This window comes from Chenopodium quinoa, unplaced genomic scaffold (genome assembly GCF_001683475.1).
Source record: "Chenopodium quinoa cultivar QQ74 unplaced genomic scaffold, ASM168347v1, whole genome shotgun sequence".
Lineage (NCBI taxonomy): Eukaryota > Viridiplantae > Streptophyta > Magnoliopsida > Caryophyllales > Amaranthaceae > Chenopodium > Chenopodium quinoa.
In genome coordinates, this window is record NW_018742204.1 from 11,853,501 (window position 1) to 11,925,589 (window position 72,089).

The window sequence follows — 72,089 nt, forward strand, 5'->3', positions numbered from 1 at the left end:
GAAACTTGTAATCGCTAGACAACTTGCTTAGGCTCTCTTGCATGAGGTCCATCTGCTGTTGCTTCACGGGGTCATCGACCTTGAGTGCGAGAAGCTACAATGTCTCAGTCATGGTAGCCAATTGGTTCTTAAGATCATTGACTTCTTCTTGAGTTGCCATTATCTTCTAAGCCTTCCTCTTTTGACGAATCTGTTTATCAAAAAGCGAGACTTGAATAAAGAGGTTGTCCTTGATTAATCGCCCTTCTCTCCTCGACCAAGTACTATGGAAAAGGAATTTGGGGATACTTATTGTTAATTATTTGACTCAAATTTTATTCAACATGCAATGGATGGAGGAAGTGAAGAAAGATTGGAAGAATGTGAAGAAGATTTAGGTAGAGGGATATGAAGAATTAGGAATAGAATGTACCCCCCAACTCAAATGACGGAAAAGACCGACTCATGCATGAACCTAAGACATGGTCATGGTGACATATACTCAAAGTGTGTGCTAAGACTAGTGAGTGTAGATGGTGCGTTAAGACTCGTGTCATGACCATGTGGCTAGACTATGTGACTGAGACTCGATTAATGACTCGACAAGGTGTTATTGACAGCGAAATTTAACCGAATTAATTAGCAAACTGGTTAATTAGACCCTAGGTGATGACTCGACAAATAATCCGAACTGTCGGCCAAGCGACAGGACTGGCGTCACACTGTGAAGCTTGGCGCCAGACAACATAGCTGTCGTCAGGCGCTACACACCATAGTGGGGCGCTACAGCTCAGACCTTGGCATCAATAGTGGAGCTTCGGTCTGGGACTGTTTTCGGTTTTATTAGTCTAGTGGGGTATGCCTAAAGTCGTACTAGGTCAATTCCGACTAAAATATTAGACTTTATTGACTCAAATTAATTAATTAATTAAATAATTAGGCAAAGTTCTTTAAGTTATTAATTTATTTAGTCTCAACACAAGTCAACAAACGGTTAAGAGAAACATAGAATATATATGCACAACAAATAATGCACAATTAGTCAAGTAGGCACAATATGATGCAATGAGTTCGCAACCTAACCATGGCTCTAGTTCTCTAAAGTTCGGGATATGGTTTAGTCAAAGAGGGTCCATGGTTAATTGTCCGGATGCTCCGCGCGGAAGCCTAACCGTGAAAGGTTGGCGCGAGTGGATGGGACACCGCGAGCTTTAGAACAAACTCGCTTCCATGGTTTGGTGAATTCAACATCTCGGATGTACCCCTTGTTGCACGGAGCGTTCAATCGGGTAGATGGAGCATGAATTCCCAGAGGGTTATGTCCATATGTAGAACACATATGGGTTTCAGAAAAGTGAGAAAAATTCAATCAGGAAGTAGGATCGAGCAAACAATACGAAAAACTGGTCGAAATTAGAACGCATATTTCTGGCTCGATATTGGGGGAAATTGGTGCCAGAAATCAGAGACTGACGCCAGTTTTTAACTGTAGCGCCTGGCGCCAATGCTGGCGTCTGGCGCCAATGCTGGCGTCTGGCGCTACGGCTAAAAGTCTGGCGCCAAGCTCTTGCCCCTGACGCTACTTCCCACATGCCTTAGCAGCTTTCTGTGCTCGATAAAATTTTCCAGTTTCGCGCGGTGGTATTTCAGTCCTAGTTGTGAAAGAAGTTTCTCAAATTTCCTACGTGTAAAATCCTATGTTTTTAACTCAATACGGATGGTCTTTCCAATGAGATATTTTTTATGCATATGACAATAATGTTAATCAAAATTACGCACATGAAATACTTAGAACTTTTCGAGTCTCACCCACTCATTCTAAATCATTGCCGAAACAAATTCAAGAATTAAAATAGAAATCCTCCCCAGTTGAGTCGCCAAAAACTATAGGGAATATTTTCAATCCTTTAAAATCCCACTAGTTTGAACCCCACTGTGATCAAACACTAAAGTACGGTGGCGTCCAAAAGGGAAGAAGATAGAGCAAAAGAGTCGCCAACAAGTTTTTTAGGAACTTGTAAACCGTTCACGAGGTGAAGGTTACACCCCTTAACGATCCAAGAGATCGTCAACTCCATAAGTTCTAGAACCAAATAAGGGTTCGGGGATGAAGGTACAAATCCAACCTAAAAGATATTGAACCTGCCCTAATAATAGGCCTCTACTTTATTCTGATCGTATTCATGTACGCTTTTCAATTAACATGCAATCAATAGGATTAACCCTAAACCTGTTTATCTATGTTGGTTGAATATAATGCACAAATAAACTATAACTGGCGATCACTTGAAATATAATCATATTAACCCTAACAAGATTATTAAATATCTTATTAAGCGTGATTACAAGTACCAATTCCCTTTAACATACATAAAAGGCGTGATCAAGCAATAACAATAAATATAATATGTATCAAGCAACATAATAATAATCATAATAAATATCATGAATAAAATTACAATCATAAATAAAATAATCATCATCAAAATAATAATAATAATAATAATATTCATAATCATCATAAATTATAACAATTATAATCATAATCATGTTCATGTTAATATTAAAGCATAATAATAATAGCAAGATCCTAGGCATGATACTAACAAGATTAACAACAAACCCTAGCATGTCACTAAGCAATCCGATAAGTTTGTCATACTGGAGGATAAAATAATATAATTTCCTCGAAAATGCTATTTGATTTTGATTAAAACTCTGAAAAGTCAACGAAAGTCAATTTATCAATGCTAATTGAATTAGGAATGAAAAGAACCTTCTAGAAGAATCTAGAAGACTAAAACCATTCCTAATTGCATTAGGAATGATAAATCATATTCGGCCCTCCTCTAGATCATTGGGCCGTACATAAAGCTCAAATCGGGCCCAGTTTAGTAAATTGGCCATAACTTCCTCAATATTCATCGGAATTGGGCTTATAATATATCGTTGGAAAGGTCTTTGCAATCCCCATCCAACTACACTACTATTGGACCCATATAATGGACCAACCAAACTGGATTGGCTGTTTTTTTAAAATAAGTTTTCAAAAACAGAGAGAAGAGAAAAGAAATAAAACTTTCCGCAACACTAGACCTTTCCACGCTTTCGTTTCATTCGATTATGATTCGACGTGAAAGGTACTCATCACTGGGTTTGGTTTTGGGGAGACATAAATGGGTGTCTACAGTAGGTGAATTTGGAGAACCTCTTCCTTTCCATGAAACTAGTTTTTTGGATTGGAGTCACTGCATAATAGGTCGTTTCTGTGATGACCATGAATTTTCTTTATCCTTGGTACAGCACCTAGTTTCCAGGTATTGGCACCTCCGTGCTCCAGTGGTAGTTCGCCCTTATGGTAATGATTTTATTTTCTTTTGTGGCACGGAGGAGGATGCGATGCAACTTGATATGAGGGGTTGGGTGCACTTTAAGGGAAGTCTCATGGTGCTTCAACGTCTTCATGGTTACTCGGTTCCTGGTAATCTTAATCTTCATTTAGTTGATATGTGGGTTACAGTGGAAGGTCTTCCGATTCAACATTCCACTCCAATGGTGGCTGAATCTGTTCTTGCTCGTGTAGGTGATGTAACCGACAGAGAGGAACTTCAAGGTCAGTTTCCTATACCCCGACCAAGAGTTAAAATTCTTGTTGATCTTTCTGTTCCTATAATTCCTGGTTGTTATTTTCCTACCTATGGCGATCGAGCTACGTGGGTTCGATTTAAATATGAAGGAATATTCAGATTTTGTAAAAAGTGTGGTTTTGTCGGACACGGTCGTACTATGTGTAACAAAGATCAACATGAAGTCAATTTCTATCTGGAGCGTCGCTATCGTTACCTCCACGAAAGCGGTGCACGTGTGTTATTTGGTCCTACAGATGTTCCTTTATATACTAATTCAGTTCGTGGGATTCGTCCGACTCCGGATGTTTGGACTACTCAATTATGGTATGGGGGGCTTAATGATGATGATGATAATGATGATGATAATTCAGGGGACTCACATCCTTCGGACAAAAACTTTAATTTTGATGATTTAGGTGATTCTCCTCCACTGCATCATTGTCCTTCTCGGAGTATCCCGGGTTTATTTCCAAACCCAACCCCTGGTGGTTTTAGGGGGGTGGAAGATGAGGTGTGGCGGCGTAAGCAGGGTGTTCTCCAGGCTGAACAACCTCCTCTTGAGGTTCCCCTGCCACGTCGTCAAGAATCACGTGCACATCATAGATTTCGTTTTGCTCATGCAGATGGATTTCAAGGCACGTGGAAAAATAATGTTCATGGTAATCACATGAATCACATGGGTCATGCTCATCCCTTAGCTCATGAAGCGGTGCAATTACCTCATCAAATTTATCATGGTAATACCTCTATAGAAACTGAGGTAATGACACCTCGTGATTCTGCACTTGACACGTTTGGAGGTAATTTTGAATCTTTATCTTCTGCAAATAAGTCTTCTATTAGATATCCTCAGCACGTGCAGTGTAATAGCCCACCATATGTGAACCAATTTCCCACTCTTTCTCAATCTGGGCTGCCAAATTTAGCCAACCCAATTTCTCATATGGATCCGAATTTGGGTGGTTTAGACCTTGTTACTGGGCCTAATTTATTGGGCTCAAGGGAACCAAATGTACAAGGGCCACAACATATTACTGAAAGTCAATCGGAGGAGATTGACCAACTTCTTCTTAAGCAATATGGCCAGGTGGGTAATCCGACCCATGTCTCTGTTCAGGTATCTTCTCAGGCGGACCCTTATGCTCAATTCCACCGCAACTTATCTCAGACGAACTTCCCGGCGGGTTTGCGTTTCTCTCCGCCGCCGATTGGACCTTCTGGACCGATCTTTCCTGACCCTTATGGTGCGGGCTGTAGTACTTGGATGCAAGGCTCTTCTCACAGCGCTCAGGCTTCTCCTCTTCCAATCCATTTGCCGATTCAAGAAGTTTCAGGAGAAGTTCTGAAAAACCGAGGGCAGGATTCTGGTTATATGGCGGATTCCTCTTCAGGTACGGTTTAATTCTCCAATGAGCAACTTGCAGTTACTCAGGAATCTTCCGAGCACACTTTGACGGTGGATTCTGACTCGCCGGTGCCGATGGACTGTTCTCCACCAATGTCTTCTCGGCCTTCAGCTCCTCCTTCACCAATTTCTACTAAGTCAGTTAAATTGGGAAGAAACAAGGGTAAGAATCTATGCCTCAAATTGGCAAAACAGGGTGATAAAATGTGGACTTGGGTTAAAGAGGGTTGTTCTCGTAAACGTGCTGCCACTTCTCATGAGCCTGCTACTCCTCCTCTGACTGTTGAAGATGCAAATTCAGCAATTTTAGCTTGTCTCAAGCCTTTCAAGAAACGTAGGGGTGATCCTAAGGGTGGTGGCTCTGCATCTAGTTCTTCTGCTTTTGAGGGTGAGGTGGCTCCCCGGTCTGGGCCACCACAGCCACCATGAATGTTGGCAGCTTGGAACTGTAGGGGTCTAGGTTCAGCGGACTCCCCTAAAGTTCCATATGTGTCCTCTCTAGTCCGCTCTTTTGGGATCGATGTCATGTTTTTAATAGAAACTTTAGTTCTTATAAATGTTGCTGTAGATAAATTATCTAGCTTAGCTTTTGATGGGTTTTGCGGCTCAGATGCTTTAGGTCTAAGTGGGGGTTTGGTAGTCTTTTGGTTTGCCCCGGTTTCTGTAGTTCCTATTTCAATTTCACCTCATGTTATCTTTTGTAAGGTTGTAGTTCCCGGTCAAGCAATAAGATATGTAGTGTTTGTGTATGGGTCGCCTCATGTTTCTTTGCGTTCTTCGGTTTGGGATGAACTTTTACAAATTTTAAACCTTTACCCTGATGTTGTGTTATTAGGTGATTTCAACCATGTAGAGTATTTAGAGGACAAATTAGGGGGAGCTCCTTCTATTCCTGGTCGATATGATTTTTTAGAATGGAAAATAGCTTCTGTTCTAGTTGACATTCCGTTCACAGGTTCTCCTTTTACTTGGACTAATGGTCAATTAGGAAACCCTACTTTTGAACGTCTTGATAAAGGATATGCTTCCTGTTCCTGGTTGGAATCTTATCCAGATGCTATGATAGTTCATCAACCCATCCTCTTTTCGGATCATGCGGCTATTGTTTTAAAGGAAACAATTCCTCTCTTTCCCAGGAAAACTCCTTACCGTATTGAGAACTGGTGTTTAGAGATTCGGGAGATTTCCTTATTGATAAAATCAACTTAGGATATTAATCTTTTAGGTTCACAAATGTTTGTTCTATCCCAAAAATTGTTGCATCTTAGGCAGAAGATGTTGAGATGGTGTGTGGAGCATAAAAAAAGTTGGGGTATTGACTGGAAAGATTTACAGGATTCTGTGGGTTCGCAAGCACTGTCTGCAAATTCTCTGACTTCAGGCTCTCAGTTTCTTCGGTCTCGAGATGAGAAAATTTCTCAATCTCATACGTTATTCCTTTATTGGAAACAAAGATCTAAAGTTAGATGGGATGCTTTTGGAGAAACTAATTCACACCTACTCTTTTCATCAGTTCAGGATCGGCGTCGTCGAAATAAAATTTTTAGTCTGAAGGATAATCAGGGAAATTGGATTTCTGATCCTATGGGAATTGAGAATCTACTGTTTCAGCATTTCTCGGACTTATATAATTGTCAGAATAATCCTTCCACTAATATTCCAGAGATTTGGGAAGATCTGGATATTCCTTCGTTGTCTTCTCTTCATCAGCAGCAGTTAATGGCTCCATTTACTGCAGATGAGATAAAGAATGCAATCTTTCATATTGGAAATGATAAATCTCTTGGTCCGGATGGTTTTACGGCTGCTTTCTTTAAGTCTCATTGGTCGATTGTTGGTAAACAAGTTACCTCTGCGATCCAGTATTTCTTTGCTCGTGGTTATATGCTTAAAGATTGGAACCGGACTTTTCTGGTTCTGTTACCAAAGGTAGACCACCCTGATAACCCTTCTCAGTTTCGCCCGATTAGCCTTTGTAATGTTTTGTATATATAAGTGCATTGTGAAGTGCATGACGGCCCAATTACGGAAGATTTCACCTCTCCTGATCTCAGAGTCCCAATCTGCCTTTGTTCCGGGAAGGTTAATGTCGGACAACAGTCTTATAGCTCATGAAATGTTATCTTATATGAATTCTTCTACTTCCAAGATATGTTCTGTTGCTTTGAAATTGGATATGAACAAAGCCTATGATAGGGTTAATTGGGATTTTCTCTGGAATGTGCTTAAGGCTTTTGGTTTTCCGCCTTATTGGATTCAGCTAATTAAGCAGTGTGTTTCTACGGTGTCCTACCAGATCCTTATTAGTGGCAAGCCTTCCTCTGTTCTTCGTCCGGCTTGCGGTTTACGCCAGGGTGATCCTTTATCTCCTTATTTATTTGTTCTTTGTATGGAAGTTTTTTCTTTAATGTTGAAGCAGGCCGAGGGTAATGGTCTATTTCAAGGTTTGCGTATTTCCAGGCGAGCTCCTTCGATTTCCCATTTATTTTTTGCAGATGATGCGTTGCTTTTCTTCCGGGTAAATCCTTCTGCTTGTTCTCACCTTTTGGACGTTATTGATCGATTTTGTACTGCTTCTGGTCAGATGGTTAACGTTCAAAAATCCTTTGTTAAGTTTAGCTCGAATACTCCGGAGGACTATCGTGAATTTCTAAGCTTTGCTTTACATATGCATGCTAAGAATTCACTAGGCTCTTATTTGGGTCTTCTTGTGGATTTAGGACATGCTAAATGTCATCAATTTCAACCCTTAGTGGATAAGGTGGCGCAAAAGCTGTCTGCTTTTAGCTCTCGTCGGCTATCGGCAGCAGCCAAATTAGTGCTTTTCAATACGGTGGTCATTGATTCTTTAAATCATGTGCTTTCGGTGTTTAAATTGCCAGTGACTATTTCTGATCAGATTGGCCGTCTGCTGTCGCGCTTTTGGTGGAAGAACAACAGTTCTTCTAGGGGTCTAGCTTTAACTCCTTCTGCTGCTCTTTTTCTTCCTCGTGGCTTAGGAGGTCTTGGCATTCGTCATGTGCCTTCTTTTAATTCGGCTTTACTGGCTAAGTAAATGTGGCGTTTAATTCATAATCCACAGCTTTTAGTTTCAAGGATTTACCATGCTCGGTATCCTCATCTTGTAAACTACAAAGCTTCTAGATTTCCTCCTCGTCCTTCTTGGGGATGTAGGAGCTTGATGGAAGGGGCTCGTGTTCTTTCTCATGGTGTGAGATGGAAGGTGGGTTCTGGTTCTCAGGTAAATATTACTGCTGATGATTGGGTTCCGGGGGTCTCTGTTCGTTTCAAGGACTCCGTTCCCTCGGATGATCTTCCTTCTATGGTGGAGCAGATAATTGATCCTGCTTCTCATTCTTGGGATAGTACTCGCATTCGACAGGTTTTTCCCCCTCCTATTGCGGATTCCATCTTGGGAATGGAGAGACTGCATGAAAAAATGGATGATTTTGTGTATTGGAAGTTTACTCGGGATGGTTCGTTTACTACTAAATCTGCATATGCTCATATTCTAACTCAAGATGGGTTAGTTAGATCTTTAAATTCCACTATCATTCCTGGTTGGTGGAAGAAATTTTGGGGTCTTCTGATTTTACCAAAATGGAAGATCTTTGTTTGGAAAATATTACATAATGGTCTTCCCACGGCGGTTGTCTTAGTCTTGAAAGGTGTTCCTGTTAATGCTACCTGTGGGTTTTGCCATCAACATCCTGAAACGATCTCTCACATTTTCCAACATTGTGAGTTTACGGGCTTAGTCCGCTCTTCTCACCATCTTGAGGTAATTCGGACTTTGGCCTTGGATCGAGACTTTAGTACATGGTTTGCTGATTTGATTAGTAGTTTTGTTGCTACTAAGAATTGGCATGGTTTAGATGAGATCCTTGCTTTCTTCTGGGCTATGTGGTTAACTAGGAATAATCTTTGATTCCGTTCGGAGGTTTATTCTCCTGCTGGGATTTATGCTATGACTGCCTCTTGGATGTCTAGGAGTAAAGAGGCTAAAGAGTTGTCTGATCGTTTGCATCCCTCTTGTCCTCCGGGGTTCGGTGTTTCTTGCTTGCATGATCTAAATTTGGGTGATCCGTCTAATCAGTATGACATTTGTCTTACCTCTGATGGCTCCTGGAATGCCAAGGATCAACGTGCTGGCATGGGTTGGTTTTTATCCTCTGATTTATATTCCCCGGTTGTTGGCGGAGGAGCCCAAGCGGGCTTTGCTTCCTCGGCGCTTCATTCTGAATTGTTTGCATGTCTTCTTGGTTTGCGACATGTGAGAGATAGGAGCTACTCTAGTGTGAGAATTTGTACGGATTGCAGTTCACTCAAGACTTTGATTGGGGGTCAGTCTTCGGCTTCGATCTCGGTCATTTGGATCTTGCGGGAAGTTAGGCAGATTATTGCGGGTCTTCAGCAATTTCACATTCAAAAAGTCTCCAGATTGGAAATTGGTTATGCTCATAACCTGGCTAATTTAGCTCGTAGTCGTCATTTTATTTGTTTTCGTTTTTAGTTTCTTTGTTCTCTTTGTCAAAAAAAAAAAAAAAAAAAAAAAAAAAACTATATACATGGAAAACTTCTGATCAATGGGATTAGAAGCATTCTCTAATCTTAAACAATTGTCCAATAAATATCTTTCAGAAAGAAGCAACTTCTATGGAAAAGTAGATCCAAATAATTATGATAAACATGCAAAATAAAAAATAAAATGAAACAGAGTTTTGCGTCTAAAATCATGTTGATGGAGTCAAATTTTGGTTTATCTACAGTTTCTAGTTTTCTACACCTAATGTCCCTTGTCACTTGTAAACAAATGTGTAAAATGATGAAATATAGTGACTTGACAATAATCCTTAATTTTCCACACTACAAAACACAGAGTTAACGTTGTATTTATTTTTTTTTATTTTTTATTTTTTTTTGGGAAAGACTAGTTAACTTCATTTAAGAAAGGCAAAATTGATAATGACTTTAAATTCATTTTATATATGATATTTCCGCATCAATGCACTCATGTGACCTTCACACAAGTAAAGACAATGCCTTGACTCAAGTGACCTGAAGGTGCAGGCATAGACTGGATGAGTAGTAGGACGTCTCCCTCAATCTTTAAACGTAGTAGTAGGCTTTTAATATGTCAAATTTGCCAAAGAATATTCAATCCGAGTATTAGCTGAAATCAAAATTCCTAGTGTTTTCCATCTTCATTCTCTACTTAAAAAACAAATCATAAAATGGAAATTGACAAACTATGCCTTGGACTCAAGGACACATATAAACTAATACTGGAATAGTGGTATAAAGTCGGGTAATTATGACTAAATGAGATACAATTGCAGAGCCATGAAATGTTTTGCAGATAATGACGACCTTAAAGAATGGACAAACAAGAGAGGAATTATAGAATGTATGGTAGGATCCTACAATATTGTTTGGGGTATGAATTTCAGAGTAAAGATCAATACAGTCCCTGAACTCTTGTATTTGTGCCATTTTAGTCCCTCTAAACTTTTTTGTGCTCTTTTAGTCCCTCCTCCACCATGCATGGTGTTTGTCAATCCAAAGTTGAGGGACCTATCCTAGTCAGCAATAGTTGAGGGACCATGACTCATTACTATTTTTTTTTTGTTTTTTGTCAGAATTTATTAAAAAAAGGTACCTTTATTATTTTTCAATTTTCTTTTTCATTAGCATTAATTAAAAATCTAAAGTATTTTTTTAAAAATAAACAAGCAATTAAAACAATAGTTTTCTTCAAAAATAAACCCAATAAAAAACACCAGTTCTTTTAATTGAAAAAAAAAAATTATAGTAACCCCCTTCCCATTTCCTCTCTCCTCGCTCCCTTCTCCCATAGTCTGTCATCAGTTCATCACTCCTATGGCATGATGGCATACAACATTCAAGTTCCGAAACCACCACCACCACTCAAAAATTTGACCAAGATCAAATCAAATCAAGATTAATTTTGACTAAGAAAACTCATCCCACTATCAAACTAAGCAAATGAAAAGAGTATATCTTTTTCTTCCAATTTTCCTTCTTCGTTAAAGAATTCTTGTGTTCTTGCCATCAATTGAATTCTCAAAGTGCATGTGCGTCATTTTTCTCCTCTCCTTTTTCGATTGGATTGCAGCAAGTAATTTAAGATTTTACGGGTGGGTCGGCGGTGGTTTCAATGGGTAATAGGTAGGGTCGGGGTTTGTGAATGTGGTTTTGGTGATTGTGGATGGGTTGCACTGCTGTTCGTTGGTGGGGGAGTGGGGTTGGGTTGCGGTGGTTGCTGGGTTTAGGGGTGTTTTTTTTTTTTTTGAAAGTTAATTTATAAAATCATACAGTGTATAGCTAAAATTATTATCTTTTTTTTGTTTTTTTTTATTAAATAAGAAATCAGTATTGTTTCTTAATTACTTTTGTTTTTTAAATTAATGTTGATGAGAAAATCAATGTGTCAGAAGAAAAGTAAAATGACAAATAATATATTAAGGTCCCTAAACCATTGCTTAGTCAGCATAGTCCCTTAACTTTTGGCTGGAAAACACCATTCAAGGTGGAGGAGGGACTAAAAGAGCACAAAAGAGTTTAGAGGGACTAAAATGGCACAGATACAAAAGTTCCGGGACTGTATTTAGTCTTTACTCTATGAATTTCATGAAGTATGTAAATACAACTTCTGAACTTCTAGATACCAGAAAACATACCTGGTCACTTTGTTGAATGTTTAGCTCCCATATAAGTCTTCAATGCATGTTGATGCTATACTCCATCCTTAGTCTCCTTGCTGGATTACAATTAAAAGCAGGAGAGCATCAGAAATTCCGAATTATAGAAGCAGAAATATTAGTATGGAGTAAATTGAAAGGAGAAATCTGAATATAGGACCAAACATAAAACGAGAGCAAAATTTTATATGAATTCTTGCACAAATTTTGCAATATATCCTTTTAAATAAATCTTCATCACATAATGACAAGGTTTAACTAAAACTGCTTCTAGAAGACTTCCATGTCGGCACCCCATACCCCTCATGTCGGAAATGTTGAAATTCAACATTGCATTTAATTAGCTAGCTTCGTATTAATTTCTGGTAGTTGTAGTAGTTGCTAATGAAGGCTATAAATAGCCATGGTTGTAGCCCGTTAACCGGGAAGCCTTTGACATGAAATATAATTAAACACTTTTGAGTGTTCTTAGGTAGAGTATTATCTCCCTAACCCTTGGTGGTGTTACTGTATCCAAGGTTCCTCTCTCAATTGTTCTTAGTGGTGTTTGTGTATCTAGGAATAAGTTGAGTTGTATCGTCGGAGTAGCCGACCGACGTGATGAATTGGCTAATTCTAGCCGACCCCTGCTTAGTACGGTGTCAAATTGGTACCAGAGCCAAGGTTTCGTTTACCATCTCGCCCAACCTCCATTGAAGCTGTCGAATTGCCGACGCTGCTTCAACACCCATATTTGTTGTAGCCTTTAAAACCACCCGCAAAATCACAAACCACCTAATCACCTCCGTAAACTACCCTTCCATTACCCTGTCGCCGGCCACCATAAATAATCCACCGTCGATTTCCATCCCAACCTCACCGTAAATTCAAAAATAAATAAATAAAAATAAATAAAATAAAATACTTACCCAACCGTGAGTTCCGCCGCACCATCACCAGTCCGCTACACCAAATATGACAAGATAACCTTGAATTATAGCAATTGTTGAAGAATTGCTCTAACTTTTCTTGTTCTTGGAATGCTCTTGTTCTCCGGTAATTTCCCTTGTTTCTCACGTCCTCTTTGAGTTTCCTTATTCAAGTTGCAGTTGACTTCTCTACTCTACTTTAGTATTATTGGGCTTTTAATACTATTTCATTATTAAAATTATAAAAAATAATAATAAATAAATATATATATATATGATAATAATAAATAAATAATTGAGAAAAGAGGAGTGAATGCGTGAGTATAGTGGCAGTAAAATAGTTGGACTTTAATTCTTTCCACTTTTCATAAGTTGAAGTCTAGTATTCACATTAGATATTTTCTTAGTGTCCTTATCTTATCTTAATTTCTTGTATGTATAATACATATATTTAGTCTATTAAAAAAAAAAGAGAAAAAAAAATGCCGCCGAGAGCACGTCGTGGAGGAAATAATCAACAACAGCGCCCTGTCTATGACACTATAATAGCTGACATGAAACGAGAAATCCAAAAACTTCAACGACGTCTTGCACGTTATGAAGCTGCTGGTAATCATTCCCATCAATCAGACAGAGAACGGTCAGGTAGCCCAGATGAAGATTTCAATCCATTTCACTAACCCGAGGATGAATATTCAAGTGGAGAAACATCTCGTTCCTGACGAACGCGCCATCCTCGACACCGAGAAAAAGAGTTTGGAATCAAAGTTGAAAGTCCATATTTTGAAGGAGGTGTTCATCCCGATGAGTTTATCGAATGGCTCCATACAGTTGCACGTGTCTTTGATTTTAAAGACATTCCGGACGAACGCAAGGTCAAGTTAGTCGCCATCAAATTCAAGAAACATGCATCCATTTGGTGGGAGAATCTCAGACGACAACGTGAACGAGAAGGTCGTAGTAAGATCTGTACATGGGATAAAATGAAACGCAAACTCAAGCGTAAATTTTTACCCAGTCACTATCGCCAAGATATGTTTCTCAAGTTTCATCACTTGGAACAAGGAAACAAATCTGTGGCCGGGTATATTGCCGAGTTTGAAGATTTATCAATGAAGTGCGACAACTCTGAACCGGAAGAGCAGACCATTGCAAGGTTCTTAACCGGTTTGGACCCAAAAATCTCCAAAGTCGTACAACTCCAACAATATTGGTCGTTCAGCGACATCACCAAGCTTGCTGTGAAGGTTGAAGGCCAGCAAGCAAAGGAGAGAACTGGATTTAAGTTTGTCTTCTAAGGAGGCTTCTTACCGTGAAATACTCCAACAAAGTTTCCACTGAAGGCAAACTCTAGCACATCAACGAAGAAGGTTGAGAATCCAGTCACAACGAGCAAACCACAAAGGCAAGGTAACAACAATCCTACCTCCAGAAGATGTTTTAAGTATCAAGGATTTGGTCACATTGCTTCTGAATGTCCAAATTCTAGAATAATTTCTCTTATCGAAGAGGAATTGTTAGAAGAAGAACAGGTTGAAGATATTGAGGATGACAACAATGAAGAGGTTTTGCACATTGACGTAGGCGAATCGTTAGTTATTCGTCGTACCCTCAATGTCGCCCCAGTAAAAGAAGATGAGTGGTTACGCAACAACATCTTCCACACTCGATTTACATCTCATGGTAAAATATGTGATGTCATTATCGATATTGGTAGTTGTGAGAACGTGATTGCCGCCACCATGGTCAAGAAATTGAAACTGCCTACAAAGGATCACCCTTATCCATACAAGCTCACATGGTTGAAGAAGGGGAATGATGTCAAGGTCTCTAAAAGATACCTTGTTGATTTCTCCATCGGGAAGAAATATCAGGATAGGTATGGTGTGATGTCATCCCTATGGATGCTTGTCACCTACTTTTGGGTCGTCCATGGCAGTATGATCGTCGTGCAATTCATGATGGCTTTCATAATACTTATTCCTTTGAAAAGGATGGTGTCAAAATTGTTTTAGCACCTCTAAAAAGGGATTTGTTAGCAAAGCCAAGCCAAGAGACGAGCTCCGTTGTGTCAGAATCAATGTTTACAATGGCCTTAAAAGAATCCAATATTGTTGTGCTTTAGTCATGCTCGAGAAAAATCAAGAAGATCAAGGAATACCGGACAAGATCCAGCCTCTACTTCGCAAATTTAGTGACATTGTGCCGGAAGAAATTCCTGAAGGTTTACCTCCAATGCGTGATATTCAACATTGCATCGACTTTATTCCGGGAGCAGTCATCCCTAATAAGGCTGCCTATCGGATGAGTCCAAAAGAGCATGAAGAGCTTCAACGACAAGTCATCGATCTCATGCGAAAAGGATTGGTACGTGAAAGTGTAAGTCCATGCTCAGTTCCAGCACTTCTTGTCCCAAAGAAAGACGGATCGTGGCGCATGTGCATTGATAGTCGTGTCGTTAATCGGATCACTATCAAATATTTCTTTCCCATTCCGCGCCTTGATGATCTACTTGATCAATTGCACAATGCTGTTGTGTTCTCGAAGATTGATCTACGAAGCAGATATCATCAAATCCGAATGCGACCTGGAGATGAATGGAAAATTGCTTTCAAGACCAGGGATGGATTGTATGAGTGGATGGTCATGTCGTTCGGTCTTTCTAATGCTCCTAGCACCTTTATGCGACTGATGAATCAGGTATTCCGCCCTTTCATTGGCAAGTTCGTAGTTGTTTACTTTGATGATATTCTTGTGTACAGTCGAAATTCTGAAGAGCATATGAATCATCTACAACAAAATTTCCAAGTTCTTCGTGAACAAAAGTTGTATGCCAATCTAAAGAAATGTCACTTCCTCACCGACAAAGTGGTATTTCTTGGATATGTTGTCTCTAGCAGAGGGATCGAGATGGATCCTAGCAAAGTTGAAGCCATCAACACATGGCCAGTTCCTCAATCAATCCATGATGTTCGCAGCTTTCATGGTCTAGCGTCCTTCTACCGTCGATTCATCAAAAATTTCAGCACTATTGTCGCCCCGCTCACTGAAGTACTGAAGAAGGAGAAGTTTGAGTGGACCCCAGCAGCTCAACAAAGCTTCGAGAAGTTGAAAATTACGATCACCCATGCACCAATTCTTACCTTGCCAGATTTTGATAAGCTTTTCGAGGTAGATTGTGATGCCTCGGGAGTTGGTATAGGTGCAGTCCTCAGCCAAGAAGGACAACCAATTGCTTTCTTTAGTGAGAAACTCAATGAATCAAGGCGCAAGTACTCAACCTATGAGAAGGAATTCTATGCAATTGTACGAGCCTTAGATCATTGGAGTCACTATCTTTTGGCTAAAGAGTTTGTGCTCTACTCAGATCACGAATCACTAAAGCATCTTCACAGCCAACAAAAACTCCAACGTCGTCATGCAAGATGGAGCGAGTTCTTATCTCCCTTCCACTTTGACCTCAAGCACAAATCCGGGACGCAAAACAAGGTTGTTGATGCCTTAAATAGAAGACATGCCTTGCTCTCCACTCTTCAAGTCAAAGTCATTGGTTTCGAGGTTCTCAAGGACTTTTATGAAGATTATGAAGATTTTGGGGAAATTTGGAATAATTGTTCAGGAGGCCCTCAACGCCAGTTTCATCGACAAAATGGCTACTTATTCAAGGGAAATCAATTGTGCTTGCCAAGGTGTTCCCTACGCGAGATGATATTACATGAGGGTCATGCTGGTGGTCTTGCCGGTCATTTTGGTCGTGATAAGACATTGGGCATTGTTAAAGAAAATTTCTATTGGCCGCACATGGTTCGTGACATCGATCGATATGTCAAGCGATGTCGAGCATGTCATATTGCCAAAGCCCGAGGTCAAAATACTAGTCTTTACACACCATTGCCGGTTCCTGAAGCTCCTTGGGAAGATGTCAGTATGGATTTTGTTGTTGGGTTGCCTCGTACCCAACGCAACAAAGATTCCATCATGGTTGTTGTTGATCGATTCTCGAAGATGGCTCATTTTATTCCGTGCAATAAAACTAATGATGCCACGCAGATTGCTGATCTTTATTTTCGAGAAATTGTACGGATACATGGAATACCAAAGACGATCACTTCTTATCGAGATGTCAAGTTCATGAGTCATTTTTGGAGAACCTTATGGCGCAAGTTAGGAACACAATTGCAGTTTAGCTCCGCCGCACATGCTCAAACTGATGGTCAAACTGAAGTTGTCAATAGGACTCTTGGAAATGTGCTGAGAAGTCTTGTAAGCAAGAACATCCGACAGTGGGATGTGTTGTTAGTTCAAGCCGAGTTCGCCCACAATTGTTCTCCAAGCCAAACCACTGGTGAAAGCCCTTTCAAGATCGTTTATGGTAAAAATCCAACTACGTCGGTTGCTCTTGTTCCACTACCCGCTCCTAATCATTTTAGCGGTGATGCCGATGAACGAGCTAGAGAGATCAAGAAGTTACATGAGAAGGTTCGAGCTCAAATTACAAGGCAAAATCAACGCTATCAAGAACAAGCGAACAAGTTTCGTAGACCAGCTAGCTTTAAGGAAGGAGATCTTGTTTGGATACACTTAAGGAAAGAAAGGTTTCCCAGAGGAACACATGGTAAGCTCAAGCCCAGAGCTGACGGTCCATTTAAGGTCCTAGAACGAATCGGGGAAAATGCATACAAGATTGAGCTTCCGGGGGAATACAATGTCTCCGCCACATTTAATGTCGCTGATTTGTCCCCATATCACGAGGATGAGGAAGATCAAAGACTCGAGGTCGAGTCTTCTGCAACCGGGAGAGTTTGACAAGGTTTAACTAAAACTGCTTCTAGAAGACTTCCATGTCGGCACCCCATACCCCTCATGTCGGCAATGTTGAAATTCAACATTGCATTTAATTAGCTAGCTTCGTATTAATTTCTGGTAGTTGTAGTAGTTGCTAATGAAGGCTATAAATAGCCATGGTTGTAACCCGTTAACCGGGAAGCCTTTGACATGAAATATAATTAAACACTTTTGAGTGTTCTTAGGTAGAGTATTATCTCCCTAACCCTTGGTGGTGTTATTGTATCCAAGGTTCCTCTCTCAATTGTTCCTAGTGGTGTTTCTGTATCTAGGAATAAGTAGAGCTGTATCGTCGGAGTAGCCGACCGACGTGGTGAATTGGCTAATTCTAGCCGACCCCTGCTTAGTACGGTGTCACATAAGCTGGAAGTGACTTACTCACCTAGGAGCTTTGCATCTGTCGTCTGGCTTTATTGAACTGTTACCCATACTGGTATCTGCTTTATCTGCTATACATGATTATGCCTGTCAGCACATATTTAGAAAGAATTGATCAATCATCACAAGAGCTCAATGCACTGAGTAATTTTATTAACATAATATCATATAATGTGGCAGCAATCTCATAAGATGATTTCCAAATGTCCAACAGTTCAAGAACATAATATCATATATTTTAACCTTTTGGTGAAAGTGAAACTTCAACTGTGGCAAAGATCTTAACAGGGTGTTTGCATTTTTTTAATTTTAGAAATTGTTGTGTGACTGCGTCTATACACGAGATCAATAACATGACAGATCCAGTTACTAACAAAGCCCAGAGAAGTCAACAAATTTATTCTTAAATGTAAATTAAACTTTGATAAGATTTCAATGAGTTCTGTAGGGAATAAAAATTGTACATGAAATCTACAGCAGATGAAACAGGATATAACCCAAAAAAAAGAAAATTTTTAAAAAAAAAAAAAAAAGCTTTGTAATGCTGACCCTTAAGTCACATCTAATACTACTCGAGCATGGCCCTCTGATATTCAGAAATGTTCACTCAACCCGATGTGTGCCAGCAGCAACCATACATGAGTTAGAAGCTCCCATCCCTGAGCCAGCTCTTGAGCATGGTGATCTGACCTACATTGGCTTGCAGCTTACACTAGCATCTCCACCCATACGCCAACAATAATCTTCCATTTCCAATCTCTGTTTTCTAAATATTTTGCAAGGCGACAAGCATCAAACAAGACTGACTAGCTTCCATCACCTTTGATATCAGTCATATCACCTGGCAATGTATTAGTTTTTATAGTGAGCAACCTTTGTCTGGCTGTTTTAGCATCCTTCACAGATCTTTCCTGAATAAAATTCTTTGCCTCTACACAAGTATCCTGAAACCTGATTTTCCCTATTCCATTCGGCAACATGAATGGTCTTTTTACTAGTAGGTACAACATGAATGGTACAACATATAACTTAACAGCTTGCTCACTTGACATTCAACATAGCAAGCTGATTCAGGTCCCGAGTTTTCATCTGCGTGATAACATAAATCAGTGGCAATATGCCAAAGAAGGATGCTTTGATCAAATTCTTTCTCAATGCTCCAGTTGAGATCTTGTGATTAATATCTATCCAGAACCCTTGAACCTCGGGAAGTGCAAAATGCCTTATCTTCCTTCAAATCTGATGTATACTCAAGAAGCTGCTTGAAAATGTATTTTTTCAACATGTCCGGAACTCTTTCTGTTAGCTCTGTTTTGGTCCGGAATTGGAGTTTGCGAAAGAAATAGCAGGAAAGCAGTATGCATGATTTAGTCACATCCGCTTCAAAGCATGAATTTATCAGATTGTACTGCATCATGTGATTAGACCACTTACTGTCGCTACTGAAAATTTTAAGGCATGAGATGGCCTTGTAGATTTGCCTGACTGGCATCTTCTCATGATGGTCCAGCCATATCAAGGCCCAATCTAAGCAAAGCCAAATAACCATGCCAAAAATCTCAAGGGAAACAGCTCCAACCAACAAAGTGTAAGTTATAATCACATCAACTTCAGAATACTTGTGCTTTTGTGAGAAGTAGTAGGCTGCCAATGTGACTAAAGTTGAAGATACAGTGATAAGCCGTAATATGCGACCCCATCTGGTGTAGTGTATGGCAGCCTTTGTGTAAAAAGAATCAAAGACAAGAGCAAGCTCAATTTCAACAATATTAAACGCCTCTTTCCATTCACTGTGTAAGAAAAAAGATTTGCTCATCTCAAGCTCTTGAAAGCCAAGGATAAGGTCTGCAAAGAGGCATTTATATATCTGGAAGTATTCATAAGCTCTTTTGGGAATAGATGCTGCTTCAATATGGCAATCTCTTGTATTGTCTGTTACTAAGCTACGAACAACCACCTTGGGATCCTTCATTTTCGTCCATTGAATGTTATATCCTTCAGCTTCTCTCAAAACATATTCTTACATGAATTTACCATAGTTGGGGCCCGGATCAAAGCTAGGAAGAAGCAAGTCCCTGAATTGGTCACTGCTTGCAGACCTTAAAGCCCAGGTTCTCTCTCCGAATTTAATGATTCCAGAGACAAACATTGGGATAGCGACAAAGTTGAGCTGGGTGAGTCTCAAAGACTAGACAAAGATGTAAAATGAAACCAATACCTGTACTAAAAGCCCCAGCAAGTGCCGCAACAACAATGCATTGTCTTCCATGGAGTAAGCAGTAACAGTATCTAGACCACCAAGGTGCAGGAGAAGAATTGGCGCCCACAATGCTGTTAGTACGTTGCTGGAATCGACTGTGTCATCACCTTGTTTATTAGACAAACTGCCAAGAGAAACAGTAGCAACCCATCCAGTCAGCAGATAAGTAGGCAAATCAAAGTGTGCACAAAATTAATGGGAGAGAATTTGGTCAACGTCACCTATTAAAGCAGCTGTGGAGGACATCAATTGGAATCTTGGAAGCGGGAGATATAAGGGCTAAGGATTAATGCCAATGAAGAGAAAGAATAATGGAAGCAGAACTGACGCTTATTGTATCGCTAACTATGGATCAAAATGGGTTCAAACATGGACAATTACAGATAGCTCTAATCCAATGCGAAATGAACAGCATCTTTAGGAGGTTTTTGATCCATTTACAATCATCACCATTGCTGTGTTTGATGATTATCACTTTCATGATTATGGTGGGGCAAATGACTCTAGCATGGGCAAGGTCAGAATTCGTGTTTCTACCCTTGAATCTGGACAGATTAACAGGCATAGGTACCTACTACTAGTCCTGCATTCCTCAGCGGTGGAGAGACAGGGGAAATTAAACTAGTTGTAAGCAGCACTTGTACCATGGATTAACATGCTGCAACTTTATTCAAGACCTCTGCTCCCTAAAATGCACTACATTCACCATTTGTGTGTACGGAAGCTTGACCCCTTGAAAGACATAGCCACTCAGATAATCTCAAACTGGCTTGGTAAGGAGATAGTTGACTACATGCTAGAGGTAGACTTGAATATTTGGAGTTTAAGAAAGAGCAAGGAAAATTTCCTCAGAGTCATGAATTTTCTAAGATGGTTTGATCAGATATATAAGCGTGAGAGACCTTTTCTGACTATTTTCTTCCACATTCTTCTCACAACTCTTTTGCTCTACCCTAAGGCATTGCCATTTATTATCTTTTTCTCACTCTTCTTGATTAGCATCTGGAACTACAGTCACAGGGCCGTAGCTGACCCAGGGCAACCGGGGCACATGCCCAAGGCCCACGGATAGGAAGAGCCCAATTTTTCTAGCTTTTCAGTCTATAGAATAAGATTATATACATTTTGCATGCAATATTGATTATGTTTTCTATTGTGGCCTGGTGGTTGAGTAACTTATATTCACTTTGGCAGGTCAAAGGTCAAAGGAAAGGTTTGAGACTCATTGTCTTCATTTTTTAAAATTTATTTATTTTATTTAATTAACGTTTTTCCTCATTAACTGCTTAATTTTTTTTTTCAACTAACCTACTTCAGTTACCTCATTATCATTATATTTCCTCAAAATAAAAACCTCCTTATTCTTTTCTTTTATTTATTCATCCCTTTCTATTTGAAGAACACAATTTTTTCCTATTTGTAAAAAAAAAAAACCAAAATTACTTATACTATCAATGACCCACTGAAATTGAAAATACAATATACTGTATATTATTTAAACATTTGAATTTGTATCCAAATTAAAAAATACCTTAATTCATATTTCAATTCATTTATTTTCATTTAATAATTTATACTGGAGAACAATATAATTATCATTTTTGCTCTATTATTTTAATATGTTTGCTAGATATTGGATCACGAAGATATTATCGATGAATTTCAATTACTGGAGAAGGTCGATCTTAAATTTTAATGTTATTTTAATTTTGGCAGATGAGGTATTTGTATTCACATAAAGTTGACGTTTTTAATAGATAGTATGTATTTTACAACACCTAATTTTGTATTAAAAAAAAAAAAATTAATAATATGATGTAAATTTTAGTAATACAAACCGTCAAAAAAATAGATAGTTGGTTTAAAAAGCAATAATAGGAATTTATCTCATACACTTATGTTATTAAATATAGGGCCCAAATATATTTTTTTGCCCCGATCCTCCTAAATCTCAGAAACGGCCCCTGACTACAGATGGCGACGTGCTTGGCACCCACCTCGTATCTCTCACTTGTCTCTTTCTGATATTGATGACCCCGATGATCAAGATGAGGAGTTTGATACATTCCCAACCTCCCAACCATCTTATACTGTCAAGATGAGATATGATCATCTCAGAAGTAAAGGGAGTAGGATACAAGCTGAATTAGAGGAGTCGGCTACTATAGGTGAAAGGTTTCAGTCCCTAATTGCCTGGGCAGATCCTAGAGCAACTCCAGTGTTTTTGCTTTTCTATATTTGTACCTCTGTACTATTATGTTTCATAGAATTCAGGATAATTGCAGCTATACTCGGCTTTTACCTACTAAGACACACATGGCTCCGCATCATCAAGTTTCCTAAATTACTAGTCAACTTCTTCACAAGGTTGCCTTCTAAGGCCGACTTCATGCATTTGTAAACTCTAATACAGCTTTTTGCTTTGATGATAAAAAAAACAGTGAAATCCAGTGTGATGATCAACTCGTCTGATCTTTTGTTTATACATACATTGTAACCTCGTATATTCAAGATTTCAATGTATTGTTATACAACTTAGAACTTCTTGTTTATTCAATAAATCTTACTCTCTCCATCCCATAATTTAGAGTCCTATAAAAGCCCTCATTTCTAAGAATTCTAACACACTTCTCCTTGCGTCTATCCTAATAATATTACTCCTAAACATGTGCACAAAGTTACATAAATAGGACTCTTCCCAATTCATATGCAACAAAGAGAGAATCACCATCAAATACCGTTTTTATAAGATGTGCACCAATACACAACAAAAAATTACCTAACGTTTACCATAACCCGCCTTCGATAAGAGCTCAGCCCCAATCCTTGTCGGCTGGTCTTAGGCTCAACTTAACTTAGCCGTAATACTACCTACAACTACTAATTACTAAACAACACCATAGTTGGATTAACAGGCATTCAATGAACTGGGTAATTAATTTATTGTAAAAAAGAGAAGAATAATTTTTACTTCACAATATCCCAAAAACAGAAAATCCCAATTCAATTCCAGAAAAAGAGGATCAAATTCACAATTAATAACCCTGAACAATATACAAATAGGTTCCGGTAATATAAGTTCTGGGTATACTAAAGCAATTATACTATACAATTATTAACAGAGAATTAAGCAGCAAGCCAAAAATACAGTTATACAAGAAAAGATATATAGTGAACAATATAATCACAAAATAAAGAAAGAATAAGGGAGAATTTAGCTACTTACCAGCCCATGAAAATAAGGGTAAATATTGTTGGGATGTAATCAACAAATTGCTACTGTATTTTACTTGATCTTGTGGAATTATCGCCATTGATGATGTAAATGGAAGTGTTCAGCAGATAATTATTTCTTTGTTTATTTTTGAGGGTTTGGTTTTAAAAAGTCCTACACTCCTACTCAGTACTCACTCAATTCATTTGGGGGTATTTGGTTAAAGCCTCCATTTTTAAATACTTCTCCATGCGCGGAGTTTTAGGAGAAATTGGAAAAAGTAATAAAATATGGAGGTAGTGGGGTTGGTGGAAGAATTAAAAATTGAACAAAGCAAAAGTAGTGGAGAAATTGAAGGAGAGAGAATATGAAATTAATAAAATATGATATTTGTTGGGTCCACTAGGTGAGAAAAATGAGTTAAATATTGTAAAAGTTTTCCAAATAAGAAAATGAAGCAAGTATTTAAAAATGGCCGATAAAGGAAAGTGGAGCAAGTATTTAAAAACGGAGGGAGTATTAGATACTCTGTATAAGATATAGGGGTGAGCAAAAATTCTGGGTACCCGAAATTGGAACCGGAACCGGCAGGTCCCGGAATTGGATCCGGTGGTTCCAATTCCGGGTAATAAATTAAGGACCCGATTATAACCAATTCTCAACTTTTTGGAACCGGAACCGGTTGAGTACCCGGTTACCTAATATATGCTAAACTAAATAAATTTTAAATTTTAAAAATATGTTGAATGTATCTAATTTGTAAATTAAAAAAGTAATATTAATACCTAACATAAATACAAATAGCTTCATGCATATAAAAAATATAAGTATTAAACGCTAAAAATGAATCTAACTAAAATAAGAATTATAATTTTTATTATATTTTAACAATTACATACATAAGTGGGTACCCGGAACTGGAACCGGTACCCAGTGATTCCAATACCAATTCCTAAATTTTAGGACCCGGTTGAACCAATTCCAATTCCGGATCTGAATTTTAAGACCTGGTTCCAACCAATTCCAAGTCCAGGTCCTAAAATTTTGACCGAGTACCCGGTTTGCTCACCCCTAATAAGATATGGGTTTGTAATGACCAAAATTTATACCTTGTGTTTGTTTCTAGAAATTTCATTTTTTAAACTCATACCTCAAACTTCTAAGGCATGGGTTTTTGAATCCAAGGAGAGAGGTGGGTATGGCCCATACCCATACCTTTAGGTTTAAAATTAAATGAAAACAATCATTTCTAGATAAAAACCAAATATATGAAATTAAGTATCAAGTTCCAATCTCATACCACCCAGGTTTCATTCCTCATTACAAACCCATACCATTGTTTGAACCAAACGCCTCCTCATTACAAACCCATACCATTGTTTGAACCAAACGCCCCCTAATGTTTTTTGAGCTAAAATTATATTTATTTAATTTAAATTATATGTGTGACTATCAAGTCTATCATCGGTTAATCTATCACTAGGTCTAGTACTCTACATTCTCACTTATGTAGGTGAGGTATTATATTTATAAGTGATCGATAAATTTTTTTTTTTTCACTAGATAAGTCATTGATAATTCGATTTTAACTTGGCTTAAAGATAAAAATGACACAATAACTAATCGAATGAGATTATGAGAATTCTAATACTCCATAATTATTAATGACTCGTATAAAAAATGACACACGAATGACTGGATATCGATCCAATACTATGGTAATAACTCAATAATACTCTAGCTTAATATTAATCTTTTTTATTATTGAACTAGTGTGTAACCCGGGTGATGCCCTCGGTTGCTAGTTTGTGTACTTCTTTAACTTCATGATTATGTTCGACTATTTGAATAGTTAGTGTGTGCAGTGGTTCGGGCGTTGCCTCATGTGTTACTTTTTTCTTACATCATATGTATTTTCTAATCTTGTGAAAATAAATGTATTATATTACCTCTAATTTACTTAATAAATGAAAGGAATATATAATATTATATGAAATTTGAAACATTAATAAAAGATGGTTGAGGTGGTACATTTACTATCTATATGTATCGGAGGTTATGAGTTCGAATTTTGTTTTGTTAAATTAAGTGGCTAATTACATAGCACGGATATGAATCGGATTGATTCAATATTGAATTATCCTTATCTTAATCAAACTAAACTCAACCGAACCGAAATCAACTTGATCAAATGTCCTGAAACTAACCAGGTTAAACCATTTTGAACCAGATCCAAATTGTCCAAACCGAATATGAACCAATATGAAGTTTACCCGGTCTTAACTCAATTGACTTTGACTCGAAATCAACCCAACCTGAAAGTGACTTGAATCGACTTGAGGCAGATTAATAAGGTAACCTTACACCACATACCATATCCGTTATAAGTTAGCCCAAATTACAACTTATTATCCAAATGTCACCTTTATTAAGAGTCTAATCTATACATACGTGCATAGAATGAAAGTTTAGAATAAAAAAAATACTCCGTATCGTATAGAGTATTGTACGACAAAAACTTACGTCAACACTAAAATAGGGATAGAGAAATGTGGGCCTCGTAGTCCTCAGGATTAAATACACATACACTGAATTTGTCCGTATGTCAAACCACATACGGAAAAAATAAAGATAAAAACGGGGGATTCAATCTAAAAATTCCACCTCAGCATCTAATCATCGTTGACTTCCAAGCTGTAATACACAGCCAGGATAAAGCTGGTAATCTTATGAAATTAAGAAGTATTTTTTTTTTTTTTTTTTGAAACACAAATTAAGAAGTATTTAAAATATCATTATATTTTGAGAAAATTACCATATTTACATGTGTACATATATATACACAAATGTCAATCTCACAAAAAATTAAAAAAAATAAAATAAAAAATACCAAAAATCTCCCTTTATTAAAGAAGCGGCGACTCGACCCATGAACGTGATCTAGCTTTAGGTAGTTAAGCTTTCTTTTTCTTTCACACATATAAATTTTTCTTCAACCCTAAAACTTTATTCTTCCAAAAATTTAATCTCATATATAATCTCATTTACAACTAAATCTTTCGGTTTTACTGTAGAACGGAGAGAGTAATAATTTTGATTATAACTATCCTTTGTTATTTCGAGGATTTGTTTTATGAAAGGAAAATTGTGATTTTCTTTTTACAACTTTTTTTTTTTTTTTTCTATTTATACATATCTAGAATTTAAGATTTTTTAAACTTTACCAAAGTTTGATCGATTATTCATATTTTTTTGTATTAAAATCAAATCGTTAATCTGGTATTGAAAAAAAAATGACGTCGGAAAAAGTAAGCTCGGATCTCTCGATGATTTTGCCAAGGGTTCTCATTGTTTCTCGCCGTACTGTGCGTAAGAACAAGTTCGTCGATTTTGTAGGTTCGTTCTTTTTTTTCTCCTTGGTTATAACAATATAATTGATGTTTGTTTTCGTTGATTATGAAATACTCACTTCGTCTCTAAAAGTTTTTAAGGTAGTAACCGTTGAATTATGAAAAACTTTTAATTTATATGTTGAATTATTTGATTGTATGTTAAATTAAATAATTTTAGTTGTAGATATGAAGTTTCAATTGAAATTGAATGCTTGCCTATGATCACCATTATTTGTAACTTTGTTACATCCACTTATTCACATACGTTGTTACGTTACCAGTTCAAATTATATTTGTTTGTGGTATTGTTGAGTATTATTCGTAAAGATTTTGAGGAAGTTAGCAGTTGAAAGGGATGTGAGTTATTATAAGGGAGTATTGTTGAGTATGTTGGTCAATGCTGTTTAAAATTAACCTCATTGGGAAAGTACTTTTATTTATTTTATTGAGAATCATTGGTTAAAGTACATGAAAGCATTGGTATGTACTTCTTTTTCTTTGAAGACGTGAGAAAAAATATTTAAAAATGTTTTAATAATATGAAAAACATAATAATAAAATTTAAAATTTTAGCATCTAATTTGGTCAACTTTGCCAATTACATGAATATTGTCAAAGACGGAATGTGCCATAAATGTTTTGATCAAACTCTTATTAGTTAGGTGGAGTTTTGATGTATGTCCACCTACTCTTTAAGTGCTTGGATCAACAAGTTAAAGTTAATGAGTTGATCCGTCTTAACCAAAGCTCCTTCAGTTGGTGATTTCCCTTACTCGAATCCGGACTAGTCAGAGTCTAGCATACTCTAGATTACTAAATGATGTCTCTTGAAAATTTTTTAGCATAAACATGTTATACTTTGGAGTTAATTTTTTGTGATTGAACTCATCAAAGGATGTTATACTAATATACTCTAATGTAAACACCATGTTGTAATTTGTAACATTGTTCGTTATTGGGGAATTATTGAATAACTTCTATTGTAGTTTTAAGTCATTTCTGGAAAAAATTATAACTGGTTCACTTTTTTACTCAGGGGAATACCATTTAGACCTTATAGTAAGCTATGGTGCAGTACCAGTGATTGTCCCAAGAGTTAGTGGTGTTTCAACGTTGCTCGAAAGCTTTGAGCCAATTCATGGAGTACTCCTTTGTGAAGGTGAAGATATAGACCCTTCTCACTATGATTCTGAAATGTCAAACTTCACCGCTGAGGAACTCGAAGAGATAAGGCGAGCACATGCTAGTGATACAGCTATTGATCAAGAGAAAGACTCAATCGAGCTAGCCCTTGCAAAGCTTTGCCTTGAAAGGAACATACCTTACTTGGGAATATGCAGGGGATCACAAGTCCTAAACGTCGCTTGTGGTGGTACTCTTTACCAAGATGTTGTGAAAGAACTTTCTAGGGAACGCCCTGAGTGCCAAAGAGTATCCCATATTAACTATGACGATTATGATGGGCATAGGCACGCGGTGGAGGTGGTGGAGGATACACCAATACATCATTGGTTTAAGGAGTCCTTGGCAGAGAATAATATGGAGATTTTGGTTAATAGCTATCATCATCAAGGTGTTAAAAAGCTGGCGCAGAGATTTGTTCCTATGGCTTTCGCGCCTGATGGATTGATTGAAGGGTTCTATGATCCTGATGCTTATAATCCAGAAGAGGGCAAGTTTATTATGGGGCTGCAATTCCATCCAGAGCGAATGCGACACCCTTCCTCTGATGAGTTTGATTACCCTGGTTGCCCTTTCGCTTATAAGGTAAACTCAGCTTTTTAGTCATTCTATAATCTTCATGTGCTTGCTGTTGAGATGGCCTTGTGGGTTGTTATAATAATGTACAAGACTGATAGAATACGTCGATTTTACTGTGAAGTACTGAAGAAATATTGTGCCTGTAAAGATTATCAGCACTGAATATTGTTTGGAAGGATTGCAGGAATTTGTGAAGGCTGTGATAGCTTATCAGAAGAAGCTAAGCAGTCAAGCAAGCGTGCCAAAGGGTCCAAAGCTTAATAAAGAGCAGGAAACCAAGAGAAGAATGATTGTCAAAAGCTTCTCAATTGCAAAGGACATGTATATATCAGGACGGAACTCTGCTGTTGCTGTCAAGGAATCAGAACTTGAACCAGGCGCAGTATTCCTTGAGGTAACGACAGCTAACTTTGAGCTACTATATATATCAGCAAACAAGAGCTTCTTATTGCTTCTTTTGACTTATAATCCGATTCAAACACATTTTAATTAATAAAATGAACATGAACAGGAAAATACAGCTTACAGTGTATTGAGTTTACAACAAGAACATAGGCTAAGGCAGATGGGTGCAACTGTGAGGAACGGACATGGTTATAAGAAGCTGAAGTTGAAGGAAGAGCGGGAGAAAGTGGCAAGGTCAATCATAGGGAAGATGTCAATCGAACAGCTATCTGATATGATGTCGTTTTACTACATGATGGGGCAGATTTGTTCCGAGGTTTTAGAGACCAAGCTTCAACACCTGGAATTGCTTCATGTGAATGATAAGTCTTAGCAGAGGACATGTTTTTTTTTTTTTTTTTTTTCCAACTATTATTGAAATAAAAAGGGTAATAGTTGAGCTCCTTTGTTGCTATTACTTGCATAGCCTCCATTAATGATAAACTGATTTTTGAGATGGATATATTTGTTCATCTCATTCAAGGGGTGATATAAAAAGTAGGAGGATGAATAGAGGGCAACTTTTTATCTAATTCTAATTGTTTTCTTCTGCATTATGTCTCAAAAATTACAATTTCTAATGACAAGTTAAAAGTAGGAAAATTTTCATTTTGGTGTCCTGGTCTATAGCTATTATGATTTAATTTTAGTCATCGGTCTAATATAAGGCATACCTGATGTGAATTGGTGTGTTTGCTTTGGATGTTTCGGTGTGAGCTGCCTTGCTTTGAACACAGGTTTATATTATTTTCCTTCCATAATGTTGGTTGTGCCTGTTCGGACAAGAAATTTAATACCAGTACAAACATTAGGATATTAAATTTGTAAATACAAATTCACAGGGCACCAAAATGAAAATGTAAAAAGAAATGAAACTCGAGATAAATGGTGAGTAATATTGTCTTTTTTTTTTTTTTTTTTTTTTGGTCCTTTTTAAGGTGCAGCCGTAGGTAGTACATACATTTAAGTTGAATATGAATGATGTATTAAGTATTCAGTCGCTTGAATATGTTGATCATAGGGGTTTGGGCGACTGGCTAATTAACATCCAATCCATAGCTCTTGTCAAATAAAAACTTTGCATTTTACCCTTCATGAACTGTGCTTAGAATGTTTTATTGATTTGGTAGTGTAATTAAAAGATAATTATCTGGTGGTTGTCCTGTTTTTGCTGACCTGTTACTTCGAGGCTTTATCTCGTAGATTCTATGGGAAAATTAATATCAATGTTAAAACTGTCATGAGTTGCTGCAGATCTTGGCAGAAGATGGTGTGATTGTTTTGGTTAGCTTATTCGGCTGTTTAGACTATTTGCTGTTTGTGTTTTACGGCTTGTGTTGCTGTCTTTTAGTAAGACGATTCTAGCTTTCTTTGTTCCTTCCATTCCAGGTATGTGAAGAGTGTTTTTCCATACTTTCTCTTCTCGCAGTCTCACTCTTTGTTTCCTTGTTCTTAAGCTTAGCTTTTAAGTTACAAGTTATAACGTTTGTTTTATGTATGTGTTGCCTCCACTTACATTCTTCTTAGATGAAATTATATTATAACATTGATTTATTAGACGCTAGTTGCTACATGATAGAAAGAACAAGGCAAAAGCTAATGAGCGCCCCCGGGGCGTTGGATAAGATAATTAAAATGCAAATATTAGAGTAAAATTAACATTAATTACACCGAACGACGCGTGATTTTGTCATGAATTCCTAACTTAATACCATTTCAACCAATATAATTTATCCTTATCTAACGCCCCGGGGCGCTCGTTAGCAAGATCGAAAGAACAAAATAATAAATTACAAAATTCAAGGTAAAAGTGTTCTTGATCATGTAACACAATCTGTAGTTTACTCAAGATTGATATGCTTCTTCAACTTGAGTTGGTCTCTTGTTATGCATGATATTTAATGACATCCAAGAAAAAATTCCGACTGCCAATTTTCTGCAGCAGGCATACCTTATAAAATTACATATTACAACTCGAAAATTAGTAAGGTTTCAAAGTATGAATTCTAGCCTCTCTAAACTATGCTTCTCCTTCTCAATTTCATTCACTTCATGTCAGCATGCTGGTTTTCACCTTGCACGCGGTTTTACAAATAAAATAGCATCCCCTTCTATTTCTGTGGGTTCACATTTGCATTCAATTGCTCCTTTAAGCTTGACCTCTAACTTCTACAGCCGCGTTAAATTGTCCTGCTTAGCTTGTGGTTGTGAAGAGTCAGCAATTTTGAAGCAACAATTGCATTGAATTTGTTACGCACTTGACACCATTGGTTGACCATTAGCTGTTTGTATTATCAATTGATGCAGTTCGATCTTCTTTCATCTGATCATAATTTTTCAGGTTCATATTATTGCCCGTCTTCAACAACGTTAACTATACTAATTGGATTGTTTTCCTGTGGAAGCAGAATTCCAGGTTGGTGATCAACATTTGTTCTTTCCCAGGTTAGGAAGATTTTCTGCTGAATGACAATACCTGAAAATTTCTGCTATCTTATTGTGGTACGCAGTAAGATTTCTCCATATTTTGATTGCTAATTCACTTTGTTTTTCATCTGTTGATTTACTGCATTCTTGTTTGTCATGATATTCTACATTTATTCTGCTTGTGTTCATGTGTTGGCCTTTCCATAGCATGTCTTTAATCACTTTACATTGATTAGGGAATAGGGAGCTTGAATCTGAACATCTCTAGATCCCGATTAAGGCAAGGTTTATCATTCATACCTAGCTTTAATTTCCTACAACGCAAAGTTTCTACAAAATATTTCTGACGAATTACAACTCTTAGTTTGTTTACAAGAAAAATTATAATATCATTAATAATACGACATCTACAATAAAAATTTGTAAACCATAGATTTAGAAAGTAATAACGTAATGTTTACAATCAAAACCATAACTATTTTGCATATTTGACATAGGTCACACTCCACAGCTTCAAGCTTAATTGACACGAGCGGTGTTATCGATGTCTTCACTTCTTTCCAAGTAGAGATTCGCAATTAGCGCTGATGTTTTGATCGTAGAGTTGATAAAAACCCCTAAACCCATATGAATTCAAATCACCTTCCCAATTATTATTAGAACCCTAACAATAAAATTCTCATCCATAAATGAGAATCCGAATCTCAGAAAATAGGAAAATTACAACCGTGCCTTAAATTAGTTTTACAATAAACAAAATTTTAAAAATTACTTTATATATTTTTATATGAAGTAAAACAACTCGAATTTTATTATAATTTGTAATAAAAAGACCTCAAGGGTTTTATTTAGATTTGAAACCCTCATGGTTAATTAACATTTCACGCTATGAACCGCCGATAGAGCGTCGAGTATCGTATTAATGTTTAGTAACACTAGAAGGAGGAATGGTGAATAATTAGAATATATTAGATTATGATATGAAAAGAAGAGAAATTAGATAAAAGTAGAATGTGAGAGTCCAAATTCAAAATTTAACTTTGCCCATCCATAACCTTAGATAGAGCACAAAATATATAAGATCGAAGTCGGAAAATAGAATAGAATTTGTTGAACATGTGTCGTGCCAAAAAAATTAGCGCACCGCATTATGAAAACAAGTGTCGTAATACACTAATACGGCAAGGGAGCACTGTGACGTAGCAAAGCATGCTTCACACTGTGCATACTGGCGCCTCGCGCCAGATTTCTAGCTCGTGGTGCGCCAGATCGGAATTTCCAATCTAATTTTTTATGCTTTACATGTTTTATGTAGAAATTAAATTTACTAGCATAATGCTCGCGTGTTGCACGGTTTATAAATCAAATTACTAATCCCGTAAGGAAAAAAACTAATATAATTCAATTAGTAATAAAGGGCTCATTTACTAATGGTCGATATAAAAATAAAAGAACGTAATTTGAACAGTATTTTAAGTTATTTGTATTTTTTTATAAATTTAATTTATTAATTGAAAAATGTATGAATATTGCTAGTGCACAAACTTATTTTCTTGTCATACCTTCCGCTTCAGTAACTACAACTAATTCGAAATACATGTTTTACATGTCATATTCACAAAAATCTTTAATTATTTATTATAATAATAATAAATTTAGCATAAATTTTCCTTGGAAACTATATTTTTTACTTTTAGATGTATATTTTAAAATCTAAGTGAATTTAAATTTACGTTAGGTTTGTGTAGTAAAAATTTGGAAACTTTATATTATTTAAAATTACATTAGATATGTAGTCTAAAATTACATAGAATGGAAAATATTAATTATAGAAATGGAAAATATATGAATCAATATAATCACAATTATATTTAATGATTTGCGGAATATTTTGTGTATAACTTATAGTAGGTAACTAGATTAGCTCCTGTGCGATGCATGAATATAGTGAAAAAAAGAGCTATATAAAACAATACTCCATTACAAAAAAACATAAATTAAATATTCAATTGGGTAAATGGTTGTCAAAAGGTTTATTAAAAAAAAATTGTGAAATCGTTCAAAAAAAATTGTGAAGAGTTATTTGTATAGTATAATGTATTAAATTATTTTGCAGTCAATATTTAGTTTTTTCCATAAAAAATGTAAAAGAGAAAAAAAAAGTTTTGGTAGGAAAAAATTAAAGGAGAAGCTAACACATGTACAATATGGATAAATGAATTATGTCAGCAATTGCTACTTTAGTATTAGTTATAGATTAATGTCATTTGGCTAATAAAAAAAAGGAAAAGGGAAAAAAAGGGGAGGGGATTTTGGAGGGAAAAAACAGCACCAAGAAATGACATGTCTCATTCATGGTGTCTGTTTTAGTATTAAACTAGATTAGAACCCGTGCGATGCGTAGTTTATATAAATTCTATTTTAAATGTGTACATTTTTAAAATAATGGCTATTATACCTAAATATAAATAAGTTACGAACATTTTGTAATTTTAAATTTTTTATTTTCATCAAAATTATGATATAGTATCTGTTCAACGTCGTCTAATTCATAGTTTAATGTAGGAGGTCATTTATTAGTGTGCTATGTAAAATTGTTTCAATTTTCTACGATAAATTGATATGTGTTAGTTGTAATGTAGAAGCTTCTAATATTTTAATTTAAAAATTGTTAAATATGATAGATCTAAAAAAAATTGAAAAAATGATATCATCATTGCATTTAAGCGGAAATTTTTTATTAAGAGGACGACACGTCGTAGCCAGTGATATCAGCATCTTTTGTTTTAGTAATAGTTAATAGATATTGATGATTGATTTGTTTGGGCTGTTATTTGAAGCATTTTAGGAGTTCTTGTATTAGGCTAGGATAGGTGTATGGATTGATTGATTAAGGGATTGGGCTTAGGAAATAAATGGAAAAGGTTAAATAAAAGGCTTAGGCTCAAAAATGGAAATAAAGGTGGGCTAGGACAATGAAATAGATTGGATTTATTAATTAGACCTTTTTTTTAACAATGAAAAGGAGATTATATTACTAGCTGGTCATGAAGACCCAGCAAAACATCAAGAGTTGAGAGTACCATAATAAAGATGCAACCCCATGAAGCGTTGAAAACCCAAAACTGCAAACATGGGGGTTAAATGCCCTGTAAAGGCTCCGAAGCAAAAAAATAGAAAGCAATAAAAAAGAGACTAAGAGTAGAAACTACAACATAAATAAAAGGTAGAGAGTAGCCCGAAAGCTTGGACGACAAAGCAGTAGGATTAGTGAGCCGACATTCATCATGTCCATGCAATCCTTCAGCTCCTTCATGTACACTTCAGTGAGAGAAGGAGGGGAGAAAAAGTGATAGGCAGTAGGACTATTTTGTTTCCGGTGCGCTTGACATGAAGAATATGAACAACCCATTCCCCTGCAAGCAGCTTAGAGATGTCCCCAATAATGGCAGCTAACTTATTATCCGTGTACCTAGTTGGATTTTCCGGCATGTATTTAAGTGCCTTGGCATCAATCTCCAACTGCAGAATTCTGATTTGTCTAGCCCAAGCTGTTGAAAGTCCTTCCCTGATGGCAAGTAACTCAGCAGAGACTGCCCCGACTGTGCTAAGATTCATAGAGAAGCCAATTTGTCATTTCCCTTTGTGGTACCAAATGTTCCCAGCAGCTCCAACATTGTCGTTGTCAATCCATTACCCATCCGTGTTGATTTTGTAGAAGCCAATTGGCGGAGGGGCCCAAGTTCTAGGTGAAGGGTTGGATCTTGAAGAAGTTGACACCACTTATGACATTTTCATGATAATTTTAGGTCCACAAAAAATCTGTTATAGCTAGAATAAACAGATGGGAAACTGTTATCAAAGATAGCTTTATTTCTCATGTTCCAAAGATGCCAGAGAGTTGTTAAAAATAACACTTTCCATTCCTTTGAATTTTTTTTGAAAGTTAAAGTATAGCCAATCTTCAAAACCGAGAGAATAAAACATTTGAAGATTAAAATCATATTAAGGAATATTTTCAAAAATTATGGACCAAAAAGCTGAGGTGTTAGGACATTCTCTGAAAACATGTAAGTTATCTTCAGTAGGGTGTGAGCATCTAACACAAATTGGGTCAAAGAAAGGGATTTTTATAAAGAGAGTTAAACCTACAGGAAGAATCCCACGAACAATATCCAAGCATTTTGTACTTTGATGGAACCATAATTTTCCAAAAAAATTTCCACGAAAACTGAGATAAGAATGAAAAGGAAAGGTTAGGGGTTGGGGAAATAGAGTGATAAGCTGATTTGATAGTGAAGGATCCTGAATTACTGATCGACCAAGTAATTTTATCTTGAGCTTCATGCAGAAGAGGGAGGGCAGTGGCTTTTATTTGGAGAAGAGTTCTATGAGGGATAATATGGGCGATATCGTTCAAATACCATTTCTTATTTCTAATAATAATAGAAACTCTCCTATGACCTTTGCTATCGGGAATCCTAATACTATCATTTTGGTATATAGCCTTATCACCAATCCATTTATGATACCATAGGGAAGTATCCATTCCATCTCCTATAATAATAGCAATTCCTTTGTTTAGGATATCTCTTCCTTTAATAATGTCTTTCCAAATGGTAGAGGAGAGGGAATGCAATCCATTAAGTTTGTGTATTTTCAGTATTTTGCTTTTAGATGTTGGACCCAAAGCTTATGAGGTTAAGTCATTGATTTCCAACATAACTTGGCCATGAAGCATAGATTCCATCTCCTTAAGTTTCTTATACCTAGACCTCCAGCATTGATAGGATCATAGACCACACTCCAATTAGTTCTAGGTATGTACCTGGTCTTTTCTACTCTATTCCACAAGAATTTCTTTACGTCAGCTTAAAGATTATCAATAACAGAAATAGGAAGAAGGTTGGTTTGCATAGAGTATAAAGGGTAGGAGTTTAAAACAGATTTAATAAGAGTGCAACGACCAACCATGTTCATTAGCTTACTTTGCCAACTTTTAATTCTTGAGTTAGTTTTATCCAATAGGTCATGATAATCACTGTTTTTGAGCTTATTAGGGCTGATAGCTATTCTTAAATACTTAACAAAATTGGAAGAACTGGAAACATTGCAATATTCATAAATAGGTTTTCTAATGTTGTGATCCATCTTTCTAGGAAAGATGATGGAAGAATTTTGGATATTAATAGTGTGGCCTGATATTATTTTAAAGTTGTCAAGAACCTCCATCATGCATTGAATATTATCTATAGAGGCTTTTCCAAAAAGAAAGACATCATCGGCATAAAATAGGTGATAGATATAAATGTCTTTAGCCATTTTTAAGGGTTTCCAACACTTAGAGTTAACTTTGTCTTGAATCATAGAGGAAAGACAATAAAGACATAGAACAAAAATGTAAGGGGATAAAGGGTCACCTTGTGTGATTCCTCTAGAAGGTTTAAAAGTTTCTGTAATTTGACCATTCCAAAGAACCGAAATATTGGGAGAACAAATACAACTTAAAATAAGATTGATAAGATTTTTCAGGATGTTAATGGCTTTAAAAGTATCTTCTATAAAAGAACATTCAAGACTATCAAAAGCTTTAGCGGGGTCAATTTTGAAAGCCATAATATTAGCCTTTTCAGTAGATTTATTAAACTTATGAGCAACCTCCTTGATAATGATTATATTCTCATCTATCGTTCTATTAGGGATAAAACTTTATCTAAAAAAGGTTTTATTCTACTAGAGATACATTTAGTGACTAGTTTATAAATAGTGTTACAAAGACCTATTGGGCGAAAGTCACTAGTAGAAAAATTAAAAATGCCACCGCTTAAAGGCCACCGGTTTTGAACCGGTGGCAATATTTGAATATATAAAACGCGCGGCCCAAGATTCTTCTTCTCTCCACTATTTTATTTCCACCAAAACTCCAGTACGAGCCACGACCAGTGACGCCGCACCACCATCCAAACCCTACCACCACACACTCCACCAGCGACGCCGCACCACCTTCCACCACCTCCTCACTCCCTCCGAACCTCCTCCACCAGTGAGCGATGCAGCAAGCAGCGTTCGAAATTGAAAAAAAAGCAGCAGCAAGCAGCAACCACACACTCCACCACTGACGCCACAACCACCGCACCACCATCCCACAGCCACCGTTCGAAATGCTGATTAATAGACGATAATTTATCTGAATTTCTATGTTTTATTTTTGTTGTTGTTAGGGTAATTTTTTCTGAATTGTTCATGAATTAGGTTAATTGAAAAAAAAAACTGCAATTACTTGATATTAGTGAATCATAAACTTGAAATTTGGAAGTAAGTGCTTATACTAAATCAGAATTACGCCAGATTATTGAAAAAAAGAAACTGCAATTAGAGGTGAAACCATAAGAATAAAAACAGTGTAAATGAGAGGAAAAAGAGATTTTTTGGTTAATTTTTCTGAATTTTTTGGGTTTTTTTTTGTTGTTAGTAGGGTTAAAATTTTAGAGAATGCACTTTAGAAATCAAGAAATTGTTTAATTGTGTGTATCTTTAGAATGCAAGAAATTGATTAATTGTTCATGAATTAACAGTATAATGGAAAATATATTTTGAACAATTTTTTTTATTTTTTCATTGTATTATTATTATTAACAATTTGTTGTTGTTGCTTAATTTTTGGTTAAGTATAGTATGAATTATTGAATTATTTTGGAGTTAGATTGAGGAGTAATCCGTTTTAGATTACGTTACATAATGATTTTCCTAATGCTTTTAGGAAATATATGGATTATGGAGTATAATTTGATATGTTGGAGTGGTGTGAAATTGATTGTTAGGTTTTATTAGGAAATTTTGAATAAAGTAGAGATTATTAGTAAACTTGTTAATTAATTAGTTGAATTTGGTAGTATGTTTTAATGTGTAATTTTAGGTTGTTTTATAGTTCTTGACAAAATTACTAACTTTTATTTTATTGTTGTATTTTTTTATTTTTGTAGATTCATATGTAGTGAAGCACAAGTTTATTAGCTATTCAAGTGAGAAGTTCGAGACATTACATCCATTATACTTGCTATATTGGTATGAACTATAAACTTTATGGAGCTATATATATTTCTTTCTATTTATCTATTTGATAAAAGTTTGTTCATGATATTACAAGTTGTGTCTTGTTTAATAATAAATAATTACAATAATATGTTGAATGTTTGCATCATCATATGCCTAGATACTCGTTCAAGGCTTTCTCATTAGGAGAAAGTCTTGAATAATCCCCGGTTGGGACTGTTCTTGAATGTTTACTCTCACTTAGGTGGTGAATGTATGTCTTTTTTTCGATTTTAAGGAACATCTTGGTTGTCCATTTCTTCTCCATGTTCTCTGGGTACATATGTGGGTAAGTAATTATCTACATCTTGTACTTGGAGAACTGGGGGGAAGTGCTGCCGGATTTTCCTTAAAATTGGAAAGTTGACATACATTCAAGTGAGAGTAGACATTCAAGGATGGGTTAGGTTGGAGTGATAAGGACACTTTGGAAACATGCATTTGTTCACTATATGAATGGTATATTGATGATGTGTACTTGAAGTTGATTTACATAAGATATATAGCAATTGTACATTATTGATAATATGTTGCTATATATGTTTAGAGACACTTTACTAAATGGGAAAGGATCGTGGTTGGATGTATGGTAGACGTGATACAATGGATTTTTGGAATGGGGTTCAAGAGTTTTGCGAGACGGCTTTATCTTATCAGCGCAAAATTGGTGAGGAAGGCCTATACTGTCCTTGTGTTGATTGTAATAATGTGAAGGTGGTCAATAGTGTTGAAATCATTAGAGATCATGTACTTTGTCGTGAGTTTAGACTTAAATACCATGTGTGGATTTGGCATGGTGAAAGTGGAGAGTATAGTGAGGATCTTGATGGGAATGATGTGCATGATAAAAGCAATGAGATTCATGTGGACGAGGAATGGGAGAATGATGAATATGTTATTGATAGTGGTGAGGATGGAGCTGAGGATCATCCAGTGGATGAGGTCGAGGATAATGACGTGGATGAGATGCTGCATAATGTCGAAGGTGATGTGTTTCAATTATTATTGGAGGCTTCCAAAAAGCCTTTGTACCCTAGGTGCAAAAAATACTCCAAACTTTCTACCGTGCTAACACTTTTTAACATTAAGTCGAAGCATGGGTGGACGGACGTTAGTTTTACTTCTTTATTGACCGCATTAAGTGAGATGTTGCCTGATGGGAATGAAATTCCTACGTCTTATTATTATGCAAAAAAGCTTATGTGTCCATTTGGTTTAGAGTTTAAGAAGATACATGCCTGTCCTAATGATTGTATTTTGTATCGTAATGAGAATGAACAATTGGAGGAGTGTCCACGATGCAAGCAATCGCGCTACAAGCGCATGAGTTGCAATCCTGGTACGAAGGGACCTCCTGCTAAGGTGTTGTGGTATCTTCCTATTATTCCAAGGTTTAAGCGTCTTTTCTCAACACCAAAAGACGCTAAAAACGTAAGGTGGTATGCCGAGGGAAGGAAGAAAAACAGAATGCTAAAGCATCCGGCTGACTCCTCGCAATGGAAGAACATTGATTTGAAGTTTCTGGAGTTTGGTAATGAAGTCAGAAATTTAAGACTTGGGTTGTGCACAGACGGGATGAATCCATTTGGCACTCTTAGTACCCAACACAACACTTGGCCAGTTCTTTTAGTGATCTACAATTTGCCTCCTTGGTTATGTATGAAACGGAAGTATATAATGCTTTCATTGCTAATAACGGGGCCTAGGCAACCTGGGAATGACATAGATGTTTACCTTGCGCCACTAATTGATGATTTGAGAAAGATGTGGGACGAAGGGGTTTCTTGTTTTGATGCTCATAAGAACGAGGTGTTCACATTGCATGCAGCCCTTATGTGGACCATAAATGACTTCCCTGCATATGGCAACCTGTGTGGGTACAAGGTTAAAGGGAAAAAAGCATGCCCCATATGTATTGATGAAACATCAAGCATATACCTTAAGAATTCTCACAAAGATGTGTATATAAGGACTCGAAGGTTCCTTAGGCATGGTCATTTGTTTAAAAATGTAGAAAATGGGCAAGTAGAAGTCAAATAGGCCTTATTTTGGCTATTTTGGATGAAAATGCGACCTTAAACTTAGTAAAATATCCTTTTTCTGTGATTTCAAGGCTTAGCCACCTATAACTAAGTATAATTGACATGTTATGAGAAAGAACTTGGTCATTTGTTTAAAAATGTAGAAAATGGGCAAGTAGAAGTCAAATAGGCCTTATTTTGGCTATTTTGGATGAAAATGCGACCTTAAACTTAGTAAAATGCCCTTTTTATGTGATTTCAAGGCTTAGCCACCTATAACTAAGTATAATTGACATGTTATGAGAAATAACTTGGTCATTTGTTTAAAAATGTAGAAAATGGGCAAGTAGAAGTCAAATAGGCCTTTTTAGGCTATTTTGGATGAAAATGCGACCTTAAACTTAGTAAAATGCCCTTTTTTGTGATTTCAAGGCTTAGCCACCTATAACTAAGTATAATTGACATGTTATGAGAAAGAACTTGGTCATTTTTTTAAAAATGTAGAAAATGGGCAAATAGAAGTCAAATAGGCCTTATTTTGGCTATTTTGGATGAAAATGCGACTGTTTTAATTTTTCCAAGTGTTTAATTTTTTACATATTAATTTAATTTATTCTAACATAATTTATATATATTCCAAGTTTTGCAAGGTGCAAAAGGGAGATCCATTAACAAGCAAGGAGCTTAATGAAGTTCGAGACATGTTGGCATCTTTCATCACCTTCAAGTTGTAAATGTGGCATCATTTTGAATTTATACTTTGTTATTTATTAACTTTTAGACTACAATATTGACTAGTTATTAGTATTGTTTGTATTTATTTGTATATCACACTTTATTTAATTTGTTGTATTGCATTTGGTTTTTAATTATAAAAGTCTAAATATATATTTTTAATTCTTGTTATGATTATTAATAATAATTATATTATGGCAGAATTTCTAGCAATAATATGGCAGAATATTATCGCAGGATCAGTTGCAGGAATAATTGCAAGCAAAAAAATAAATAAATTTAGATCCTTATTATTGCCACTGGTTTACCGGTTCAAACCGATGGCAATAGTCAGCCTTCCCCTCCAAAAAAAACCACGCCATTTTTATTGCCACCGGTTAACCGGTGGCCATAATTATTATTGCCACTGGTTAACCGGTGGCCATGAAGACTATTGCCACCGGTTAACCGGTGGCCATGAAGACTATTGCCACCGGTTTTGAACCGGTGGCCATGAGATGCTTTATTGCCACCCCCCAAATGACCACCGGTTCAAAACCGGTGGCAATGGGGGGTTTTCAACCGGTGGCCATTAGCAATTTTCGCCTAGTGAGTATTTCATAGTTTGAGGTTTATTCTTTTTAAGAATAAGACAAAGGTAAGAGTTGTTAATGTCACTAGGAATGGCTCCTTGGGAAAAACATTGTTAAACAAAATTAGAAATAGGGGCTGCTAGTTCAGGCCAATTTTTTTGGAAAAGATAGCTTGTAAGTCATCTGAGTGTAATAAGTTAGCAAAGATCTCTTAAGTTGAAGGGCTAGCAATTATAGAATTAAGAGAAGTTTCATCTATAGTTTTAGGGTAAGAAAAAGACTTCATCAACTTTTGGTCCAGAGAGGCAGTAGAGGTGAAAATATTAATAAAATAATTTCTTGCTAACTCTTTTAGAGCAAATTGGTCATCCACCAAATTGTTATTGTTATCTTGTAAACAAAGAATGCGGCCTCTGGATTTTTTAAACTTAGCAAAATAGTGAAAGTATTTTGTGTTACAGTCACCATATTTACGCCAATCAAGCCCAGCCTTTTGTGCCCATATAATTTTTTCAGCATGATAAATACAATTCAAATCACGGATAATATCTTTTCCAAGTTGAAAAAGGAAGTTTGAAAAATGTTTAGAAAGGCTTAATTGAATTCCGTTAATTATAGCAATTAAACGTTTCTTATGTTTGATAATGTTACCAAAAATATTTTCATTCCAATTTTTAATAGAATTAAGAAAATTTGCTCTTCCTGCCAGAAAGTCTCTATTTCCATCATTCCAATTATTGACAAAGTAATCCTTAAATTCATCATGATCAAGCCAAGCCATCTTACATCGAAAGGGATAGTTACCAGCAATATGCAGATTAAATAAAGTTATTAACAAAGGGTTGTGATCAGAGAAGGTACGTGGAAGGTGAGTTACCATAGTGTTAGGGAAAGTATTGAGCCAACTCGGGTTTGCCAAAGCCCTATCAAGTCTCTCACGGATGTTAGCAGCCCCTTCCCTGGCATTATGCCATGTATAGGGGTTACCATTGTAACCCAAATCAACAAGACAAGCAGCATCAACGAGCATTCTCATATCTTTGCATTGAGATTGACGAAAACCTCTTCCTCCCATCTTATCAGCTTGAGACATGACCTCGTTAAGATCTTCGACCATCATCCAGGGAGTATCATCAGGGGGTAAATTTTCTCTGATTTGCCTCCAAAAGCGATGGCGATCAACAGCTGTTAAAGGTAGGGTTGAGCAAAACTACCCAAAAAACTGAAAACCCGAAAAATTGATCCGTAACCGTTCTGAAAATTAGGGTACCCGATCCGATAACCATAACGGTTCGGGTACCCATTCCGATAATTTATTATCGGGTATGGTTATGGGTATCATTTTAAAATTAACGGTTACTTGGTCCGATCCGATAAGCATTTTTTTTGCTTTTTTTCTCTACTTAAATCTATTAATATAAATCTAAACTTTTACTTTACTTCATAATCACTTTATAATATCAATGATTAGTAATATTATTAATAATTTGGTCAAGATCATATGGTATTATTTTTAATTAGTTGTAAATTATATCATAATAACTACATAATTAAGTTTAATTATCATTATTGTATATCTTATTGGGTACTCGATAACCGATCCGAAAATCCGGGTACCCGAACTTATCGGTTCCGGTTATGGGTATCACTTTTAGTGATTTTGGTTATCGGGTACTCGAACTGTTAGTACTAACGGTACGGGTATGCGTCCCATGCTCACCCCTAGTTAAAGGTGCGTGAACCCCAGTAAGCAAAACCTCTTTGTTGTTGGGATTGAATTTAAAGAGGGCATGGAAATAATTTTTCCTATCATCATCATAGAGAATCAGTTTAACTGTCGGTTTGTACAATATCCAAATCCCACCTCTAGTGTCATTAGGGTCGATGAATTGAAGACCATCAAAGCCTAGAAGTTTACTAACATTCTTAGCCCGAATTCCATTGCTTTTGGCTTCTAGAACGATAAAATTACTCGGCTTATGAGTGGCTATAATATCCATAGCCTGTGGGATAAATTCATCCCGGTTTGCTCCACGAACATTCCAAACAATAATTTTCATATTTAAATTAGGAAATTCAAGCAAGTTATAAGAAGCCGATTTTAACTCAGTTGGGTGGATGAAGGGTAACTCCTTCTCCCAATCCTTCCATGCCGCTGACTGTTTCAGAGTGAGTGTATCCTCTAGGGCAAGAGGTTCCATCATTAGGTGGACCTCCCTTGTTGTTAGGGTCGTCTCCCAGAAGTTGACCTCTACTCGAAGGCCCACTACACCCTTTTGACTCATTTATTAAGTCACAAGGTTTTCTGGAAATTCGGCGTTTATCTCGCTGTGGTCTAAAGTTAACATTCGAATGGGTAGATTTGTCGGGATTGGTGCTAGGGAGTGAGGGGGATACTTCGGCCATCGGGCTTGGTTCCGTAGCCAATGGTGAGAAGGTTGTTTATGGGATTGTGTTTTGATTTGGGGTGAAAGAGAGTTCAATTGAAGGAGAGTTTCGTGCATCAGTGATAATTTCGTCGGAGTAATTGGCGTTTCCAGGGATGGCCAAAGCAGGGGATTAGATGGTCGAAATTGAGATTGCGGAGATTGATAGCATTTTCGAACCTGGTTCAGAGACACTTGAGGGCTTAGAAGAGATGTCGCAGTTGGAGTTTGTTGACAGGAGGAACTCGCGGCAGTGGTTGGAGATAGAAGAGAAGGTTGTGAATTGCGACTGATTGAAAGTGGATGTGATGGGGTTATTTTCTGACGGTAAGGGGTAAATGGGAGACAAATGGTTGATGGAAGGGGGGAGGGTGAGATTGGTCGACCCAGAAGAGTGGGAGGTGGAGAGCGAGAATGCGGTGGCTGAGCAGGCGATGCTAGGGATAGTGTTGTTGATGGGGGTTGTCGATGAAGGGTGTTGGGTGGAGGGACTGGGCTATGATTGGGTTGGGCTTAGTAATAGAAGTTGATGATGTTGAAGGATCATCTTGAGTAGTCACTGTGCCTTTATTCTTCATAGCTTGGAACATGGTGCAAGATTCTTTTGGATGGCCTATCCTGCCACAATGAATACATAATGAGTTTATATTTTCGTACTCAATTTGTTTCCAACCATTTCTAACCCAAATAGAATCAACTGAAGGAATGGAGAGATCAATATCGATGCACACCCTAGCATATCTCGCTTTGGTTAGGTGAACAGTAGCGTAATCAACTCTTATCGGATTCCCAACTTTTTTTGCAATTTCAAAAAGGGCGATTCTATCATAATATTCAACTGGTAGTTCTGGGAAACGGATCCAGACTGTCATTCTATCAAAAGGATTCATAGAAGGGCGAAAATTAGGTTTCCATTTCGTGATCATTAAGTAATGATCGAGAATGAACCAAGGACCCCCAAGAAGAGCTCGTTCATAGTCATCTTGCATGGAGAACCTAAATAAAAAAACATCCTTTCCAAGTTCAATAACTTCTAAAGTTCCTTTGGGTTTCCACATAGCCCTCACTCTTTGTGTTAGGAAAGATGGACGAATAGAGATACCTAAAGATTTACCCATCAGGGTAAGTTTCCAAGGGTGTCTTCGTTTGTCTAAAGTTTCTTTCGGGAAAGAGACAACCTTCGTTGTATCAAGAGGATTAACATGATCGTCCTCCCATTGCAAAGATGTAATGGAAATATTGCGAGCTTCATTGAACCATTGTGACGAGCTTTGGACAACATCCCTAAAGGAAACAGGTTGTTTGACAACAGAAATTGTTGTAGGTGAATTTGGAGATGATTTAACCATATCATCAACTTGAGTAGCGTCTTTCATAGTAGTGTCTACCATGGAAGGGATGGGGTCCGGAGGTTCCATAGGTGCTTCCATTGGAACCGCAAGAAACTTGAAGGGATAACCGGCGCTACCTAGCTAACTGCAATGCTTGCAAAAGAAATAAGCACAAAGAAAAAACAATTTGAGAATGAAAAAGCTATTCTCAAAAATAGGAGACTCCCAAAGCCTCCTCGCCAGAGCGAGAAGAAGAAATTATGATGGTCAAACTAGTGGAGAGAAAGAGCTAGATAGAAAAGGAAAAACTTGGCACCAAAACATGGTTTATTAATTAGACCAAGTGTTCCTTTTAATCTATACTCTACTCGAACCAATGGCGATGAAAGATTTTACTTATTTTCTAGTTTCGGTCAGGGAATCATCTTTAAGTATTTACAGTTATATATATTTTTTTAGTATTTGATCAAAATATTTGTAAATATGATATTTATATGTTCTTTGCTACTCCGATTCGTATACATATCTTACTCGACCTCATGAATTAAAGAGAAAAATATTATATTGTTCTTTGCTACTCCGATCCGTATACATACATTTATAAATATTTTGGCTATGAAATTTTAAGTTTTCAAAATCATTTATGTTATTTGTAAATCGATATATCACCAATGCAATAATCAATATTCTATCAATCTTATTTATCTATTGCAATGCATAATAAAATTTTCAAAACACAAAATTAAATTATGTTGTAGCAATTAAAAATATTATTCCCTTTGCTTTATATTATTCTTACCACTTTGACCAGTTTTGTCTCACAAAAAATTTTAAATTAGAAGAACATCATGAAACAGAGGGAGTAAATTGTTTATTGAAAAATTACTGATAATCTAGCTTCTATAAAATAATAATAGAATAAATATTACAAAAGATATAAGATTTTTCATATATTTTTATATTCTTTTCATTTAATTTATTTAAACCTCAATCATGATGAATCTATCTTCTATAACTTTATACTAAAGGTGAACTTTAAGATGACACGCGCGTGTCACCTTCTAATTAAAAAAATATCCGCCTAAATGTTTTTTTTTGGGTCAAACATTAACTTCTATATTTGATATCAATTCTTCCATATATGTTCTACCAATATATATTTTCGTATCTTTCTTACCATCTTTATTGGGTATTAAAGTAGTATTTTTTTTCTTCTTTTAATAAGACTTCAAATTATTCCTTTTTTGTCTAATTATTTGCATATGTTGTAGGGCTGATCACGAATCAGATTTTCGATCCGAATTTGGATTTTGGATCGGATATCCGTATCCGAAAAAACGGATATCTAATACTCGTATCCGATCCGAAAATTTCATATATCTGAAAATCCGGATATGCGAAATTTTGGGATCGGATATATAGTTCGGATATTCAATATCCGAATACTTTACTGTAAGGGTTTTTGAATGGCCAAATTGATTATTTGACCCTTTTTTTTCCTCATGTTATTGACTTCTTGACCTTTTTAACTATGTAGACAATTAATTTACAACCTAAACAAAGAGTGAAAGAGAGCTAAAATAGAGTTGAAATTATTGTCCAACAACAAATTTTCAGAAATTACAAAATAATAAAATTATACACATTACACATCCTGCAAAATGCAAACTAATTGGCTAATTGCTAAAAAAAGTACAAATTACAATATTACATGACAAAGAAAATTCAAAGTCCAAATATGTTAATGTCCAAATGTTAACAATGAAACATTTAATCTAATACTAAAAAAATTCATCACGCCGGAAACCAATAGCGGATCAACAAGGTATGAGTGTATGTCAATTGGCAAGTCAACAACTCTACAAAATATAAAATAACAAAATATTAGATAATCATAACATCAATAAAAACAAGAAAAAATTGCATAAATTAAACTATAACTTTTAAAATATTCAAACTAAAAAAAAGTATTACCTTTTAATACTAAAACTAATCGTCAACGATGAAAACGGAAGGCGGATCAACATGAGACGACAACTCTACAAATAATATGATGAAAATGCATTAGTAAATTTCATATGACAATCTAAGTTCTACTAATTAATCACACTTAAGAGCTCACATTAATTGTCAACCAAGTAGTAAAGATAAAAAAAAACAAGAAATTCATCATATCAAGTATCTTGTGAGCTGCCAGAGCATAGAGCCATACAATATGCTCATCTTAAGGACTAAAAAAGAACCAAAATTTCAATTGATTAGATTGAACAAATTTCAACATTCTAGCAAAAGTCCAAAATAAAATAATGAATTCTCACAAAAGAAATCCACCGTTCACAACACAAAAAAACTGATCAGAACATACAACCCATTTGAATAGAACAGAACAGAACAAAACAAAACAATAATTAAATTAGACAAATAAACTAGTAAACTGAAGATCATAACTGAACAATAATTCAAATGTCTGAAGTTTATAGAAAATAAAAAAAATTGTAGAGCAAACATATAAAGAATGTCAGTTAGACAACTAAACAAAGGATCGAGGTTCACACTTAAAATTAATAAAAGAAAAACATAGTCGCAGAAACATTAAAAATATTCAATAACAAAAGGAAAAAATATTACCCTCTTCAATTTGTTGAATGTCATCGATAGTTTCTTCAATCATAAGTGGACCACGTGTAGTGCGCATCCAATCTTCTGTACATATCAAAGCTTAAACCATATGTGAAGAAAGTGAACTACAAAATGGATCAAGTACTCTTCCACCGGTGCTAAATGCGGATGCGGATGCAACAGTGGAAACCGGAATGGCTAATATATCCCTAGCCATAATACCAACTATAGGATACCTCTCCACCCCTTTTTTCCACCATCCCAAAGCATCAAAACTCTTACCAATGATATTAGGCTATCTATCATCCATCATCAAATACTTGTCCAAATCACTTTTTTTTGTCAAAAACTGTTTGTCCACCAATATCCTTCTCAAATTCATAATCATCAACATCATGCCAATCATTAAAGTTTTCCAAGTCTTTTGAAGTCAAATCAATATTTTCAGACACACTTGGCACATTTTGAGATTGTAAAGCAGCATAATGTTCATATAAAGAGGTCAAAGTTCCCATCACCATATCATACAACTGTGTAGCCTTGTTAGAATCATATTGATCATTTATAGCCCACTTAACATAATGCATTTTACGTCTAGGGTCAAGCACAACGGCAATATACAACATCAAGTTAATGTTATCCACATTTTCCCAACATTTGTCATGCTTTTTCCTCATCCCATAGGCCATTAACTTTTCACCACTATCAAGACTTTCACACTTTTTTTTATCATCTTCCCAATAGTCACAAGTTCTAACAATTACACATTAGTAGTATCATACAAAGATCTCCATAGTCTCAAAGTTGCATCATAAAAAATCTTAAGAAAGAGTTAAAAAAAAAACACTCCCAATCAATAACAGTAGGAACACCCCACATCTTTGTTAACTTAGAAAAAAATTTGCCACCATAAGAATTTCCAAGAAAATCAAAAGCCGTACGATAAATCAAAGCATACTCCAGCATCAAATAAGTGGAGTTCCACCTAGTTTCAACATCCAAGCAAAGCTGACGTTTAGATTCAATTTGTTCTTGATTTACACAATTATTTCTGAATTTTTGCAATCTAGCAGGGGAAGATCTAAGAAATCGAACAGCATTACGTATTCTTATTATTGATTCATCACATTCTTTCAAACCTTCTCTTATTGTCAAATTAAGAATGTGAGTTGCACAATGCATATGCACAAATTTACCCTCTAAAACAGTCCCATCTTTCCATCTTAGTAGCCGCTTCCTCAAATATTGGACCCCTACATCATTTGAACTTGCATTATCTACGGTAATGGTCATTACCTTATTGATACCCCACTCAAGCAAACATTTTTCTACCGCTATACCAATAACCTCACCTGAATGGCCACTAATTGGACAAAAATTTAAATTTTTTTATGCAAGTTCCAATTGTGATCAATAAAATGGGTTGTTAAACACATGTATGACATATTTTGACAAGAGGTCCACGTGTCACTAGTGAGAGAAATACGAGAAGAACACTTGCTAAAATAAATTTTCAGATTATTTTTATCTAAAAACACACAATAGCAATCTTTAGCTACTGTAAAACGAGAGGGGATAAGGAAATTTGGCCGAAGAACAGACATAAAGTAGCAAAAACCCTCACATTCAGCAAACCTAAAGGGCAATTCATCCATTATTATCATTTTAGCAAAAGCTTTTCGACCCTCCTCCTGTATAAAATTCCAAAATTCTAATTTACCCTTCTAGGGGTGTTTGGTAAATGGGAATTGAGGGTGGGAATGAGAATTTTAATCCCAAATAAAACAAAATCTCTTGTTTGTTAGATGGGATTGGGATTAAAGAAGGGATGGGATTGAGATTAAAGAAGGGTGAATTCCCACCATTTTATTACCTAGGGAGGGTAGGTAATAAATGGGTGGGAATGGAACTATGTGCAAAATGACATTTTTGCCATTAATGAAAGAAATGGAGGAGAAAGATTAGTAAAGGGTAATTTTGTATTTTTGTTATTTTTCCCCATCTATTCCCATCTAATACCCAAACAAAGTATTGTCATATTTTTCTATATTCCCAACAATCAATTCCCAATCCCATTCCCACATTTTAATCCCCAAACTCCCATTCTCACATTCCAAACGCCCCGTCTGTTCCCCACTTGAATTATCACCAACACTAGCATCTCCTGATGTTTGCTGACTTTGCTCAGGTTGAAAAGCCAGAAGCCTTTGGGATTTGTCAATATTAGGGGGGTAATCCTTACACCTTTCTAGATGATTTTTTATAACACTTGTACACTTTTAGAGTCACCACAAACATCAACTTTACAATACACAAATTTTGATCTTTTATCCCCCTCTTTTATTATTAACTCAAAATGATTCTAAAGCCAAGATCTTTTCTTCTTACCTTTTTTTTCCAGCTCCATTTGAAAGCCTTTTTTTGGAACAGGTAGTTGTGATGGTTTTTCATTTCCGGCATGCTCCTCAACAGTAGCAATAGAAGCCAAGGGATCCTCATCAGTTGATGGATTTGTTGGGGCAACAGATGCCATAGTATTATCGTCCATTTTTTTACAACAAATATTTCAGAATGTAAATTTGTTAACAAAAGGAAACTAATTGCTTATTTTTTCAATCACAAGTTCTTTCACAGACTAATTTAAATCAACAGAAGTAGGAGCATTATAGGATGAAAGGAATAGAAACATAACAAAATTGATTATACAAAGTAATTAAATGTTTCAAACTAAAAAAAGAGCAATTCGAATAAATTATATTTAGTATATTATGTTAAATAAAATAAAAAACAGCAAGAATGCAAAATGAATAAATTATTAGTCGTATATTTTTAATGAAAGAATATAAGTAAAGAGAAAGAAAAATCCATAATTAACACCAGGTAGTAATATAAAAAGATTAAACACAATTAAAATTGTTATTAATGAAAGATGATGAAAAACTCTTGTAACAAAAATCCAAGTAGATGAATAGTCGGGAAAAGGAAGAAAAAGAGAATGGATGTGAGAAGAGGTGACCTACGGTTCAACAAATCAACAATAGCAAAAGATTAAAATTAAAATTAACATAACTTTCGAAATTAAAATTAATAGTTCTCTCATCAACCCTGTATAGGATAGCTCCCGCTGAACTATCGCCTAGCCCCAGGGTGCGCACTCACTGCCAAGAAGGCAATTAAGGAAGGCTCATTAGCCCGGTGGAGTCAGCCCGCAGGGCTGACCAGGCTGAACTCTCCATGAAGGAGATGGTATGCCTATAAATAGAGGGTAAAGTACAACGGAAAGGAGGTTAGACACTCAAGTTATTACACTTTCTATATCTCTCTAAGTACACTTTCTCTCTCTAAACACTTTCTAACTTAAGATTTGGAGGGGGGTTCCTCGAGCCACCCCCGAGGGCAGTTTACGTGTGCTATCGTGTGTAGGTGTAGGCGTCGTTTGAAGTGCGCCTACGTTAAAAGCATGTGTAAATATGCTTGGCACTCATAGGAAGTGGGAATTGACATAATACGATTAGGGACAAGGAAAGTAGGGAGCCGCCAACAAGTTTTTAAGGAACTTGTAAACCGTTCACGGATCATAAAAGGCAAACACGATAAGGGACAACGATAGGCAAAAACGATTGACCCGTGAAGGTTACACCCCATTCATAATCCATGATATTACTAACTCCATATGGTTCGGAACCACGAAAGGAGGATCGGGGATGATGGTACGATGTGAGTCATGGAGTCACATTCGCCCGTATTGGCCTCTACTCGATTCTTATATTGAAAAGCATTCCTGTGATCTCAAAGGCATACAAACAAAATATTCAATTCACTCCAAACTATTATTTAACTAAATTGGTTGAATATTAATGCACACATAATTCTAAAATATTTGGTGATCACTTGAATTAATTAACAAGATTAAAAAGGAACCTAAACCGGTTGTCCAAATTATCTTATTAGGCGTGATTTTCAATTACATATTCCCTTTAACATGCAATATGGTGATCATAGAAATAATAGAATTACCATTAATATTGGAAGCAATTTAATCACAATTCCAACAACATAAAATTGTTTGAAAAATAATAGAAATAAAAAGAATATGATTCTTATTTTGATTCTGTTTGTTTGCAACTACAAAATAATAAACGAGTTAGTAACTTCAAGGAAATAATAAAACGATGATTAAATTAAATTAAATAAAGTAAATTTGATTTTGGGGCCAAACCCTCAAACAGTTCTACCTTTCACGCCTTGGCTTAAGGACAGAACCACGAGTAAAGTATGGACTCCTTTGAGCACTTGAAGAAGGAATTTTGAAGTGAAAAGGGGAGGCTAGTGTTTAGGCTAAAGCATAGAAGAGAGAAAAATAAATCACAGAATTACTCCGTGCCTCGTACATCAGAAATTAGGGGGTATTTATAGGGAAAATGTGCTAAGGGAGCACATGGAACCCTAAAATGATAAAAACCCTAAAAAAGTATCCCGTGACACGGCAAACTGTACCGTGACACGGGAAGTCCCACCGTCAGACGGCACACTTTCCCGTGTCACGGTACATTTTTAGTGTGACGCGGGAAATTTTCAAAAAACGGGATAGAAAACGCGTTAAGGGTTTACGCGGAAAAGACACGGAATGTCCCGTGTCACGGCAGACTTCCCGTGTCACGGGAAATCCCACCATCAGACGGGAAGGATTCCCGTGACACGATGGGTACCTGCCGTGGCGCGAGAATTTCCAGCCTATTTTTCCGTCTAAATACATTTTTAACCCTAATTTCATTCGGCATTTTAAATGCCGATTGATGATTTCGGGCCTTTTCTGACTTATTATTATTTGGGCTAAAATAAGAAAATAATTAAATAAAAATAAATAAAAGGTTTGGGCCAAAATTAAATAATAAAACAATAAAATAAAATAAAAGGTTTTGGCTAAAATTAAATAATAAGTTTGGGCTGAAATCAAAACCAAACAACAAGACTAATCCATGGACTGTTCAAAAGTATGAATTTAATCAAATACAATTTTTTAAGCACTCTCGGGATTAAATACTAAACCCGACCAATAGTGGCGGTGAAAGGTTGTTCATCATCGGGTTTGCTTTTGGGGAGACATTTTTAGGTGTGTACAGTAGGTTGTTGACGGAACCCAGCTCACCCAGCAGAACCCTTGGATCCATACCTGGAACAATTGGCGCTAGAAGGAGGGGAAGGGTCAACTGAGCTAGGGACTAGTTACCAAACCACCATGGCCGGAGAAGAGGCTGTACAAACACCCATACCCAAAACCAACGACGCCAATCAAACACTGCAAAAAACAATGAGCCCGAAAAACCCAAATCGACCATCTCACAGAAATCTAACCTCATCGGATCGGCATCGGCTGCAGTTAAAGCGACGTTGAAACCGACCGATCCGACAGGATCCAGTTCCATTTTCAAATACGGAATGTCGTTAGTAGGCGCGAACAATGAGCCCGTTGTTTCAGTACCTGTAACCCAGAAACCGCAGCCCGTAAACATGCCAGCCATCCTACAGAACCTCTATAAGTGCAGTAAAGAGCAGCTGGCAACAATGACGGCAGTCCTTGCCAATAGGGGTAAGGGAGCAAGCCCGTCACCAACATTGGTAGCTGAGGAGCCCGTAGTAAAGAAGCCAGCGCCCACAACCCTCACCCCGAGCAGAAGGAGCTCGTCCAGCTGAGGAAAAGGGTATTGGAGTTGGAAGCTCGCAATCTTAATCGAGAATGGAGTGTGGAAGAGGTAACCCAGGCTCAGATCAACCCGGAGAAGCGAGTTCCCCGTATCAGGTCGCCAGCCTTAGAGCGAGGACCCAGCCCGGAAAGAGACAAGCGAGCGCGAATCCAAGTTGTTCCAGATGTTTCCCCATTTTGCCGGGAGATTCTAAAGGAACCGATGGAGAAAGTAAAGATGTCGATCTGTAGATACAATGGAACCACAACACCTAAGAGCCACATATCACCTTTTGAGAATCACATGGTACTCTACACCATGACGGACTTAGTTTGGTGTAAAGCATTCCCGCCAACCCTAGAGGGGCTGGCAGCGGAGTGGTATAGAGCCATTCCCAAATGTTCCGTGTACTCGTATAACCAGCTGAAGAGAATGCTCATTGAGCATTTCATAACCCTGGTAGACCGAACTAAGATGACAACTGAGCTGATGTCATTAGTTCAAGGGAAAGACGAACCCCTGAGGGAGTTCATCTCCAGATTCAACAAAGAGGCAACAACCATCCCAAACATGAGTCAAGAGGTAGCATTGCTAGCAATGCAGAGTGGCTTGCTGCCGGGCTTACCATTCAGAGCGTATATCGGGCGTAAAAGCCTCAAAATGCTAGCTGAAGCGCTGGGTAAAGCGCACGATTTCATCAAAGCATACGAAACTGACAGAGCAATGTTGAGTAGGAAGACACCGGGCGACTCAGTTAAACGGCCAGAGGTCACCCGGGTAGAGAACAATCCCAGGGTTGACCAGCCGAGCAGGGCCGAGCAAAGTCGCAGAGAAGTGGATAGAGCAGTGGGGTTGAGAAGGTCAGATCCAAAGAAAGGGCCAAGAGCTGGAAGGTTCGACCAGTATACCCCGCTAACCCACTCAAAATCTCATATCTTTAAAGTGAACAAAGCTGATGATAAGTGGCAGAGACCTCCAAGGATGGTCAATAGGAACCGTGATACCAACAAGTGGTGTGACTTTCACAGAGACCATGGCCACACCACTGATGAATGCACACACCTGAAGGATAACATAGAAGATCTAGTTAGGAGAGGGTACCTAAATCAGTTTAAGCAGCGCGACGACCCTCCCAGAAGAAGGGACGAGGATAGAGCAGGTCGCGCTGACCGCAGAAGGGGCCATAGGGGTCCCGTTGGGGATGGGGACAGAGATGGTAAGCCAGAGGGCAGAGTATATGTGATCAGTGGAGGTCTAGTGCATGGAGGAACAGTGAACAAAGCACGGGCCGACCTGCGGGTGATGATACATCAGATAAACTACAATGAGAAGCGTAGATGGCCACCTCTTCCCCCGCAGCCGCGAGCCACGTTTGACGAGTATGACCAGGAAGGCATAACTTACCCTCATGATGATCCACTGGTAGTGACAATGAGAATTGCGAACTGGGAGGTGGAAAGGATATTGATAGATGGAGGCAGCTTAGCCAACATCATATACATCAGCGCGTTCAACGAGCTGAAGTTGGACAAGAAGGATCTGAAAAGGGTGAGTTACGAAGTCACTGGGTTTAATGGATCATGGCTGACCCCGGAAGGTATAATCGAGCTCTTAGTTCAAGTGGGGGAGAGGTCAAAAAGGCGTGATGTTCAAGCAGAATTCCTTGTGATAAATTCTCCTTCGCCCTATAATGTGATCATGGGCAGACCGCTCATTCACAAGATAGGCGGAGTGGTATCCACCTAACACCTCGCCATGACCTACACAACTAATGAAGGGTAGTCAACAAAGCTTAGGGGAAGCCAGAAGACAACTCAACAATGTTACATAACTTCTATAAAGCAGCCTGCAAGGACCAGGCAGCAGCCAACCTCATAACGGAGGTCCGCTGACCGGGCTGAGAGGAAGTCAAGAAAAGGAAGCGCGAAGAATATCACAGGGAGAAGGATAAACAGAAGCTAGCAATGGAAAACTTTGAGCCCGCAAAGGAAGAAATGGCTAGGCCACTCCCCAGTGGGGAGCATGTCACAATTGAGCTCACAGAGGGTGACCCCTCGAGAACGGTGAAGATCGGGAAAGACATCGATCCTGGAGTAGGGGTACACCTCATAGAACAGTTGAGAAGGAACGAGGATATTTTCGCATTCTCTGCAGATGAGATGCCCAGAATTGACCCTGCAGTCATGGTCCACAGGCTGAATGTAAAGGAGGATATAAAGCCAATCAGGCAGAAAAAACGAAGCTTCTCCACAGAGAAAAATCAAGCAATCTAGGAGAAAGTGGAGAAACTCTTGGAGGCAGGATTCATCGAGCCTTGCGATTACCCAGAGTGGTTAGCCAATGTGGTCATGGTGAAAAAAGCAAATGGCCAGTGGAGAATATGTATTGCTTTCACAGATCTCAACAAGGCATGCCCAAAAGATTGTTACCCGCTGCCGCGGATTGACCAGCTGATGGACTCAACCAGCAGGCACGCCTTGCTAAGCTTCATGGATGCCTTCTCAAGGTACCATCAGATCAGCCTGCATGAACCAAACCGGTAGAAAATCGCATTCATCACCAAAGGGGGAGTGTACAATTACATAGCTATGCTCTTCGGGCTGAAGAATGCGGGGGCAACCTTTCAGAATACAATGGATAGAGTGTTCATGCACCAGAAGGGTAGAAATGTTGAGGTATATGTTGACAACTCAATTGTTAAGAGTGTCACGCAGGCAGGGCATATCATGGTTCTGGAAGAAACATTTGCTACCTTGAACAAGTACAAAATCAAACTCAACCCGAAGAAATGTGTCTTCGGAGTGAGCTCGGGAAAGTTCTTAGGTTTCCTGATCAGCGAGAGAGAAATAGACGCAAATCCGGAAAAGGTCGAAGCAGTCCTAAGCTTGCCGGAGCCTAAGTGCATTAAAGATATCATGCGGTTAATTGACAGGCAGAATGGCCGCGCTGACCAGGTTCATCAGCAAGTCAGCGGACAAGGCTTTGCCGTTCTATCATCTACTGAAAGGAAACAGAGAATTTAAGTGGGGGGCTGCAGAAAAAGAAGCCTTTGAGGGTATTAAGGAGCATCTGACCAAGCTCCCAACAATGATCAGCCCGGAGCTGAGAGAAAAGTTGCAGCTGTACATCTCCGCATCAATTCAAACAATCGCATACGTCCTACTGGTAGAGAGACAAAAGCAGCAAAGGCCAATATACTTCGTGAGCCATGTACTTACCGAGGTAGAACAAAGGTACCTGTTTCGGGGTTTTCTGATGTCCTGCGGGAGAGTTACAATTCCGAGACAGGAACCGGACGCCTGTACCTGCAAAACAAACGGATGCTCCGAATGATTGGAGATCCGCCTCCGACGGTCAAGTTAGTACTTGATTAAGGAGTAATTTATGCGGAAATTAAAGTGATTGAGTCTCTCTAGGTGAGAGAGTTTAATGTGTGTAATCTGCGTAATCTCCCTTAATGAGGATTAAGGGAGGTATTTATAACCTCGGGAAACGTGCCAATCTAGGTTTAGGTTAACCTTGGGCTGATTGGGCTTCCCACGGAAGTTGGGCCTAGGTGACCGGTTATCCCAGGTGTCATGGGAAGGACACGTGTCGTGTCGTAATTGGTCCATAGTGGACGGATCATTGCTTGACACGTGGCAGGCTCCTATTGGCCCATGTGACGGACACATGGCGAAACCTGATTGGTCCACTTGTCAGATGGTGATTGGTGGGGAAAAATCCCCTAATCATTTGCCCCTCACAGGTGGCACGTGACTGGTCACGTGTTACCTATGACAGGTATCGCCCTGTAACAGGCGACGGCCTGCTACAGGTGTCACTCGGCGAGAGGCCGAGAGATTCTCCCGCCAAAATTTTGAATTCTGGAAGTGACCCTTCGCCTTCTCACTTCGCCTATATAAAGGAGTGTTGAATTCGGTCATTTTCACACTTGAAAACTTTGTGAGAGAACATTCGGACCCCTGAACTTGCTCTGACATTTTGGACCCTTTCTGCCTACCGCCTGCTCTGACAAGCCGACTGCAAAGGATTTTCAGAACTTCATCAATCGTCACTCGTTCAGGTAACCGTCGGTTCTCTTACTCTTAATTTTCTCTTTACTTTATTCTTTTTTGAAATGGCACCACGGAAGCACACGACACGACCTAGGTTAGTGATCAGCCGGTCACCGGGGAAGGCTGAATCTAGGACTAGGAGTGCCGCCTGCCCTTTTCTGGACCCATCTTTGCCCTTTATACAAAGTCCGACTGTATCTGTGTCTATGCAGAGCATGATGGCCAGAACAAAAAAGACTGCCAGGATCTCAAACTCAGACGGCTCCTCCCACAGGGTGCCGATTAGTGAAACATCTGACCAGGCGCCAGATGTGGAAGTGAAACAAAGCGGCTTGAAAGCCGGCAGTTATGAGGGAGGAGTCAAAGTGACCCCTTCCCATTTTACAGTTGACAATTCTACATTCTCTCCTGCTCCTTTTAAAGGAGAGGAGGCGGGCCCCTCCGGGAGAGGGGAGGAGTCGTCCTCTTCAAACTCGTCAGAGGACGATTCCGAGTCTAGCTCTTCTGGCCATGCTTCTTTGGACACAGAAGAGAAAAACAGTCGCCTGCAAGAGGCGAGGCTTTCTCACGCAGTTGAGAAGGGCGACGATTGGGCGGAGCCATCCGCCTCTCACCGAGAGCAAAATACCCCCTACTACTACACGGTACCTCGGGGCCGGATCACAGCCATGCAAGAGAAAGTGGAGAGCTTTATCGCAAACCAAACAATGGGCCCCGACTTTTTAGTGTTCGTGCTGGATCCAGAAGACACAGTCGTCTGGCCGGCTGGTACCAGTTATGATGGCGCCTGCTTTGGCTACTACGAGGCGGCCATCAAGGCTGGGCTGCGCTTCCCACTACATCCGGTTGTTCAGCGGATCTTGGATGGGTATGAGTTGGGGTTATGGTAGTTAGCCCTGAACTCCTGGGTCAACGTACTCGGCTATGTGGCCGGGTGCGAACTGCACGGGGTGGAGCCAAACTTCGAGGCTTTCGCCCACATGAACTACCTCAGCCGGACCCCTAAGGCAGGCGGTACCGGCTTGTATCAATTAACGAGCCACAGGGGCTTCCTCATGACGAGAGGTAAAGCAAACAAATGGAAGGACTGGCGGAGCACCTTCCTTATCATTGAGAGTTCAGACACAGAGCTGAACAAGCGCTTCAAAAGGTGGAACAGGAATCCGCCCCTTCTTGCACGCGGCCGCAGCATGCCGCCTATTCCCCCCAAGGCTAAGAAAGAGATCCTAGATAAAGGACTCTTCAAAGTAGAGTCGAAGGTGAACTCTACTTCAGGGGTACGAGAGCAAGTACCCCTGCACTACGTCCCGAGCTTCAAATGGCTCTACGACGAGTACTTTTTGGCCGCCTGTGGCCTCAGCAGTCGGTGCTCAAGAGGTAGCCGGCCTGTCGAATACTCTGTTGTTCCATGCATTTCTTGTTATGACTTTTATTAACTTTGCTATTTGTTTTTGCAGCGGACGCCATGAGCAAAATTACCGCCTCCAAGACTACGGCGGCCATGTTGCGGGCCTCCATCATGCAACAGTCTTCAACCGACTCCCCCAACAAGGGGGAACCCTTGGTGGGCTTCGAACCTTTCACCCTCTTTTTGGAGTTGTGTTTATGCATATACTGACTCTTTTCTTCTTTTTTAGACGGGCGCTCCAAGAGCTTCTTCTTCCCAACAGCCGGACCCCAAGGCCCGGAGGACGACTGTTGCGAGCTCTCCTGGTTCTGCCAGGAAACATGTGGCGGCTGAGAAACAGCCGGCCACTTCTTCTAAAACTCCAGCTGGGCCACCTAGAAGTATGAAATTATCCTTGTAAATTTTAGACTTGCTCCCTTCTTTACTAGGTCTAATCTGTTTGTTTATGCTTGATGCAACCGGCCCTCAGGAGCCTGACTTGGTCGAGGTGGCCAAGTCTATGATCAAGGCCGTTCCTCCAGCTGAAAGGGAGGCGGTCAGGGGTGTCGGCACCCTTGACCTAGACGGGATTGCAGGGGTCCTTGCTGAGGTATACTTAGTGATTAGGGGATTTTGCTCCCACCAATCGGAATGCGCCACGTGGACCAATTAGGTCCTGCCAAGTGTCCCCCAATTGGAACAGTCAGGGCTTCCCACGTGGCACGCGCTTATTCGTCCACCTTAGACCTGTTATGTCAAGCCATGTGGCATACTCCATGCCTAATGGAGAAACCGGCCACCCAGGCCCAACTTCCGAGGGAAGCCCAATCAGCCCTAGGTTTACCTAAACCTAGGATGGGCACGTTTCCCAAGGTTATAAATACCTCCCTTAATCCTCATTAAGGGGAATTAAAAAAAAGAGAACAGAAACATTACGGAAAAAACACATTAATTACACACAGTAATAACCGGTTGATCTCGCTAACAAAGCAGATTACCTACATTAAACACTCTCACCTAGAGAGACCAAATCACTTTAATTTCCGCATTAATTACTCCTTAATCAGGTACTAACTTGACCGTTGGAGGCGGAGCTCACAGGAGTCTCCGTTATTTTGCAGGTACAGGCGTCCGGTTCCAGTCTCGGAATTGTAACTCTCCCGCAGGACATCAGAAAACCCCGAAACATTTGGCGCCGTCTGTGGGGAGAGTACTTCTGAGATGGCATCCAAGTCTGTACCGACTCCTGAAGAGAGGCGTCCCCTAGACGACCCTCAAGTTCAGTCGGACCATGATACCGAAAGTGAATTTGAAGTTGAAGCTCATACAGCTTTAGACGGGACCCTAAGGGCCCGACGTACCCGTCATACCGAAAGGAGGGAACGGGAGCATCTTCAAACAGGAAGCGAGCCAGCAGGCGCACCGCCTGTTCGGCAACAGCCGACTGATGGGTCTGCTCCCATCACAAGGAACGAACTCATGACCTTCATGAGGGACTTCAAGGGAGAGATTCAAGAGTTGATCAACAAGAAGCCGCCTGCTCCAGTCAAGGAGCAGTCGGCCAAGAAACCCTCCACTTCACTAAAGAGGAAGCCAGTTCAAGGGCGAGAGGCGACTCCTCATCCTAAATCTAGGAAGCGGGAGCCACCTGCCCTTGATTTCACAAAATTCCGTTATCCTACAGGAAATAGGAAACCTGTTCGTCATATTCAGGCGGACGGGTCGAAGCAAACATTCACAGATGCTCGGCTACTGCTAGAGTAGAAGAAGAGTGACCGATTGTCAGAGTCGGCCTCTACTTCAAACTTTCAAGACAGTTTGCGAAATGCCTCGATGAGGCATACTCAGTCGTATCATGAGAGTCAGTCAGGCGGCACCTCCCGTCAGTCTGGCTTTCATAGTGACCAGGCGGTACCAAACTTACCATTTGTGCCGCAACAACAGTATTTTTTGCAGCCACCTTCGTTGGTTGGACCTGCAGCAAAAAACGTCCAACCTATGGACTGGCAGCTACGGTTGCTTAGACTTGGTGAACAGCCGTCGGCCTTCTCCAAGGAAATTACTGAAGCCGCTCAGCCGGCCAAAGTGAAAAATGTACTAGTAGGCGCCTATGACGGCACTACTAACCCAGAAGATCATCTGATGGCATTCACCAACCTGATGTACCTTCAAGGGTTGGATGATCCCACTTGGTGCAAGTGTTTCCCAGCGACTCTCAAAGGAATCGCACAGCAATGGTTCGGCAACCTGCCGACTGGTTGTGTAAATAGCTTCAGGACGCTTGCTTACTTATTTGCCTCCAACTTCGCCATGAACATCCCTGCGAAGAAAACGACCCTTGATTTGGGAACAATTCAGCAGGGCGAGAAGGAGGGGCTTCGTTCTTACATCAGGCGGTTTAACCTGATGAGAATACAGATTCAAGGGTTACCGGATAAGGTAGCTTATACTGACTTTTTCAGAGGTCTCAAAGACGGGTCTACCTTCAAATTTGATTTGGTTCGAAAAAGGGTGGCGACTCTTCAAGAGGCCTTGATTGAAGCAGAAGCCTATATACAAGCGACTGATCTTTGTACGATAAAACAGTCGGACGGGAAAAGGTTCGACAAAAGAGAAGGACGACAGAAACAGTCGTCTAACAAAGATGAGAAAAGAAAAGAGGTCTGGGCGGCTAATTCCTCTAAACAGCCGGCCCAGAAAAAGAAAAAAGAATTCAAACCATACTCCCCAAAGTATGTGTTTAACAAGGATAACCAGTTTATCCTAAAAGAAATCAAGGGACGGATCTCAATTGAGAAGCCGGTCCCCATGAAGGGTTCTGCAAACAACCGGAACCAAGATAAATTATGTGCTTATCATGATGATGTTGGTCATCACACCAATGACTGCATCAGTCTCATGCGGTACCTAGACCGCCTGGCTGAGCAAGGTGATCTTGAAACTTATGTTAAGAAATCTACGGGGAACACTTCCTCAAAAAAGCAGACGGCCAAAAAGAATCAGCAGGCCGACAGCTCTGATACAGATGATGCAGTCGTCTACACCATTGCAGGCGGCTTCTCAGGAGGCGGCCCCACTATTAGGGGCAACAAAGACAATATCAGGCGGTTAGATGTAAATTCCGTTCACCAAGAACGGTCGTCCAAATATTCATTTCCTGAGATTGTCATCACTGAAGAAGATCTAGGAGGGGTAAGGGGGCCGCATGACGACCCTCTCGTTATTGAATGTAAAGTGGCCAACCAGAGAGTTGGCCGAATCCTCATAGATACCGGAAGCTCCTCAGATCTCATCAGTAGCAAATGTCTGTCGAAACTAAAATATCAGACTAATTGCATACATCCGGCCTCCCACCCTTTAGTAGGGTTTGGAGGAGGAGTCGTCCACCCACTGGGACGAGTAGATTTACCCATCCGCCTGGGCAAAAAAGGGGAAGGACGACACATGGTAGTCCGGTTCCTAGTAGTAGAGGAACTCTCGGCCTACAACATGATTCTGGGTCGACCTACCCTGAATAATTCTAAGGCTGTTATAATCCCATCTCTTATGTTGCTCAAGTTTGAGAGGGATAATGGAACAGTCGGCTCCCTAAGGGGAGATCAGAGGATGGCCCGAGAGTGCTATCTCTCGGATGTCAAGCCCACTGTTATGGCTACTGGGTCAAGCGGTGAAAAAACAGACCTTGACAAGGAGAGTGCGCCTGTTCAAGAAGCAGGCGGCAAAAAGAGAAAGGCATCCCAGACAGGGGCCGCAAGAAAAGCAAGAAAATAGCAATCATTGGCAGAGGAGCGGCCGGATGAGTTCCGCCCTCAGCCGGCTGGTGAGCATGCGGACCTGATCTTAGACGACTCACGTCCTGACCGAACAGTCAAAGTTGGGACGACTGCTCTGAGAAACCTTGGTGACAACTTTCACAACCTATTGAAAGAATACAAGGACATCTTTGCATTCGAAGTCCATGAAATGCCAGGCATTAGTCCTGATCTGGCGGTACATAAAATCGCCGTGGATCCGAAAAAGAAGCCGGTACGGCAAAAGAAGCGGAACCATGGCGAAGAAAGAAGTCAGGCGGCAGCCGCCGAAGTTAAAAAATTACTTGATGCAGGGTTCATTCGGCAATGTTACTTCCCAGACTGGGTTGCAAATGTGGTGCTTGTTAAAAAGCCGAATGGCACCTGGCGAATGTGTGTAGACTACACAGACTTAAACAAGGCGTGCCCCAAAGACAGTTACCCTCTGCCTAAAATTGATAACCTGGTCGACTCAACAGCCGGCCATGCCTTGATGACTTTTATGGACGCCTATTCTGGTTTTCATCAAATTCCTTTATGGAAGAAAGATCAGGAGAAGACGGCCTTCGTCACTGATCAGGGGTTATACTGTTACACGGTCATGCCGTTTGGTCTTAAGAATGCCCCGGCTACCTTCCAACGAATGATAAACACTGTGTTCTTTGATCAGATTGGGAGAAACGTCGAGGCATACATTGATGTTATGATTGTCAAGACTAAACTTCAGAAAGATCATCTGTCGGACCTCCGAGAAACTTTCGCCACACTCAGGCGGCACCATGTCATGCTCAATCCCAAGAAATGTGTATTTGGAGTTGAGTCTGGGAAATTTCTCGGATTCCTTATCAATCAGAGAGGAATAGAGGCGAACCCAGAGAAGGTGCAGGCGGTCATTGACATGCAGTCGCCTCGTACCATCCGAGAGGTTCAGAAGTTAACAGGTTGTCTGGCGGCCTTGGGAAGATTTCTAAGCCGATCAGGCGACAAATGCCTATACTTTTTCCAGGCAATTAAGAAAAAGGCAAGGTTTGAATGGGGGCCGGATGCTGAGGCCGCCTTCCAGAAATTAAAAGTTCACTTGCATTCCTTGCCGAGGCTGGTCAGCCCTTTGCCCAAAGAGGTTCTCTACATGTACCTGGCCGTCTCTGATCATGCGTTAAGCGCTGTTCTCCTTGCTGAAAGGGACGGCTGTCAGCTCCCGGTCTACTTTGTCAGTCACGTACTGAAAAATGCCGAGTTGAGGTATCCCCTAGTGGAGAAATTTGGTCTTGCACTCTTCATGGCTGTTAAAAAATTGAAGCTCTACTTTTTGGCACATCCAGTCGTCGTGTATACAGACCAACCTATCAAGCGGCCACTTACCATCATGGAGTTGTCAGGCCGAATGATCAAATGGGCCATAGAAATACAGAGCCTCGAAGTTACATTCGAGCCTAGAAAAGCAGTGAAGGGGCAAGCCTTTGCTGATTTTATTGTAGAGATGACTCGTCCTCCTGACTCTCAAGTTCCAGACCAAGTATGGAAGGTATATGTGGACGGAAGCTCTACTTCAAATGGTTGTGGAGCAGGCGTCATATGTCAGTCGCCAGAGGGCGACAGGTACGAGTATGCTCTACGCTTCAGTTTTCAGGCTTCAAACAATGAGGCAGAATATGAAGCTTTACTAGGCGGGATCCGCATGTGCAAGGCGGCAGGGGCAAGAAAAATAGACGCCTGTTCCGATTCACAATTGATAGTGAGTCAGTACAATGGCGAATACGAAGCAACCCATCCGGCCATGATCAAGTATTTACAGGCGGTCCGACAAGCAGTCGGCTCCCTTGAGGATTTCCATCTGATCCAAGTGCCGAGATCAGAAAACAACCAGGCGGATGCACTGTCAAAATTAGCATCATCCGCCTCCTCTGATACTCCTCGAACTGTTTTTTGGGAAGTAATGGAGAAGAGAAGCATCGAGGAAAACCCTATTGGAATCCTAGACAGAAGCTCAACCTGGATGGATTCAATCAGGGCATATCTGACAAACGGTACACTGCCGGATGATACTCAACAGGCGGCAGCACTGAAAAAACGAGCCACCTGTTTTGAAATGATAAAGGGAGAACTTCACAAAAAGGGGTACCTTCAACCCTTCTTAAAGTGTGTTACTCCAGAAAAGGGACGAGAGATACTAGACGATCTTCACTCTGGTTACTGTGCTTCTCATATAGGTGGTAGGATGCTTGCTCAAAGGGCAAGGCGGCAGGGCTACTTTTGGCCTACTTTGGAAGCAGATGCAATGGAGATGGTGAAAAAATGTGACAAGTGCCAAAGGTTTGGCAAACTAATTCACCGTCCGGCTACTGACCTCACTACCATTCACAGTCCACTACCGTTTGCTAAGTGGGGCATGGACATTCTGGGTCCATATACGCCTGCTACAGGCGGAAGGAGGTACATACTTGTTGCCGTCGACTACTTCACTAAATGGGTAGAGGCGGAGGCTGTAAAGGGAATCAAGACGAAAGATGTAATTTCATTCATTTGGAAAAATGTCATCACTCGGTTCGGGGTTCCCATGTCTATGGTTTTTGATAATGGTCCCCAATTTGAGACGCCTGTTCTCAAAAGCTGGTTGGGTGACCAAGGAATTGCAAACTACTTTGCATCTGTCGGCCGTCCACAAGCAAACGGCCAGGTAGAAGCCTTTAATAAAATCATCTCAGACGGTCTCAAGAAAAAGATTGAACGAGCAGGCGGCCTATGGGCGGATGAACTACCACATGTTCTCTGTGCCATTAGGACGAATGAAAAAGGGGCAACTGGAGAAACTCCATTCCTCCTAACTTACGGTGCGGAAGCTGTTCTTCCAATAGAACACTACGAGCCGACTCTTCGAGTAATGCTATATGACGAAGAGGCAAACTGGGAAGCCATGCGCCTGACATTAGACTCACTTCCTGAAAAGAGGGGCAATGCTGTCTTGCGCCATGAGATCTATCGCCTGAGAATGACTAGATCATACAACAAAAAAGTACACAGGCGTCCACTCAAAGTAGGGGACTTTGTACTTAGAAAAATGGAAGCAGTTGGTAGGGCTAATGAGTCTGGCAAACTAACTCCCAACTGGGAAGGACCCTACCGAATCTATGAGGAAGTCAGGGACGGTACCTACCGTCTGGAAACACCAGACGGACAACCGTTGCCTCGAACTTGGAATGTAGATAATCTTAAGAAATATTTCTTTTGAATGATGTAAAGTAAAGAGCTACTTAATAAAAGTTTGCACTTACTATTCAATTTTGTACTACGAGGGGCATGCCGTCTGTACCTTTACAGTCGGCTACTCTCCATTGAGTTTTTCACTCTATCTTCAGAGGGGCATGCCGTCTGTACCTTTACAGTCGGCTACTCTCCATTGAGTATTTCACTCACAATAGGGGCATGTCGTCTGGGCATATAGTCGGCTACTCTCCATAAGAAGATGGCCGACTGGTTCCAAACACATAGCCACCCCCCTAATACTTAGCTAAAAAGATTAGGGCCTGGCCGACCCTGTGCCTAACAGGCGGCTACCCTCCTTTTACTTAGCACCTACGTTCACCAAGAACTTACCAAGGCCACAGGCCGAATGATCAGACCAGGCGCCAAGCCAACTGATCAAATCTACAAAACTAATACGACCTGTCCCAACATCATAGCAGGCGTCCGACGGCATCCCTCCGGATGAAATTCGTCGCAGAGAGCAGCTCCCTTTTGGGTGGAACATTGTTCTATAAACTAATTACACGGAACCTATACGACTGTCCCCAAGGGCAACCACGTAGCCGTTTTTGAGACAAGGATAACTCTATCACTAACCAAACCAGTGGTAGCAGTTGACATCTGAGTCAGAAGACCGCCTGTATTACTTGGGATAAATGCAGGGGGTACCTATTGAGTTAATAGCCAACAAACATTGGCAAATCAAGGGGTCTAGCCGGCCTACGCCGCCTGGTACCTCTACTTCTCAAGCAAAAGTGACGGCGACTGAGTAACTCCAACGTTAACTCATAGTCACTCCCTCAAATTTGGTATGGAACCTAAAAGGTTTGAGTAGACCACCTGTTTTTTGGCTAACAGGGGCACTCAAACCCCTATTCCTACTAGGTAACCTATTGAGTTAATAGCCCACAAACATTGGCAAATCAAGGGGATCAGCCGGCATCCGCCGCCTGGTACCTCTACTACTCAATCTAGATTGTGACGAAGACTGAGTAACTCCTATGTTAACTTAATAGTCACTCAACTTAGTATGGAGCCTAAAAGGTATGAGTCGTCCGCCTGTTTTTAACAAACAGGGGCTCTCAACCACTACTCTTGCTAGGTTAACAAATTATGAGTTAAAAGCCAACAAACATTGGCATTAAAGGGAAACAACCGGTACCCACCGCTTGTTATCTCTACTACTCAGTTCCTTGGCGACTAGGTAACACTCATGTTTACTTGGTCAGACCACTTTCCTACTTGGTTAAATTTACAAATGACAGGACCGCCTGCCTAAAAAGAATACAAACCTTAAAATAGTTCGAATACCGATTGGATAAATGGTCGACTGATCGTTTATCCTGGAAACAGACAACCAGTCGTCCAGGGGCATAGGCGGCGTGACTAACTATCCGTACCTGTCTGCAACTATCGGCCATGTAAAACAGTTGGTCTAGTGAACAATTGGATATTAGAATATGGAATACTTAGACAAATTTGAGGCAAAACAAAGATTCATTAAAAAGAAGCCGGTCATTAAAGACCGGCAAAATATTCAAAGCCCCGGCCCCCTGGCCGGGTAAATACAAAACAAACGGCACGCAGGCCGTGGAAAGAATACATAAAGCTTAAGAAGGGGGCATTTCAGTATTAGCAGCTGCCGCCTGGTCAGCACTCTTCTTGCTGGACTCGGCTTCAGCTACATCCTTTTTTGATGCCTTACCCCCAAGCGGCACAAGCGCCACTACCGGCTCCTCCTCCTCCAACGCTTCCCCCAACGCCTCTTCTTCAGCAGCCGCCAGGATCTCTTGATTATATGTACCCGAACACTGGCGGTACGTTCTTTCCCAAGAGGCAAAGTCGGCACTGGGGAAGAGGCGGCCCCAGGTCATGCGCTGGATTTGAGCGGAGTCTTCCATCATCTCCCGGACCAGCTCTTTCTTCTCTTGCTCGGCCTTTTTCGAGAGCTCTTGGGTAAGACTCTTCTCCTGGGTCACCAGGCGTTCCTTTACGCTGGCCAAGGATTTCTCCATGGCTTCGTAAGAGTACATTTTCAGGCGAAGAGGTTTCAGCTCGGCCTTGAGATTTGTGATGGTCGCCTCCAGCTCGTCATTCTTCTTCTGGGCCGCCTCTAACTGAGCCCGAACAGCGGCGGTAGCTTGCGCCTGATAATAAAGAATATCAATGGTCAGTACTTCATTTTGGGCAATTTGAAACATTGCCTTATCACAGTCAGAGGCGACCATAGCTTTTGCAGCCTTTACCTCTTTGTTCTTCCGATCAAGCGGCTTGCGAAGGCCGTTAACTCGAAGCAGGGCCTAAGTACAAAAAACAGGCGTCAGTTTCCAAACAAAAAAGAAAACAGGCGTCCAGAAATTCAAATACTCAAAAATATGCTAAGTATACCTCAGCAAGGACCCCTGCAATCCCGTCAAGGTCAAGGGTGCCGACACCCCTGACCGCCTCCCTTTCAGCTGGAGGAACTGCCCTGATCATAGACTTGGCCATGTCTACCAAGTCAGGCTCCTGGGGGCCGGGTGCATCAAGCATTAACAAACGGATTAGACTTAGTAACAAAGGGAGCAAGTCTAAAATTTACAAGGACAACTTCATACCTCTAGGCGGCCCAGTTGGAGTTTTAGAAGAAGTGGCCGGCTGTTTCTCAGCCGCCACCTGTTTCCTGGCAGAACCAGGAGATCTCCCAACAGTCGTCTTCCGGGCCTTGGGGTCCGGCTGTTGGGAAGATGAAGCTCTTGGAGCACCCGTCTAAAAAAGAAGAAAAAAGTCAGTATATGCATAAACACTCCAAAAAGAGGGTGAAAGGTTCGGAGCTCACCAAGGGTGCCCCCTTCTTGGGGGAGTCGGTTGAAGCTTGTTGCATAATAGAGGCCCGCAACATGGCCGCCGCAGTCTTGGAGGCGGTGATCTTGCTCATGGCGTCAGCTGCAAAAACAAACAGCAAAGTTAATAAAAGATAAACAACAAATGTATGGAACAACAGAGTATTCGACAGGCCGACTACCTCTTGAGCACCGACTGCTGAGGCCGCAGGCGGCCAAAAAGTACTCGTCATAGAGCCACTTGAAGCTCGGGACGCAGTGCAGGGGTACTTTCTCTCGTACCCCTGAAGTAGAGTCGACCCTCGACTCTACTTTAAAGAGTCCTTTATCAAGGATCTCTTTTCTTAGCCTTGGGGGGAATAGGCGGCATGCTACGGCCGCCTGCAAGAAGGGGCGGATTCCTGTTCCACCTATTGAAGCGCTTTTTCTGCTCAATGTCTGAACTCTCAATGATGAGGAAGGTGCTCCGCCAGTCCTTCCACTTGTGTGCTTTACCTCTTGTCATGAGGTAGCCCCTGTGGCTTGTCAATTGATACCAGCCGGTACTGCCTGTCTTAGGTGTCCGGCTGAGATAGTTCATATGGGCGAAAGCCTCGAAGCTCGGCTCCACCCCGTGCAGTTCGCACCCGGCCACATAGCCGAGTACGTTGACCCAGGAGTTTGGGGCTAACTGCCATAACCCCAACTCATACCCATCCAAAATCCGCTGAACAGCCGGATGTAATGGGAAGCGAAGCCCTGCCTTGATGGCCGCCTCGTAGCAGCCAAAGCAGGCGCTTTCATAACTAGAACCAGCCGGCCAGACGACTGTGTCTTCTGGATCCGGCACAAACACTAGAAAGTCGGGGCCCATGGTGTGGTTTGCAATAAAGCTCTCCACTTTCTCTTGCATGGCTGTGATTCGACCCCGAGGTACCGTGCAGTAGTAGGGGGTATTTAGCTCTCGGTAAGAGGCGGATGGTTCCGCCCAATTGTCCCCCTTCTCAACTGCGTGAGAAAGTCTCGCCTCTTGCAGGCAGCTGTTTTTCTCTTCTGTACCCAAAGAAGCATGGCCAGAAGAGCTTGACTCGGAATCGTCCTCCGACGAGTCTGAAGAGGACGACTCCTCCCCTCTCCCGGAGGGGCCCGCCTCCTCTCTTTGAAAAGGAGCAGATTTGTTAACTGTTAAATGGGAAGGGGTCACTATGACTCCCCCCACAGAATTGCCGGCATCCAGGCCGCCTTGTTTCACTTCCACATCTGGCGCCTGGTCAGATGTTTCACTAAGCGGCACCCTGTGGGAGGAGCCGTCTGAATTTGAGATCCTAGCTGTCTTTTTCGTTCTAGCCATCCTGCTCTGCATAGACACAGATACAGTCGGACTTTGTATAAAGGGCAAAGATGGGTCCGGAAAAGGGCAGGCGGCACTCCTAGTCCTAGATTCAGTCGTCCCAGGTGACCGGCTGATCACTAACCTAGGTCGTGTCGTGTGCTTCCGTGGTGCCATTTCAGAAAATAAAAAGAAAATTAAGAGTAAGAGAACTGAGTTACCTGAACGAGTGACGGTTGATGAAGTTCTGGAAATCCGGTGCAGTCGGCTTGTCAGAACAGGCGGTAGGCAGAAAAGGTCCAAAATGTCAGAGCAAGTTCAGGGGTCCGAATGTTCTCAAAAAACCCAGAAATTGGTTTCTAAAATCAAACCTACAAACCCAATTAACTAATAAAAATTACAAATTATAACAAAAGAGGAAAAGGGTTAATTACCTTAATACCTTAGTAGCTCAAGGAACTAGCCACCGCTGGTGGAGGAGCGAGAGTACTAGCCGTTGCTGGTGGAGGAGCACGGACACCTGCCAATCTGGTGAAGGAGTAAAGGACGCGTTGTGCTGGTGGAGGAGTCTGAAGCCTCCGCTTCTGGTGGAGGAGTGAGGGGAGCCGACGCTTCAAGTGGAGGAGTGAGGGAAGCCGACGCTTCAAATGGAGGAGTGAAGGAAGCCGCTTTGAACGATGGTGAAATATATGAGAATTGTCGGGGATCTGAGAAAAGAGAGGAAAGAGAAGAGAGAGGCGGACGGATATGTGAGTGACTGAGTGTGAGGGAACAAATATTGAAATTAGGGTAAGCTGAGTTTTCGGATATGGATAAAATTTAAAAATTGAAATATTTATTCGATATCCGATACCCGAAATTTCGGATATCCAATATCCGATCTGATAACCGAAAATTAATGCTGCTCGTGGGTATTGAACCCATGATCATTACCTAGAAATGTAATGCCTCAACCACTAGTTTAGTGAACATATATGATTTTTAATTGCAATGTTTAATATTTATAAACTTTTTGTTTTTTTGCTAGGTCACGTGACCCACCCTGCAAAAGGGTGGATCTGCCACTGATTATCGGATAATCAGATAGTTTTGCTCAGCCCTAGTATGTTGCACTTTGTATTTTATTTTCAAGAATAAACCCATCAACAATTTTCAACAAAAATAAATGAAGTTGTAAGAATCTGTACTTTTTGTTGGAATAAAGAAAGGAAATTCAAAGAAGTCTGGGACGGGCGCCTGACCGGGCGAGCATCGCCCGATCAGGAGCAAGAAGGGCAGGAAAAATCCGGAGCTCTACCGCCCGACCGGAGGCGAGAGCAACCTAGTTTTTGGCTGGGTGCTTGCCTGATTGGGCGAACTCCGCTCGACAGGGTGCGAGAGGACGTTTGGTAAAAGAGGAGTGATCGCCCGACTGGGTGTGGGAGCAAACCGGATTTTATCTAGGTGCTTGCCAGACCGGGTGAGCTCCGCCCGATCGAGCACGATGACGCCCATTGGAATTCATATGGCTTCCTTGGATTCTCTTTCTTAATTTCTGATTTGATTTCTTGTAACCCCCATTAAAGAGGATGATTAATTATAGTGTTTTATTCACCATTATAATTCTGATATTTTCCCTCAATTGATTGAAGATAT

The 72,089-nt window shown here is 39.6% G+C and overlaps 5 protein-coding genes across 6 annotated transcripts; 2 read left to right on the plus strand and 3 right to left on the minus strand.

Annotated features, from left to right (window-relative positions):
• Positions 1–18,153: 18,153 nt before the first annotated feature.
• LOC110718534 lies at positions 18,154–23,538 on the minus strand. 2 transcript variants are annotated; one of them, XM_021897384.1, is made up of 2 exons: positions 23,353–23,538; positions 18,154–20,250 (listed from the first exon to the last, which is right to left on the minus strand). In XM_021897384.1, the coding sequence occupies exon 2, from the start codon at positions 19,836–19,838 to the stop codon at positions 19,044–19,046; it is 795 nt and encodes a 264-aa protein (XP_021753076.1). In that variant the 5' UTR covers positions 19,839–20,250; positions 23,353–23,538; the 3' UTR covers positions 18,154–19,043. The 2 variants fall into 2 exon arrangements, with proteins under 2 accessions (XP_021753076.1, XP_021753082.1); XM_021897390.1 differs by having other exon boundaries at positions 20,348–23,538.
• A 2,724-nt stretch (positions 23,539–26,262) lies between these two features.
• LOC110718550 (protein NtpR-like) lies at positions 26,263–30,103 on the plus strand. Its single transcript, XM_021897402.1, has 4 exons — positions 26,263–26,736; positions 27,769–28,499; positions 28,678–28,887; positions 29,005–30,103. The coding sequence occupies exons 1-4, from the start codon at positions 26,634–26,636 to the stop codon at positions 29,269–29,271; spliced, it is 1,311 nt and encodes a 436-aa protein (XP_021753094.1). The 5' UTR covers positions 26,263–26,633; the 3' UTR covers positions 29,272–30,103.
• Positions 30,104–41,995: 11,892 nt separating this feature from the next.
• Positions 41,996–43,985, minus strand: LOC110726271. Its single transcript, XM_021905750.1, has 2 exons — positions 43,505–43,985; positions 41,996–42,969 (listed from the first exon to the last, which is right to left on the minus strand). The coding sequence occupies exons 1-2, from the start codon at positions 43,983–43,985 to the stop codon at positions 41,996–41,998; spliced, it is 1,455 nt and encodes a 484-aa protein (XP_021761442.1).
• A 662-nt stretch (positions 43,986–44,647) lies between these two features.
• On the minus strand, positions 44,648–45,640 carry LOC110726353. The gene has a single exon (XM_021905858.1). It carries the CDS (start codon positions 45,638–45,640, stop codon positions 44,648–44,650), a length of 993 nt encoding a protein of 330 aa, XP_021761550.1.
• Positions 45,641–54,081: 8,441 nt separating this feature from the next.
• On the plus strand, positions 54,082–55,590 carry LOC110726447. The gene has a single exon (XM_021905955.1). It carries the CDS (start codon positions 54,082–54,084, stop codon positions 55,588–55,590), a length of 1,509 nt encoding a protein of 502 aa, XP_021761647.1.
• The last annotated feature ends 16,499 nt before the right edge of the window (positions 55,591–72,089 follow it).

Excerpts from the sequence above, each read along its gene's own strand:
- LOC110718534 (XM_021897384.1), bottom strand. The coding sequence starts at position 19,838 with ATGAAGGATCCCAAGGTGGTTGTTCGTAGCTTAGTAACAGACAATACA.
- LOC110718550 (XM_021897402.1), top strand. The coding sequence starts at position 26,634 with ATGACGTCGGAAAAAGTAAGCTCGGATCTCTCGATGATTTTGCCAAGG. Across the intron at positions 28,500-28,677 it reads GTTGCCCTTTCGCTTATAAG|GAATTTGTGAAGGCTGTGAT; the intron begins GTAAACTCAGCT and ends GAAGGATTGCAG. Across the intron at positions 28,888-29,004 it reads CAGGCGCAGTATTCCTTGAG|GAAAATACAGCTTACAGTGT; the intron begins GTAACGACAGCT and ends GAACATGAACAG.
- LOC110726271 (XM_021905750.1), bottom strand. The coding sequence starts at position 43,985 with ATGGAACCTCTTGCCCTAGAGGATACACTCACTCTGAAACAGTCAGCG. Across the intron at positions 42,970-43,504 it reads TCACGCACCTTTAACTAGGG|CTGTTGATCGCCATCGCTTT; the intron begins GTGAGCATGGGA and ends TACCTTTAACAG.
- LOC110726353 (XM_021905858.1), bottom strand. The coding sequence starts at position 45,640 with ATGGAAGCACCTATGGAACCTCCGGACCCCATCCCTTCCATGGTAGAC.
- LOC110726447 (XM_021905955.1), top strand. The coding sequence starts at position 54,082 with ATGTCGATCTGTAGATACAATGGAACCACAACACCTAAGAGCCACATA.